Here is a 52,999-nt window from a genome sequence, read left to right on the forward strand (position 1 = left end):
TATGCCATTTTCAAAACAAACCATTTTCAACTCTTTTCAAAATCAATCAAAACATGCCAATTTCATCCCTTTTCTTTGAAGTCAATCAAATGTATCAAATTCAACATCAAGCCTCCTCAACTCACACATTGACACATTACCACAATTTACCAAAATCACTATCTCATTATTTTACCCCACTTCACCCAAGTGGCTCAAACCCAAACACATTGACATATCATATACTATTCCTCATGCCAATTCTCAACAACACCAATTCCAATAAATCATTATTGTACACAATCAACATCATACTTACCATCAACATGGTTCAACCCACAATTCAACCATAACCAATCATCAAGCACATATCACAACATGCATATTTCTCATACATCATACCACCAAGGCATCAATAATCATCATCACATATATGACCACATCATATATCTCAATCATTTAACAACATCAACCATTCAATGCCTATCTTAGGGCCTCTAGCCTAAGTATTTCCTACCACATTACATATTAGATACGGGAAACCGAAACCATACCTTAGCCGAATTTCCCAAGCTCCACCGGAGCACTTCTAAACCACTTATCCTCAAGCTCACAAGGCCTCAACCCTCCAAGAGCAGATTTTTCACCACCAAGCCCTTTCCAAGCTTGTTCAAATCACCAATCAAGCTCCAATATCCACACACACACAACCTAAGCCACAACCATCACACCCATACACAACATCTCAAAACCCAAACATCATAAAACAACAAAATACACTAGGGTTGAGAATCTTACCACCTCCAAGGTCCAAGGAGACAAGATTAACCTTCTCCTTCAAGAGAGTTGGGTCCTATAACATCAAAGAACCCAAAATCTCAACATTAACCCATGAAACTCGAAAATAGGGGCTGAGATTTCGAACAGTAAGGTGTGGCTTACCTCAAGATTGATTATATGGGTTTTGTAGAGCTCTCCGCGGTGAACGCGTGGCCGCAAACGGGGCGGCAATCGGAGCTCTAGATCAAAAGTTATGGTGATTTGAAGATCAAGTGAGAGAGAGGAGTTGAGAGAATGTTCTTCCCTTCCTCTCCACCATTTCAGCTTGTGTGTGTAACAAATGAGGAGAGAGAGTGCTGAAAACTAGGGTTTTGGTTAAGTTATGTTGGGCCAAGGGCCCACTTTGGGTCCGGTTGGCCCGGTTTGGCCCGTTCGGTCCAATCTTGGTCCGAATTCTACAAATTGGTACCAAAATTCTCGTCTCAATCTCCTCTATCACATTTAGCCATAAAAATCACATTTTAGGCTTTCTAGAATAAATTCTCATTTATGGGTTAATTAGCCGTTAATTAACCGGGTTTTACATTCTACCCACCTAATTGGGAATTTTGCCCACAAAATTCAAATGCGATTACCTGAGAATAAATGCGGATAATCCGATCGCATCTCTGACTCAAGTTCCCAAGTGTGTTCCTCAACACCGCCTCGACTCCATGCCACTTTGACTAGTGAAACATCTTTTCCACGCAACCGTTTGATACTAGTATCATCAATTCTGACTGGAGCCACTGGAAGCGTCAAATCTTCCCTTAACTGAACCGATTCAGGTTCCAACACATGGCTAGCATCAGGAGTGTACTTCCGAAGCTGCGACACGTGGAACACGTCGTGCAGGTTCGAAAGATGAGGTGGTAGAGCCATCCGATACGCCACCGGTCCAATCCTCTCTAGGATCTGAAATGGACCAATGTATCGAGGATTCAACTTCTTTGCCTTAATCGCCCTACCTACTCCAGTAGTCGGAGTAACCTTAAGGAAAACATGGTCTCCTTCCTCAAATTCTAAGGGCTTTCGCCTTTGATCGGCGTAACTCTTTTGACGACTCTGCGCCGTAAGCATCCTATCACGAATCTTCTTGACTTGTTCAGTAGTCTCAGCTATCATTTCTGGCCCCAATAAGCTTTTCTCTCCAGCTTCATACCAACATAGTGGAGATTGACATTTCCTCCCATACAAGGCCTCATACGGAGCCATTCCAATGCTCGCATGATAACTATTATTGTATGCAAACTCCACTAATGGCATATACCGATCCCAACTCGCCGGTTGGTCCAAAACACAAGCTCTCAACATATCCTCTAGTGTTTGGATCGTCCTCTCAGATTGACCATCTGTTTGAGGATGGTAAGCCGTGCTCAAGCTTAATCGGGTTCCAAAAGCTTTCTGAAATGCACCCCAAAATCTTGAAGTGAAACGAGGATCTCTATCAGAGATTATAGTAGTAGGTACACCATGAAGTCTCACAATCTCCTTTATGTATAACCGTGCTAGCTCCTCAAGGGTGTAAGTCATTCGAATGGGCAAAAAGTGAGCTGACTTCGTCAGTCGGTCCACAATCACCCAAATAGCATCAAAACCAGCCCTAGTCCTTGGCAATCCCGACACAAAGTCCATTGCAATACTTTCCCACTTCCATTGGGGAATCTCTAAAGGTTGCAACATACCGGCAGGCTTTTGATGTTCAATCTTTACCTTTTGACAAGTTAAGCACTTTGAAACATATTCCGCCACATCATTCTTCATACCCGGCCACCAAAACATCGCCTTTAAATCATGGTACATCTTAGTACTTCCCGGGTGAATGGAGAATCCGCTTTTGTGTGCCTCCTTTAAAATATCTTGCCTCAAAGTGCCAACATCCGGCACAATGATTCTACCCTTGAATCTCCATAACCCATCTTTTTCTTCCGACACTCTCCACTGTTTCCCTTGCTCAATGGCCGGTAACACTTTCCATAATGCTTCATCATTTTGATGAGCCTTTAGGAGTTCGGACTTAAAATCACTTGAGATTTCTAATCGGCTCAAACACAAGGTTCCGGATACTTCTCGAGCACCAATATTCAGACTCTCGAATCCCTTGAGCAACTTCTCCTCCTGAAGCATCATCCAAGCCGCATATAACGACTTCCGACTTAACGCATCCGCCACTACGTTCGCTTTTCCCGGATGGTAATTCAACTCAAAGTCGTAGTCCTTCAACAATTCCATCCACCTCCTCTGCCTCATATTGAGCTCTTTCTGATCAAAGAGATACTTCAAGCTCTTATGATCAGAGAAAACTTGGAACTTAACCCCATAGAGATAATGCCTCCACACCTTCAAGGCAAACACGACCGCAGCGAGTTCCAAATCGTGCGTAGGGTAACTAACCTCATGAGGTCTCAACTGTCGTGAGGCATACGCCACCACATTACGATGCTGCATCAGCACGCACCCTAAACCCTTTAATGAGGCATCACAATACACCTCAAATGGTTCATTCGGCTCGGGTAACACTAACACAGGTGCAGTAGTCAACTTTTTCTTCAATGTCTGAAAGCTCTCCTCGCACTCAGGAGTCCAAACAAACGGAGTGTCTTTTCGGGTTAACTTCGTCATTGGCAAAGCTATCTGTGAAAAGCCCTTGATGAATCTTCGGTAATAGCCAGCTAAACCCAGAAAACTCCTTATCTCTGTTATGGTGGTTGGTTGTTTCCAATCCATCACCGCCTCCACCTTAGTTGGATCTACTGCTATTCCCTTCTTACTCACCACATGGCCCAAAAACTTCACCTCACTCTTCCAAAACTCACACTTAGACAGTTTTGCATAAAGTTTCTTCTCCTTTAGAATCTGCAATACGGTCCTCAAGTGTTCCGCATGTTCTTCTTCAGTCTTGGAATAAATCAGTATGTCATCGATGAAGACAACAACGAATTTATCCAGAAACGGACGGAAGACTCTATTCATGTAATCCATGAATACCGCAGGAGCGTTCGTCAACCCAAAGGACATCACAGTGTACTCGTAATGACCATAACGAGTCCTGAAAGCGGTCTTAGGGATATCCTCGCCCTTCACCCTTATCTGGTGATAACCGGATCGCAAGTCAATCTTAGAGAAAACTCCAGCTCCTTGTAACTGATCCATGAGATCATCGATTCTCGGCAATGGGTACTTATTCTTTATTGTCACCTTGTTCAACTGCCTGTAGTCCACACAGAGCCGCATACTCCCATCCTTCTTCTTCACCAGTAACACTGGAGCACCCCACGGAGAAACACTTGGTCGTATAAAATTCTTTCCCAACAAATCCTCTAACTGAGACTTTAGCTCGTTCATCTCCAACGGTGACATCCTATAAGGAGCACTTGAGATTGGTCCCGCCCCGAGCACCAACTCAATAGCAAACTCAACCTCTCGGTTAGGTGGGAACTCATCAATATCATCGGGAAACACTTCCGGAAACTCACACACAACCGGAATCTGTTCCAACCTTTGATCATCATCCGAAACGCCTGCGGTTAACAACATGATACCCTGACATTCGAATCCAGAACAGTTCACCATCATCGAATTCACGTAATAATTATTCACCACGACCGGTCCTTCAGTATCTTCCGGCATAAAATACACCGACTTTGTAGAACAATCTAGTAAAACATGGTTCTTAGATAACCAATCCAATCCCAAAATAAGATCAAGACCAATCATCGGCAAGCAGATTAAATCATGAACAAAATCACGCTGCTTGAATCTAAGGGAAACTTCCGGACATCCTAGCCTAGTTACCATGGCTTCATGGGTAGCATTATATACCTTTAGGTCATAACCTAAGGTTACAACCTTCAACCCTAACTCATGGGCTTTCTCAAATGCATTGAATGAATGTGATGCTCCCGAATCAAATAAAGCATTTAAAGTTTGACCAGCTAATTCACAGTTACCTCGAATGAGTGTCTCAGATCCCTCAGCTCCTACAGCTGAAGTGGTGAACACCCGACCAGTCTGTTGTGCCTTCCCAGCACCTTGTTTCTGCCTCTCCAGACAATTGGCGGCTTTATGCCCCGCTTTTCTACAATTGTAGCATAAACCCCATCCGGCCTTGCATGGTACTCCCGGATGGTGACTCCCACACCTAGCGCAAGCTTGATCATTCTGAGGCTGCTTCCCAAACTTCTTTCCTTGGGAGTTGTTGTTGTTGGGCCTCCTGAAAGAGCTTCCTCTCTTGAAAGACGAACCCCTAGGTGCAAAGCTCTTCCCTCGATTCTGTGGGAATGATCCCCTTTGACCCCCTCTCTCAGCGGTTGCCCTTTTTACACACTCTTCAGCAACCCTACACTTGTTCACCAACTCGGAGAAAGTCCTAATCTCCATTGGTCCCACTGAACTGAAGATATCACTCCGGAGTCCTCCTTCATACTTAACACACTTCCATTCCTCATAGTCCACCGGGGTCCCTTGGCACATGCGAGAGAACCTGAACAGCTCCTCAAACTTGTCCGTATACTCTGATATGGACATGGTACCTTGCTTCAGCTGTAACAATTCAAGTTCCTTAGCCGTCCTAGCCGAAGTCGGAAAGTACTTCTTATAGAACTCTTCTTGAAAGACATTCCAGGTGACATAGTCATCACCCTGCTGCAGAAGACGTCGGATGCCTTGCCACCAATGCGACGCTTCACCGACAAGCATATAGGTAGCAAACTCGACACGCTGTCCTTCAGGCACCACTTGCGCTTGCAGCGCTCGCTCTATAGCCTGAAACCATGTATCAGCCTCAGTCGGGCTAGTAGTTCCCTTGAACTTAGGCGGATTAACCTTCAAAAAGTTTGCTAGAGTCATCGGGCCCTGAACTCCACCTCCATCATTACCATGGTTGTTCATCTGTTGACCAAGAGCCTCAGCAGTGGCTTGCATAGCAGCAGCCATGTTCTCCAACGCAACCATAAAGTTCACCGGGTCATTAGGGTTATTCTCCGGTGCACGAGCATTCGTACGACCTCTCGCACTACCTCTACCGCGTCCACGAGACGCCATCTGGTTCCTATACATACCAAACAATCGATATTAAGTTGATCAGTCTCAATATCGGAAGTCTAGTACTTCAAAGTCCCAAATGCATGCTCATGAACGTTTATGCCAATTATATCAAGTAGATATACTAATAGCACATAACACACACACAGAGAATGCACAGAAGCATAGTCAGTCCATCCCTCAGGCTCTACAGGAACGAACTGCTCTGATACCATAATGTAACACCCTACCATACTTAGCCTTATGCTTAAGTCATAATTCAGAGATGGCAAGGTATTACGACCTCTAAAATAAAAATTTAGTACGTATAGTAGTATGAATGATTGATTATAACTAGGAGCCTTTGTAGAAAAAGTGGTAAACAAAAACCGCAACTCAAAAGCGCAACACTCCGATCGATAACGTAACGCACAAGGATAAACCAACGCGAGATTATATATATACAAGAGAGTGTCAAAAACAGGAATATCAAGACTCAAGATCCGGCTGCGAAGATAACCGGTCCGAGCATAACAATATACACATATGATAAAATAAGGAAAACCCCAAGGAAACCCAAAGGGACACAAATACATAAAACCTATTCTCCAAAATTCTCCCATAAAGGAGTCATCACAGTTTGTATTATTTAATGGAGATAAAAGTATCTAAACAAAACATATAAACCAAAAATAGCCCCGAGAACAAAGGATCTTCGCAAGTATAGAAGTCTCCAGCATGCCTCAGCGGGAAACCTCACGTCCTGCATCTGAAAACCACAAAATCCGCATGGGTGAGAACCAGAGGTCCCCAGCATGGTAACAGCTTCCACATATATAATATATATAATAGAGGAAAGCCAAAGGCAATCCTATAACTCCTCCAGATAATATCAAAGCTTATAAACAAGCTAAACCATGTAAGGGCATCTGACTAAAGATTCTTCAGTCTAACTAATACTTCCCTTTCCAATTCCTTCTCACCTCCCAACCACCAGCAGGAGTATAATGTAACAAACACAGTTATACCAGACAAGAATACAAATAGGAGCAGTTAAGACATTTAGACAATTAGCAAGTAATATGCAGTCAAATAGGCAATCTCAAACAATTCACATAGTATGCATATGATGAATGCCTGTCCCTAGTGGCCGATGATATCATCTTGTCGGTTATAGAGCCAACCCGACAAGTCCTGGTCGCTAACCATTGGACTGTCCCTCTGTCGCGCATCCCCAAACTCGAGTTATACTCGTTATAAACTTGATCATAAACATGATCCATATCTATCACCCTCACTGGTGAATATTTACGGGGGTTCGAGCTCATCCGGGCCTTTCACAGTGCCCGGCCACACTTGCAACATAGGGTTAACAGAGCTTCGAGTCTCAACCTGGAGCACGTGGTGGCTAGCCACTGCTACTACCCAAGGAAACTCGTACCTCAGATAGTGGAAGTGCAATTTCACAATTATCAATAATTCAGCATCAACATGCATGAATTCTCATCCATGGATCAACATCCATATCAGCCATTCCGGCTCACGGTTCAATCCAGAACCAGCCAATACTCATAGCATACACAGCTATTCCGGCTCACGGTTCAATCCAGAACCAGCCAATACATAAACAATTACGGCCCTTCGGCCAATGGCATAACAAGCACTTCCACCACCATCCTCGCATCTCACATAATCATCTTGATCCTCATTGATCATTCATTTTCCCTGCTTCACTCGCAAGTTACCTCATTCACTAGCTCCTTGCTAATAGCTAGGCATGTCATAAAGATTTAAGACATAAATGGTGAGATCGGAGGCTTAGAAGTATGAGATTTGGCTTTTTAAAACTCAAAAATCAACTTTGGGATGAAAACAAGGCCACGCGTACGCGCACTCCACGCGCACGCGTGGGTGGCCTCAAAACTTCATCGACGCGCAAGCGTCATGCACGCTAACGCGTGGGTTAAAAACTTGCCAATCGACGCGCACGCGTCAACCACGTGTACGCGCGGGTGTTCTCGTGCCCAGGCACAACACAGGCACGGTTCTGGCATAACTCTCGGGAAAATGACCGGACATTGGGTGCAGCACAATCGGCGCGCCCGCACATCACGCATACGCGTGGATGGCACTTCTCGGAAGATCGGCGCGCACGCGCCAGGTGCGCCCACGCGCAAGGGTTCATTCTGCTAAAAATTTTCTAAGTTAAAAGCTGCAGAATTTACAGATTTGAACCCCAATCTTCCAACGGACATAACTTCCTCATTTTAAATCGTTTTCACCCGTTCTTCGAACGGTATGGACATCCCGGATCCAATTCATTTCTAAACAGGTTTGATACAAAACGAGGATCCGTAGTCCAAGTTATGTCCCGTCAAAGTAAGCCCAAAAACCATATTTTCATACAAAACCACAATATGCCATTTTCAAAACAAACCATTTTCAACTCTTTTCAAAATCAATCAAAACATGCCAATTTCATCCCTTTTCTTTGAAGTCAATCAAATGTATCAAATTCAACATCAAGCCTCCTCAACTCACACATTGACACATTACCACAATTTACCAAAATCACTATCTCATTATTTTACCCCACTTCACCCAAGTGGCTCAAACCCAAACACATTGACATATCATATACTATTCCTCATGCCAATTCTCAACAACACCAATTCCAATAAATCATTATTGTACACAATCAACATCATACTTACCATCAACATGGTTCAACCCACAATTCAACCATAACCAATCATCAAGCACATATCACAACATGCATATTTCTCATACATCATACCACCAAGGCATCAATAATCATCATCACATATATGACCACATCATATATCTCAATCATTTAACAACATCAACCATTCAATGCCTATCTTAGGGCCTCTAGCCTAAGTATTTCCTACCACATTACATATTAGATACGGGAAACCGAAACCATACCTTAGCCGAATTTCCCAAGCTCCACCGGAGCACTTCTAAACCACTTATCCTCAAGCTCACAAGGCCTCAACACCTCCAAGAGCAGATTTTTCACCACCAAGCCCTTTCCAAGCTTGTTCAAAATCACCAATCAAGCTCCAATATCCACACACACACAACCTAAGCCACAACCATCACACCCATACACAACATCTCAAAACCCAAACATCATAAAACAACAAAATACACTAGGGTTGAGAATCTTACCACCTCCAAGGTCCAAGGAGACAAGATTAACCTTCTCCTTCAAGAGAGTTGGGTCCTATAACATCAAAGAACCCAAAATCTCAACATTTAACCCATGAAACTCGAAAATAGGGGCTGAGATTTCGAACAGCAAGGTGTGGCTTACCTCAAGATTGATTATATGGGTTTTGTAGAGCTCTCCGCGGTGAACGCGTGGCCGTAAACGGGGCGGCAATCGGAGCTCTAGATCAAAAGTTATGGTGATTTGAAGATCAAGTGAGAGAGAGGAGTTGAGAGAATGTTCTTCCCTTCCTCTCCACCATTTCAGCTTGTGTGTGTAACAAATGAGGAGAGAGAGAGTGCTGAAAACTAGGGTTTTGGTTAAGTTATGTTGGGCCAAGGGCCCACTTTGGGTCCGGTTGGCCCGGTTTGGCCCGTTCGGTCCAATCTTGGTCCGAATTCTACAAAATTGGTACCAAAATTCTCGTCTCAATCTCCTCTATCATATTTAGCCATAAAAATCACATTTTAGGCTTTCTAGAATAAATTCTCATTTATGGGTTAATTAGCCGTTAATTAACCGGGTTTTACACAAATTACCAAATACCTACCACATATAGTTGATTTGACAATTCACAATAAAGCAAAACAGAATTTTATCAGTCAAATATACCTAACACTACAGTTAACTTCAGTCCAATAGCAGAAAGAAAATTATATAAATTATAATGAGCAAACCCCCCAAGAAGAAAATTATTTCACAGAAACACCAAGACTACAAACATAGGAGAGAACCATTGATTTAGAAAAACAAGTAACAATCATCATGATTAAATCAGAAATCAAACAACTCAAAATTAAACGATGGATCCAAAAAACAGTAACAATTAACAAAAAAAATTAAAACTGGAGAACGAATCCAGAAAGAGATTGAAAAGGAGAAGAATGGAACCATAGGCCACATATACCTCTTGAACTGCGGTGGCAATATCTGCTATCCAAAACGGAGAAATCAAGATGGAGAATGAGGTATGATCGACAGAGAGAGACAGAGGAACCTTGGAGAGAAGGAACAGACACAACAAAGAGAACAACACCCTCATGGTGGGATCTAATAGAATCGCAGAGATACCCATACCTTCTCTACACATGGCCGAAACCCAGGAGAGAAGCAGAAACCTCAGCCGAGGGAGGGGGAGCGGAGATGGTGCGACGGATGGAGTGAGGTTAGGAATGAAGAAAATGGGATGAGGTCGAAAGGTCTTTTAGGGATCCTAATGAACTCAAACTGATGAATTTGGTAAAACAAAATTAGTTAAACTCACATTATCTGAGTTTAATTACGTTTATGGTTAAATTGAGAGTATTATATTAATAAAAACAAAATTCTCCAACCAAGTACTTTTAGATTGATAGTAAAAAAAGTTCAATCATTTTAGATATTTAATTTTTGAATTTTATGCAAATTCAATGTATTAAAAAAATAATTTGATATGATTTTTTTAAGAAATAAAAATCTGGTTCATCTATGAAAAGAGATACATTTTAACTAATAAAAGAAAAAAATAAAATTAATTGAGATATGGATAAATTAACCAAATTATGTAAAGAGGTGCCAAGAAAAAATTGATATATGACATTATAAAAAACTTACTACTAATAATATATTTATTACTTAAATATATATGTTAGAAATAACAAAAATAAAATAAAATTGTATGGATAGAGTATAATTTAGATTAAAATCAAATTTTTTTATGACAAATTAAAATCAAATATGCACTGGTATCATCTAACTATTCTTTATATAAAAAGATAAATAATTATTTTTTATTAATAAAATCATGATATTTTATTTTTATTGATATATTAACAATATAGTTTCTTTCAATTTATTTGGAAAAAATAATATCAGATTTAAAAAAGTAAATAATCAAGTTTTTTAATAAATTTTAATACTTTCAAAATCACATAATAAAGTAACTTTTTAAAATCGGATAAAAACAAAATCAAATTAAAAACTTTCTTTATCTTTTTTTGGGAAAAACAATATCAAATTAAAAAAAGTAAATAACTAAGTTTTTTAATAAAATTGAATATTTTCAAAACCACATAGTGAAATAACTTTTTGATATGAAACAATATAACTATATTTAAAAATCACTTTTTAAACTAAAAAAAATCAATATAAAATATGAAAATATGAATCATCAAATTTATCCACTAAATAAGAGGGTATCTTTTAAATGAGCACAATAATTATCTGCTTATAGAATATCCCATATTTATATAGATCATTTGATTATATTATATAGAAATCAAAGATTAATATAAAAGAAGAATATTGATAGACTCTAATAAATACATAAAATTTTAGTGCATAATTAAGTACTTTAAATCTCAATAGTCTAATACAAAATATTTCTTGATACAAAGAATTTGTATCAAATTTAAGAGTGAAATAATATTAAACAAGTGCTAAATTATTCTGCACTAAAATAAAATATTTAAAATATCAGACATCAAATTAGAATTTTGACCTAAATATTAAAACCAAAATAATAATAAAAAAATAGAAGACAGAATGCACTAGGAAAAATTGATACATAAAATATAGATAATCATGTTAAAGTAATTATGATTGATGATATTTTTCCTAATAGGTAATTATGAAATTATTTCTTAATAAATTCTTACCTTATTAACAATAGTATAGTATAATAATTAATTTTAATAAATGAAAAATATTTTGATATGTATTGATATGTTTTATATTCATTTTAAAGTAAAAGATTATACTTGCCATTTTTAAAATACTATGTATTAAAATATATTTATGTATATATATACAAATATACTCTACATTTATAAAGCATATGAATACTCTTCTTTCATAACATTTATAATATTCATTTAATAGAATCTAATCGTCCATAAAAAATGGTGCATCTAGTGCACACAAAATGGTTGAAACGATTTTAGACATACCCTGAAGAAGATGTCCCTCTCTAAAGAAAACGTACACCAAAACAAAACTATAAATAACACAGATAAGATTAAAAAATATAACAAAAAAATACATTATATCTTATCAAAAACTTCCTTAAATACAACATTTTCAGTCTTGGTAGGATCAACTAATCCTTCATCACAAAGTAAAATCTTCAAACCATTTCTATTCCTAACTCGGGAAAGAGCTACATAAAGTTGACCGTGACAAAACACAGGAAGACGCAAGAACAAACCAACTGTTGATAATGTCTGACCTTGACTTTTTTTTATTGTCATCGCAAATGACAAAGAAACTGGGAATTGACGGCGTTGGAATTTAAACAGTATAATCGTATCACTGGGAATCAAATTTATTCTGGTGATAAAAACTTTATCCCCAATATTGCTACCAGAAACAATATCCGCACCGATCACATTTGTCCCTAGATCTCGCACAACAAGTCGAGTCCCATTATACAAACCCCCAACTGGATCAACATTCCTCAACAAAATAATAGGCATGCCTATTTTCAACTTTAAGGAATGATTAGGTAGACCAGAACACCTAATCTGGTTCAAGAATTCAACATTTATCCAATCAACTTCAACATCAGAATAGGCATCACTACCACATATCAAATCAGCACTGAGATAATTTTTCTCCTCACCGGGCAATAAGTCAACTATATAATTATTTATCTCTTCAACATTCTCGACAATCGAAGCCAATATTGCCCTATCCTGGAAAAAGCTTGGATCACAAAAATTCTGAACCAAATTTGGATAGATTGTATTTACAATATCTTCCACTGGGTTTTCCAAAACAGGAATGATTAGATCAGAAGGAATATCAACAAGAAGTTTGTCGTTGACCAGAGTTCCACATAGACAACCTTCACCGATATAAAGTATCCAATCTGAAAACGACCTTAACTCCTGAGCAGTTGATTGTTCCAATCCACTTGCTAACCTCATATTTTTGGTCAATTGCAAAACTTCACAGTATTTCCAAAGGACAGAAGAATTTATGGACGCCATCACAATCTCAGCACGAGAACCTTTTGGAATAACTGACAAGACCTTCCTGAAATCACCACCAAGAACGACCACCTTCCCATCAAAAGGTACATCTTTATTCCTATCAGAGACCGAAACCATTATATCCCGCAAAGTCCTATCGAGAGCTTCAAATGCTAATTTGTTAGTCATTGGTGCCTCATCCCAAATAATCAAATCGGCCAACCGGACTACCTCAGCTTTTGGACTATCCTTCTTAATCCGACAAACAGTGTCTTCAGTCAGCTCAACAGGAATATTGAACATAGAATACGCCATTTTACCACCAGGTAACAATAGAGAAGCAATACCACTAGAAGCAATGTTTATAACAATCTTTTTCTCAGATTGCAATCTAGCTGACAAAACTCTGTATAAAAAAGTTTTTCCAGTTCCACCAAACCTGTAGACAAAAAAGAATCCATGCCTCTTATTCGAAACACAATCAATAATTTTATCGTAGACCACCCTCTGTTCTTCATTTAACTTGGAGACATTTGCATCGTGCTCACGAGTCAAAGAAACAATATCATACTAAAACTCACGCAACAGCATCAAATTGCTAAATTGAGAGACTAAAGATTTATTAGGAACTGGCATGCCAGCATAATTTCTCAATGATTTTCCATTACTCTGCAATAGTTTCTCAATCTCCAACAAACAAAATACTTGCAACTCGTCCTGACTCATCGTTAGATCTACGTTTAAAGATAATTAATAAAATATTAGCACCATAATATGATTTCTGTACTATGTGCGTGCATGTGTGCCTGCCTGTCATATAATAAATTCATGATGAACAAAATTCTTACCGGGATATTGTAGCTCATGTCTTCTGCGATAAAGAATATCATCATACAAATAAGTCCAAGTTTGTTCCCAAACTGACAGAGGTCTTCCCATGGAACCAGATAGCAACAACATCACAAAAAGCCTCCTTAGCTGTGCAGCTGACGCAAACTCGGCGACTTCCTTAATAGCAGAAACATACTCCTTATCATCTATCAAGAATCCCATGGCGGAACATGCCTCTTGAAATGTATCATAAGTAACACCATTCACAGTTCTTATACTTCAAAAACTGGTACAACCTCTCTGCTCATTCAAAAGCATCCGCATGTAGAAAAGTTCACCAGATGAGGGATGAGCAAAACTCAATCTTCCAATTGAGAATCCCCTCTGTCTTGGCTTCCACTCCCTGCTATTCGAACAATAGACAAATTTGCCTGGATATTCAACATATGTTAATGACCTCCCCTCTGGGAACCGCCAGTTGGCCATCATCCAACCCATAAACATCGTCAGCAAATTTTTGTTCCGTAAATAAACATAAGTAGTGATATCAGCATCATCGAATACAACATGTTGCTGGTTTGGCAAGTGAAAAGTCAACCTCTGTACTGCCGGCCATCTATGATGAATATCATAAGCAAAAATTCTCCACATGGATTCAGATGGTGACAAATAACGACAATCGTAATACTATTTGATCTCATCAACCACCTGAGAAGATTCATGAACATCATATGTTTCTCCAACAGTTGCAGTCACCCGATCTAGACCCTTATTGACATACTTAAAAAGGTACTTAATCACATTTGACTTGTTACAAAACTCAAGATTTATGTGAGCTTAATATTTCATTAACAACAGTGGATTATATGGCACAACAAATCTGTTATCAATATCAACATCATTGATTTTCACTGTGACACCCGTAATACGATGTCTATATATTGGATAGCCATCCTCATCAAAGCTCGTTTGGTCAACGAATCTTTTTGGATAAAATTTTGAGCACTTACCATTTTTCATGCAAGGAGAACTCGGTCTAAGTCGACTGCAGGGACCATAGATCATGTACTTGGTGACAACCTTATAAAGAAATGGAAATTTCTGGGGATTAGGTAGCTCGGCACAGATGAATTCATCAACAACTTCAACACTTTGTAAGTTGTTTTCCACATTAAGCCAAAGTAACATGTGTGCATGCGGTAGACCTCTTTTTTGGAACTCAATAGTATACATACCTAAAAAATACAAAAACATCCTAAAAAACCCGACAACTGCATGTCTGAAGACAATAGACAGAGATTGAGATGCTAAGCGAGAAAAGAACATACTTGCATTAAGTGGACCAAAAAACACACCTTCCTTGAGATCGCTAAGGAGGCACTTCAACTTGGCATGAAATACACGATAAGAGATATCAGAACGATCAGTTATGGGAATTCACTCTCGCTCTGAAAATCGCTGAAATTCAGGCCAATTTAGATTACACGTAATAGTGAGAAATAAATCTGGATAGCCAAAATGTTTACAAATTGTCATGGCATCCTGACAACAGTGAAACATATAACGTCTACCACCAGTGAAGGAAGAATGCAAAATGATTCGTGTCCCAATTGAAGAAGCTTCGTCATCGCCACGACGCATAGCCTCCTCTATTCCTTGAAGGACTTCTCCTCTAATTGTACGTTGCTTCATTCTAATCTCATGCAACTTTTGGGACTCAATCATGGTGAAACAATCAACAACAAATTGCTGAAATAACCGTCTACACTTGTGAATAATTCCATCTTCGTGTTCCCTAATCTGGAGACAAAAACATATGAATTCCCTAAGGGAAACCCTTGTTCTCCTTCCAGGAACATATCCAGGCTGCTCACCTCGATAACCAATGTTCGATCAACCTTCCTTTGCGAATACAACTTCAAAGAGAAAATCTCATATGGATGACACTGATAGAATTCTCTGACTCTTCGAAATGACTGTGCTATGACATTATGAGTATCGATCATTTGCAACAACTCAGCTATCAATTCTTTATCTATCTCAGATGTTTGCTTAAAAGAAATGTAAATTAACCACAAAAGATATATTTAAAAACCACACAGAATACAAATCTCATATATTTTGATATATCATTATTAGCAAAAAAGACCAATAAGACTTTATAACGGAAACAAAATATAATATAACTATCATATCACAGCTATAAACCTATTTTCATATACAAATAACACTAAAACATCAAGAAAATACAATAAAAAGACTGAGCAACAAAATATCAAACACACATACCCAAAGATTCGCTGCCTATGCATTATCTCATGCTGAGTGTCGTATATATATAACTGGGCAAATTTAGGCTTCTGACCAGGATCTGGGAGCAAACTTCCAATCCGATGATAATTTTGTCCACTTATTATAAACTGTGGTGGACCCCTCCCATCATTCACTGAATCCAATACCTTACCACCAAGAGACGTGAAGGCAAACATACTATTATAAGATCGAATATTTTTTTGGAAGTACAAACTCTTGCTATCATGTCCGTTAATCAAATTATATAACAGATCTGGGGGCTTTCGAAGATAAGGTAATTAAATTTTTCCTTTTGAGCAACAAACAGTAAAAACAGGACGATTAACTGTAGAGTCTCTTTCAACATGTTTTAATAACCAGAAACACACGCCACAAAGTGAACATTCATAATTAGGATCACCAACATCAAGGAAACCTGGCAAAGATAAAATCGAAAAAAAAATATGCACAACAACAAAACAATTTCATCTCAATTACGTGGCACGAAATATATTCAACATAAAATGAACAAACCGTTAGCATACAGATATAATATAGAGTGAATACTTTACTCCTTTAAATTTTGTCAAAAAATGTATCACAAAACACTACTATTTTACACTAACTAAATAATATCTCCTCAGAGAAGCACAATGAAATCTTTTAGCACTAAGCAAATAAGAATAATATTTTACTATTCTTAAATAATAAATACTTTAATAAAGAGAACGTACCTTGTATCTCACTTTGCAAGAACAGAGAATGATCAATAACAGAACCAACTTGACTGAATGAATTTATGGAAGGATCATATATTTCTGATTGGTCTATATCATCCATTTTGATTTAAAATAACACAAACTTATGTAAATATATATTCGACAACGGAAAAAAAATTAAAGATGAAATAAGAAACCAATTAACTATCTAATAATCAGCATCCAAATTGAACATTAAAAATGTAATAAACTATGAAAATCAATGAAAATTAAACGTTGATTTATCAAATAACCTATTTCAAATAAAGCTAAATGCACATCTAAGAACAATTTGATTTGTGCTAACATTAGAATAAACTTTGTTTCATTATTTGAATCAATCATACTAACTATCAAGGTTCAAATTAAATAATCTAAATTACTATTAGAATTATGTTGTATTTTTTGATACTTTAATGACTCAATTGGTCAATAGAATGTTGTAAAATTTTGAACGAAGTGCCTATATTTTATTTTTTTTACTTGAATTGAGTCATTCCACAATTTTTTTTTGAATTAGCTCCCAAGAATTTCCTTTTATTTTAATTGAATCCATCCACCATATTGTTTGTTGTAAACATCTCCTTATACAATTGACCGAATCATTATTAAGAGAGGGATAATTGAAAAAACTAAAAAAAATTTGACAGACAGAACTAAAAGAAAAATTATTTATATGGAACTAACAGAAGATTTCCAAAAATTAGAGAAACCCACAGAATAGTTAAATTTTTTTTAAGATACAACTATTGATTATGACATCAAAGTAAGAAAGTTTCAACAAATACCCCTGGTCTATTATTTAGGTAGAAAAGTTAATTAATTAACTGATTACATGAATTCAATTACATAACCAAAAGACCCTTCATATTGTCCAAAACAAGAATAAACAATAATTAAACAATTTAATAACCTCTATTACTTGTGTATGTTTAAAACAACTATATAAATTAAACCTATCTACTGATCTAAATGATTCCATGAACAATTTTATAATGGCATTAATTATTTCAACAAGATAAAACAACTGGTCAGGCTTACGCTAGCTAATCTAATTACCTTCAGTAACTGTGCAGTTTGAATCAATTATTAACTATTTTAATGACTTTCAGCCATGTAAACAAATAAAAAAAAACAATTTTCCGATTATGTTAGCTAATTTAATGCACAGCTTTAAAACAAGAACTTCTATAATAACTTTTCAAACATAAAATAACTTATTTAAAAGTTGTTATTAATAAAAGTCCTTATATTTTAAATCCTTTTTTCTAAAAAAAAACTTATTTATGAAGTTTAGCCAAAGTGGCCCTAATAGTTAAAATAAACCTTTTAGGTGTAAAAGTGTAGAAAAATAATAATAAATCAACAAACCAATCTGTTATTAGATATAATTCATAAGAACTTAAAATATAATTTAACAAAAACAAAATTGGACAGGGATAAAATACTTAAAGATAATATTATACCTGACAAAATAATATTTGAACTTTGATTAACATTCTGGGACATCTCAACTAAATTTTCTAAAAAATAAAAGCAAACAGAAACATTGGAATAATATAAAAAAAATAGATACATTAATAAGAACACAAAGATTAACTACAAAAATATAAATAGAGCAATAAAAATTACCCAAATAATCATTCAAAGAAGGAGCAGGGATCGAGGAATCGAGGACCTCTAAAACATTACAAAACAAAAATAAATTACAAAGACTCCCATAGATATCAAATCACTGAAAGTTGGAGCAAAAAACACTAAAAGTATCACGAAGGTCAATTCAGTACTGACCTCTTGCATTTCAATGGTGACTTTGTGTTTGCTTTCTTTTCAAAGAATTCCGCCTATACTCTCTAGCACGAACAGAATTATGAGACATCTTTGTTACTCGTGCTAAATAAAACAAGAGGTTGAAACATAAATCGCAAGAACTACCCCTAATTCACTCCGAAAAACACATAACATTCTTAAGTTTCTATAAGCAAGAGGTAAAAAAAGGTAGGGGAAAGGGTGGCTGGGAAGAGAACCTGTGAAACACACCAACAAAGAACTAATATAACCATGCACACCTTTGATAACGCAGAACATAAAAAAATAAAGTATTATAATCAACACCAATAACTAATTGAGATGAAAAGATAAAGTTGTACAACAATAAAGAAATAAAAATAAGAACTGCCACATTTCATTAAAATACTGATAGTGATATACACAATTACATATGGCAATCTCTCCTATGATAAGGAGGATCCCAACATCTGACTACATATCCTAATATGTAACCTAAAGAATGTACAACATTGAAAATGTGTCCAATCCCTAGCAAAGTCATTATTACAAAGGAGGAGTTGAGAATAGACCAAGTTGGCAGATGACCTGAGCCAACACAAAAGGAAAACCCCTATATCTGACAATCCTATTTGTTGGACACAATCCAAAAAGGTTAAACCAAAATACCATCCAGCCAGCATCATTACATTTCGATGTATTTGAAATCACAAGCCTTCCTAAACACTTATAGATATACTATATAAACTACCTACACCTAGACACAGCAGCTCAATACCACACATTAAATCAAACTCCATTAACCTTGGCAATCTTGAACCCAGACCCATCTACATCAGCAGCCGTATCTTTAAATTGGGGATTCGGATTTCTCTTGCCCTTGGAAGTGACAACATAATTCTCATGAATAAGCTTCTCCATAATGGGAAGGTGCATCAATAACATGTGACAACACCTCCTATGACAAAGAAATTAACAAAAGCTACGAAAGTCACTCAAGAAATGCAAAATTCATTTAGAAATAGCACACATAGTAAGGAGCAAAAAAAAATTATATAACAGCACCTAAGTTTCTTTTTCTGGTGAGCTAAGAAATATATCCAGTTCAGCAGAAAGATCATCACTAACAGTATCATTGCTAGGTGTTTTCTCATCTTTTCTATGTTCACCATTAATTAAGGAAGCAAACTCAGTCCCTCCGAAAACAGCAGGCTATTTTTCAGCCAGAAAATCAATAAGAACTGGGGATTTAGATAAAACCCCAGAAGACTCACCACCAACTTTCTCACTTTTGATAAAAGTCTTTGATGACTCCTTCTTAATACCAATATCCCCTTCTCCACAGGGAACAAATTTGTGTAAATCAGGCTCCTATTCATATGCCACAATAGTTTAAAAATACATAAGACCATAAGAAAAATTCACCACAACACAATAAAAAAAGGAACAAAACATGAATTCACACAATCTAAAAATAATTATATGTATATGTAATCTTTTTGGAGTAGACTCATCATCAGCATCATAATTCGGAAGCTCAAACATGGCAATAATGGTGGGATCATCACATATTCTCCTAACTCAAAAACTGCCATAAAATGTATCATGTGGCACTCCTTTGGTATCAACCTTCAGCAGTAGCTTCTTTCCAATGAGCCGTTGGAATATGAGAGGATAAGTATCCCCACATACAAGCTAATTTGAAAGTAATACATAACAAATACAGAGTTTAAATAACAGATATCACATCCCATAAAGTGAAGAATACACAAAAGAAAACTAAAAACATACACTTGCATCTCTTTGAACCTCGGTAAACAAGTCAGCACATGATTTCTTAAGCAAATAAGATACCTCACGATCAAAGAGAAGGAAAATACCCTCTCCACTATGATCTTGAAGTGTTATTTTAATTTTAAATCTGCAGAGAAAAAAAAGGAACACAATGATTTAGAATAAATAATACCAAGAAACATTATTTTTATAAACAATCCACAAGAGAAAATGAAAAGACATTTTGAACAAAATTACTGACCTTGGAGTCACATTAGTTATGTGCTTCAAACAAAAATCACAGTAATATGCACCATTTTGAGGATAGATACCCTTTCCACATACACAAGCAGAATACCACCAACCTCCATCCTCAACAATACCTTGGATTGTACCAAAAATGATAAAAGAACCCTCCTATGCAATAGGCATTCAAAAATTTGCTAACAATATGAATGAAAAAATAGATCTGGAAATTGTTCTTTGATTTTCTTTTTTAGTTCATTTGTGTATAAAATAAACATAAACACAACTAACTCAAAAGAAGGCAACCTCATTGTTATCTTGAAGCTCTTCAATAGTGCATTTTCTAGTTAAACGCATGAAATCATCTTCTAAGGAGACAACTTTACCCTCATTTGCAATAAACAGTGGCTGGGTACCATTGACACCTTGCTCAACCATACTAAAAAAATGATGCAAACACTTGTACTTGTTACTCCAGATTGGTTCTAAATAAAGAAGTCAATAAGAATCAGCAAAATAAACCATGCAAACCTCTGCCTGAATTCAATAACTTCAGGAAGATCAGGATTAAATAATATTTGAGTGGCATACATAACATTTTGAAGGCCCACTTGACCTATACAGCAACACAGAAAGAGTCTAGCAAAGTTTATTGGAGACAACACCTAGAGTAGTAATGAGATGTATAGAAAATAAACAATGTACCCCTAAAGAACTTGACTTTTGCAAGTTGAATGAATACAACAGGCTGCTCCACATAGCCAGAGGTAAGAAAATGATTTACTTGATTAACATAGTCCCCAAATAATGCACAACGCACTGTAAGATTGAAACTCAAAACATGACAAAGAATGAAACAAAAAATAAGGAAAAAATATGATTAAAACATAAAGAGAAACCAGGAGAAATGACTCAATCAACATACTCTTTTGAAGTTAATTTCAGCACAATCATTTTCACAATTTTCTCCTCTTTTGCATATTCTTTCTCTTCTCTCACTGAAGTTAAAAGACCAATGACATCTATTCCAAATAAACACAACATATTAAATATTCAAAGCATTTGTTAAAAAAATTTGAATAACAGCAGACCAAGAAGATAGACACACCAAATAAAAAATCATAATCTTGGGTCATGTTCAGCAGCTCAGAAAAAGGTAACATGTTGAAACAAGTCTTAGGGATAACATCTTCATCAACAGCTACAATAGTGGTTCGGTGAAGGAAAACCAATTTGAATTCATGAGAAGTTGCTCTATAACTATCATGATTTGACACAACAGTAAAGTATGCCATTCTATAAACTTGACCTTCAACTATATGATCCCTAAACCTATTAAGGAGTGGATTCTTAACTGTAGCTTGAATTTTTTCACATTGGAAATCCAACAAAAGAACAAAATCATATTAGTGAAACACATAATTTAAACTTGAAAACTTAAAAAAACAACAACTAACACCATACTTAAAAGAGAAGCCAATAGGGGCTAACATGCTCATCAAGGAGAATCATCTCCATTGTGTTAGGAACCTCATGGTTACCAAAAGAGGGTACAATCCAAAGCCTTAGAACCCTAACTTTCAGCCTCCAAGCCTCTCTAGGAGGATGCATCTTGGAAATCATATCAAATGGAGGAGGCATTGCAAAGGAAAGAAAGGAGATAAACAGAATTGATGAAATTGATGAAAATGTGAACAAAAAAAAATTCCGAAATAGACAAAGTTTAGGAGGAAATAGAACACAGCAGAATGTTTGTGCATTGAATATGGTTCACCAACCATCCTTTTATAGAAAAAATCCAGCACACAAGGCTCACCTTTTTTAATTCAAATTGAGGATGGAAATGGAGGGAAAACAAAATCTGAGTCCACATGCATCTCCATTCAATGGCATAGAGACAAACTAATCATAGGACCAAAACCTGAACCAACACAAAAACAGAATAAAAAGGTGAAACTTTCAAGAAATCAACAAATAGAGACCAAAAATTGGGATATCACACCATACCTACTACAGTGCACCTACATATCATTATACGATAGGGAAGGCAGTCATCAACTACCCCAAATAATGATTCTACTCATGGCAATGAGAGTTGGTAAATGTGTTAGGTAGGGATACATTGAAAACAGCAACTGAATGGGATAAAAAATTATAGACAAACATCAATAAAAATCTGTCAATCACATTAACATTCATGAAATGGATGAGAATGATACCTAATACCTTGAACAGGAAGGAATGGAATTAGGAATGCAAAACTTGAAAGGGAGTGGCATAAGCATATTCCTTTATCAAAGAAACAAACAAATTCATGACAATCAGCTCGACTTCTTTGCAAGAGGTGAAATATACAGCAACTTTTGCATAACCAATAAAGGATTGAAATGCAACTGAGTTGACTAACAAAAAGTTTCATCAGATACAAATAAATCAGCAAGAAGTTATGAATCAAGTCCTATCAATCACCACACCACTGATCAAATAGATTATATAGTAGTAGTAAATTATATAAAAGAGAATTCCCTAGTGACAGAAATAGTGCAGAAAATAGTATAAAAACTCAATGGATTTGTTGAATATACACAAAGTAAAAAATTAAAAATAGATTAATCAATTTTCAAACAATCTGACAGAAACTTCCAAAGAATGTAACCAAGAACATGAACCCAGAATCAAACCAAGCCAGATAAGAGAACATGAGTCTGAATGAAGAAAAATTATAAATTAGTACATTCAGCACAAACAATTCAAAGGTATTAGTGAATGAGAATGGAAATTCAAATGCAAAACTTGAATAGGAGAGAATGAATTTGGGAAACTTTAAAGAAATCAACACATATGGACCAAAAATTGAGATATCACACCATACCTATTACAGTGCACCTACATGTCATTATACCATAGGGAAGGAAGTCATCAACTATCCCAAATAATGATTCTACTCATAGCAATGAGAGTTGCTAAATGTGTTACGTAGGTATACATTCAAAACAGCAGCTGAATGGAAAAAAAAGTATAGACAAACATCAATAAAAAATTGTCAATCACATCAACATTCATGAAACGGATGAGATTGAAACCTAATACCTTGAAGAGGAAGGAATGGAATTGAGAATGAATTGAAATGCAAGTGAGTTGACTAACAAAAGGTTTCATTAGATGCAAATAAATCAACAAAAAGCTATGAATCAAGTCCTATCAATCACATCACCACTCATCAAATAGATTATATAGTAGATTATATAGAAAAGAATTTCCCAATGACACAAACAGTGCAAAAAATAGTATAAAAACTCAATGGATTTATTGAATATACACAAAGTAAAAAATTAAAAATAAATTCATCAATTTTCAAAGAATCTGACAAAAACTTTTAAACAATGTATTCAAGAACATGAACCCAGAAACAAACCAATTCAGATAAGAGAACATGATTCTGAATATAGATAAAATTATAAACCAATTCAGATAAGAGAATATGATTCTGAATGCAGAAAAAATTATAAATTGCTATATTCAGCCCAAACAATTCAAAAGGATTAGTGAATGAGAATGAAAATTCAGATGCAAAACTTGAATAGGAGATAATCATATTGCGAACGCAAAACTTGAATAGGAGGTTTCATCATATGCAAATAAATCAGCAATAAGTTATTAATCAAGTCCTATCAATCACATCACCACTCATCAAATAGATTATATAGTAGATTATATAGAAGAGAATTCCCCAATGACACAAACAGTACAGAAAACACGAACCCAGAATCAAACCAAGTCAGATAAGAGAAGTTCATTCTAAATGCAAAAAAATTATAAATTGCTACATTCAGCCTAAACAATTCAAAGGGATTAGTGAATGAGAATGGAAATTCAAATGCAAAACTTGATTAGGAGAGAATAAAAATCATAAACTTTCAACAAATCAACAAATAGGGACCAAAAATTGAGATATCACACCATACCTACTACAGTGCACCTACATGTCATTATACCATAGGGAAGGAAGTCATCAACTATCCCAAACAATGATTCTACTCATAGCAATGAGAGTTGCTAAATGTGTTAGGTAGGCATACATTCCAAACAGCAGCTGAATGGGAAAAAAAGTATAGACAAACATCAATAAAAATCTATCAATCACATCAACATTCATGAAACGGATGAGATTGAAACCTAATACCTTGAAGAGGAAGGAATGGAATTGGGAATGAATTGAATTACAAGTGAGTTGACTAACAAAAGGTTTCATCAGATGCAAATAAATCAGCAAAAAGCTATGAATCAAGTCCTATCAATCACATCACCACTCATCAAATAGATTATATAGTAGATTATATAGAAAAGAATTCCCCAATGACACAAACAGTGTAGAAAATAGTATAAAAACTCAATGGATTTGTTGAATATACACAAAGTAAAAAATAAAAAATAGATTCATCAATTTTCAAAGAATCTGACAGAAACTTCCAAATAATATATTCAAGAACATGAACCCAGAAACAAAAGAATTCAAATAAGAGAACATGATTCTGAATGCAGATAAAATTATAAACCAATTTAGATAAGAGAACATGATTCTAAATGCAGAAAAAATTATAAATTTCTACATTCAGCCCAAACAATTCAAAGGGATTAGTGAATGAGAATGGAAATTCAGATGCAAAACTTGAATAGGAGATAATCATATTGGAAACGAAAAACTTGAATAGGAGAAGCTGGGTCTATAAACTGACTTTGATGAAAAAACTCTGTCAACCACATCACCATGGAGAAAGTAGATTAGGTAAAAACTCCATACCTAGAAGATGATTCAGAAAACCAAACCCATGATCAATAAATATAAGAAAAGGTAAGTAAGAAAACAATCTTTATAATCATTACAAAATACCAACAATTGATGAAATACACAAACCACATGCAATAAACAATTCAACAACTAGTAAAAGGAGAAATGATAATAATACCAACGAAATCTAAAAAACAAAATGAAGAAGAGGAAACAGATTCATAGACCATCTTCAAAATTAACAGCAACTTCCAAAGAATGTAACCAAGAACATGAACCCAGAAACAAACCAAGTCACATACACACAATTTGTAAATTAGGAACTTTAGGAACCCTAGACAATAGGATCTAGCTTCACCGTCGAACAGATACCAAAAATTTTCATAATTTCCACAATTAGGAATTTCACAAACCCTAGAGAATAAAACCTGGGTTAGCGGTGGAACAGATACCAAAATTGATCACAAAGATGTACATAATCAAGGAAAACAAAAAGCATGAAGACGAAAATAGGCTTGGATACACCTGATTGATTCATTGGAGATCTTCAATTTGAGACTCTATCGGGAAACCCCTAACCTGCGATGAATGGCACCAAAGCAAATTACCAAAAAACAGAGGTTGTACATAGAGTTTCATAGGGCAAACGAAACGAAGGTAGGAGAAGAAAGCAAAGCCCCTAGGGTTCTAACTAATCATTACCTATTCAAACAAATCCATCAAGAAGGCAGGTTGCGTGAGCCATTCGCCGAAAGGAAACATAGGTTGCGTGAGAGAGAAGGTGAAAGTGATGCCTGACGGCGGAAGCGAACAGGAGCACATGTAGCCTTGAAGATGCGAAGCCACGCTGGAGGGATGCCACCGTGGAGTAGAGCCTCCACCTGGGACTGGAACCGGCATGGAGTGCGGGGAGGTCTCCAGCTCGGAGATGAAACCACAGCTATCTATAGTTATATAGATATATAAATATGTATAAGCATGACACATATCTTTATTGTTTTGTTCATGACCGAATTGAACTTGAGAAAGAAAAGAAAGAAAGAGAGAGACTATGGGTGAGGGAAGGAAAGCATGACTTTTTGTTAGCTTCCCACCTCGATTTTTTGCGATTCGTAACTTCAGTAAAAAATCTAATTCAATTAAAGTTTTTGTATCTTTCTTCTCTACATGTTAGTGTCACTTTTGTTTGGTAAAAATTAACAGTGACGTAGTTTTTCTTCCCTTTGAGTTCTGCCAATTGTAGTTCTAGGAGGTACAAACAATTTCTGACGTTTTTTTTTTCTTTAGCAGTTCGATCAAAAAGTTTCTTCGGAGTTTTCATTGTTTTGATTTTGTATGGAGGTAGGATTTGGTAATTTTACAGTAATTAAATGTGAATTTGATAAGTGAATATTGGTTTGATTGATTCTTGTTTGAGTTTGATCAAGGTTAGGTTGAGTTGTTGTTAAATTATTGTTGTTTGCTTGAGATTTTAGTTCGACTATGTATGAATAGCCAGTTAGGGTACTTTGATTATTTTAGGAGTCAAAATAGAATTTTCAAAATCTTAAAGAATTATATTAGCTAATTTTGAATTATTAAAAAACATTATTATGTTTTAAATTTTATCAAGAAAAGAATTATATTTGAATTTGATTAAGAGTTGAGACCCCGGATAAGAGACAGTGGCGTTGCCCACTTGCTCCGGGGAAGATATGAAGAATAATAATGATGAAAACTGAGTTTGATTATGAAATTGAATGAATATGATAAATGAGACATAGTTGAGGTTGATTGATGACAAGTATGTCTGTATTTTCTTTCTGGTTGTAAGGGTGATAGGGTACCTATTCCCTCTAATGGTAACATGACACATATTCTATCTAATGGTGACAGGGCACATAATCCCTCTAATGGTGACAAGGCACGTATTTCCTTTAATGGTATTAATGCGCAACAGAAAGACAGTGTCCGAGTTAGCTACTGGACATGTCGGGTTTGGCTATATAACCTTCAAATGAGCTCATTAGCCATAGGACAGACATGCATCATACTTGTTTGTGCATACTTCTCTGTTATATGTGTTTCTGTAATTGTGTGTGTGTGTGCTTCTTGACTTGTGATTTTCTCTATATCTCTGATTTGTTAAAGTTGTCTTTATTATGAGGTTTATTACTATTGGCCAATTGTTGAAGATTGTAAGTATGCTGTTGTGAAATTTCTATGTAACTAATAATGAAATGAATATAACTATGCACCCCGACCCTACTAAGAACACCCTAGTTCTTACCCCCTATTTCCACCCCTTTCGGCTATAGGTGCGAAGGTTTAGTGCGGAGTTACAGAAGTATAGAAGATTATATTTACGATTAGGTTATTAAATTTTATTTTTCTCTCGTCGTTTATTGTTTTGGTTTTTAGAGGGGTGGAACTTGTATTTGAGGGTTTTTTAATAAGTCTATGTATATAATGCTACGTGCATATATATATATATATATATATATATATATATATATATATATATATATATATATATATATATATATTGTAATTAAATGGTTTAAAGAACAGACCCTTCGTTTTATTGGCTAAAATTTTGGTTTATATTCGCGAATGCTCAATATTAAATAAAGATAGTATAAAATAAAAAGGTTTGAAGGTAAGTAACGCTTGAGCTTTTAGTACAATCATGAGGTGCTAAAAGTTAGGGTGTTATAGTATGTGGTGAATTTAAACTAACGTACCAATGTGTACAAACTTCCGGAATCGTCAAGTGGCAAAATATTTTTTATTTTTAACATATTATTGATTTTTTAGTATCATCCTTAATTTATCAAAGCACATATATAAAATAGATATTTTATTTATAATATATATTTTTTATCTTTTTATTATAAAGGATGTACGTGGTGCAATTTCAAAAGGAGGTCTGCCACATGCTCACATTCTGTAAATACTATTTTATAATTGTAGGTATTTGTCTACATGTGAAGTTGCGTGGAGAACTTTGCCTTATGAAATTCATTAGAGGTGATCTTCAGTGATGAGATTAACCTTTTATTTGCTTGAAGAGAAAAATATCATCTTTAAAAATGACGACAATCTTGAGGAGATCGTGAAAGAAGAAAAAGGAAAATGTACGATGTTCTTAACATTGATGGAGGCCAACAAAAAATTTGAAACATATCAAATTTTGATGTATGCTGAGTTTCCAAATTAATTTGTTTATGATAGAGAAGCAAGAAAATGAAATCCTGCAAAAGAGGATATTCTATCAGGGAGGTTAAACCATCTTCCACCAGGTACAGATAATATCTACTATATGAGAATTTTGTTAACTATTTAGAGATGTTGCACAACATATGAGTCTATTAAGACAGTTGATGAGATTACATATTCTAACTTTCAAGATGCTTGCTATTCCATGGGACTACTGTATGACGGTAAAAAATTCATTGCAGCTATTAATGAGGTAGCTGAACTTGCATCTGGTCATCAATTGAGAAAACTATTTGTGATGCTATTGATATCTAATTGCGTTCACAAATCAGATCATGTTTGGACTGCAACTTTGACATTATTAGCTGAGAGAATACTATATGAGAGGAGAAAAGCATTGAAAAACCAAGGTATTTCACTATGTCTTTTTTTATATCAAAATTATATTCTCTTATTATTTTTATTTTTATTAACAATATTAATAATTTTATTTTGGAATTATTTATTAAATTTTTCATAACATCATCATGTGCTTTTATTAGGACTAAACATGACTGATGACGAATTAAAATTTTTTTGTCTTATTGAGACTGAGAATGTAGTCAACAATAATGTGAGATCTTTAAGAGACTATATATCAATGCCATATCCTAAGTTGTCTGGTGTTCTCCTTTTCCAGAATAAGCTAATAGAGGAGGAGTTAGCATATTACTCATGAGTAAAGGTTAGTATTCGATGAGATACTCAATGCTGTTATTGCAGACTCTGGTGGTTTTTACTTCGTTTATGGACATGGTGGGTGTGGTAAGACATTTGTGTAGAATGGACTTTCTTCTGTTATTCGGTCTAGAGAAAATATTGTTTTAAATATTGCATTCAGTGGAATTGCGTCTTTACTCCTACCTGGTGGCAGAACGGCTCATTCTAGATTTTCAATAATCAATACCCATTACAATTACTGATGAATCTACTTGCAACATCAAGCATGGCAGTTTGAAAGTTGAGCTGCTCCTCCAAAGTAGCTTAATAATTTGGGATAAAGCTCCAATACTCAACAAAATGTGCTCTGAAGCACTTGATTGGACGCTTAAGGATCTTATGTCAATTACTGATCAACATAAGATACATCAACCATTTGGTGGTAAGGTTTTAGTTCTAGGAAATGATTTCAGATAGATACTTCTAGTGATTCTGAAAGGGAGTAGACACGATATAGTGTCATCAGCTATTAACTCATCCCATCTGTGATCATTTTGTAAGGTTCTGAAACTGCATACAAACATGAAGTTTCTAATGTCTTCTTCAGATCAACATGATGGTGAAATGAAGAGATTTGCTAATCGGATACTTGATGTTGAAAAAAAATATTAGTTCTGCTGTTGGTGATAAGTCAGAAGTTGAAATTTCAGATGATCTGCTGATTACAACTGGTGATGACCTTCTTTTTCATTTGGTAGACTTTTTTATCTAGATTTGTTGCAAAACATGCCAGATTACATGTATTTGCAGAGTAGGGCAATTTGCACCCCGCTTAAGAGTGTCGAGAAGGTAAACAATTTCGTCTTGACAATCTTCCCAGGGATCAAAAAGGAGTATCTAAGTTCTAACACAACATGTCAAGCTGATGAGAATGAAGATGTACAATAAAAGTGGTTCACACCAGAGTTCCTAAATGAAATCAAATGTTCGGGACTACTGATGAGCGGATAATTTATACGCTTTTTGGCATTGTTTTTAGGTAGTTTTTAGTAAGTTCAAGCTACTTTTAGGGATGTTTTCATTAGTTTTTATGTTAAATTCACATTTCTGGACTTTACTATGAGTTTGTGTGTTTTTCTGTAATTTCAGGTAATTTCTGGCTGAAATTGAGGGACTTGAGCAAAACTCTGAAAAAGGCTGACAAAAGGACTGCTGATGCTGTTGGAATCTGACCTCCCTGCACTTAAAATGGATTTTCTGGAGCTACAGAACTCCAAATGCCGCGCTCTCAACGGAGTTGGAAAGTAGACATCCAGATCTTTCCAGCAATATATAATAGTCCATACTTTATTCGGGAATTGACGACGTAAAGTGGCGCTCAACGCCAAGTACATGCTGCTGTCTGGAGTCAAACGCCAGAAACACGTCACGACCCGGAGTTGAACGCCAGAAACACGCTATAACTCGGCGTTCAACTCCAAGAGAAGCCTCAGCTCGTGGATAGATCAAGCTTAGCCCAAACATACACCAAGTGGGCCCCGGAAGTGGATTTATGCATCAATTACTTACTCATGTAATCCCTAGTAGCTAGTCTAGTATAAATAGGATAGTTTACTATTGTATTAGACATCTTTGGTCTCAGTTTTGTTTTATTCTTCATCTTAGGAGGCTATTGATCATTTGGGGGGGGGGGGCTGGCCATTCGGCCATGCCTGAACCTTTCACTTATGTATTTTCAACGGTGGAGTTTCTACACACCATAGATTAAGGGTGTGGAGCTCTGCTGTACCTCAAGTTTCAATGCAATTACTACTATTTTCTATTCAATTCTCCTTATTCTTATTCCAAGATATACGTTGCACTTCAACTTGATGAATGTGATGATCCGTGACACTCATCATCATTCTCACCTATGAACGCGCATGACTGACAACCACTTCCGTTCTACCTTAGGCCGGGCGCATATCTCTTAGATTCCCCAACAGAATCTTCGTGGTATAATCTAGATAGATGGCGGCATTCATGGGATTCCGGAAAGTCTAACCTTGTCTGTGGTATTCCGAGTAGGATTCCGGGAATCCGAAAAGTCTAACCTTGTCTGTGGTATTCCGAGTAGGATTCTGGGATTGAATGACTGTGACGAGCTTCAAACTCCTGAAGGCTGGGCATTAGTGACAGACGCAAAAGAATCAAGGGATTCTATTCCAACCTGATTGAGAACCGACAGATGATTAGTCGTGCTGTGACAGAGCATAGGACCATTTTCACTGAGAGGATGGGATGTAGCCATTGACAACGGTGACGCCCTACATACAACTTGCCATGGAAAGGAGTAAGAAGGATTGGATGAATATAATAAGAAAGTAGAGATTCGAGAGGAGCATAGCATCTCCATATGTCTATCTGAAATTCCCACCATGGAATTATATGAGTAACTATTTACTATTTTATTTTCTGTTTATTATTTATTTTCGAACCTATCATAAACCATTTAATCTGTCTAACTGAGATTTACAAGGTGACCATAGCTTGTTTCATACCAACAATCTCCGTGGGATCAACCTTTACTCACGTAAGGTATTACTTGGACGACCCAGTGCACTTGCTGGTTAGTTAAACGGAGTTGTGAGATTCTCTAACAGTGCCTGTAACTCTTTTGGTCCAACAACAACACTAAGCTGTTGGTGCCATTACCAGGGATTATTAAGATCCCAATTCATCATACCATGATCTCTTTGGGGTATTTAATTATAGCTGCCAACATCACGGGAAAAATAATAGATCACAATTTCGTCCACCAAGTTTTTGGCGCCGTTGTCGAGGATTGTCGAGTATGGACAACTGACGGTTCATCTTGTTGCTCAGATTAGGTAATTTTCTTTTCAAAAATTTTTCAAAAATCTTTTTCAAAATTTTCTTTTCTTTTTCGTTTTTCCAAAAATATTTTCGAAAACAAAAAAATAATAAAAATACAAAAAACTTAGAAAATCATAAAAACAAAAAATATTCTGTGTTTCTTGTTTGAGTCTTGAGTCAATTTTTAAGTTTGGTGTCAATTGCATGTTTTAAAAATTTTACTTGCATTTTTTCGAAAATTCCATGCATTCATAGTGTTCTTCATGATCTTCAAGTTGTTTTTGACAAGTCTTCTTGTTTGATCTTGATGTTTTCTTGCTTTGTGTTGTTTGTTGTTTTTCATATGTATTTTTGTTTGTTAGAGTCCATGCATTAAATATTTCTAAGTGTAGTGTCTTGCATATTTTCTTTGCATCAAAAATTTTTCAAAATTATGTTCTTGATGTTCATCATAATCTTCAAAGTGTTCTTGGTGTTCATCTTGACATTCATAATGTTCTTGCATGCATCTTGTATTTTGATCCAAAATTTGCATGTTTTGGGTCATGTTTGTGTTTTTCTCTCTTATAATTAAAAATTCAAAAATCAAAAAAATATCTTTTCCTTATTTTTTTCATAATTTTCAAAAATTTGAGTTGACTTAGTCAAAAATTTTTAAAATTAGTTATTTCTTACAAGTCAAGTCAAATTTTCAAAAATTTAAAAATCTTATCTTTTCAAAATCTTTTTCTTATCTTTATATCATATTTTCAAAAAATTAGCTAACAATTAATGTGATTGATTAAAAAATTTGAAGTTTGTTACTTTCTTGTTAAGAAAGGTTCAATCTTTAAATTCTAGAATCATATCTTGTAGTTACTTGTTAGTTAAGTAATTAATTTTAATTTTAAAAATTAAATCCTTTTCAAACATATCTTTTTATCACATCTTTTTATCTTATCTTTTATCATATCTTCTTCAAAAATTTTATCTTTTTCAAAATTTTGATTTCAAAATATCTTATCTAACTTCTTATCTTCTTATCTTTTCAATTTGATTTTAATATCTTTTTCAACCAACTAATTAACTTTTTGTTTGTTTCTTATCTTTTTCAAAACCACCTAACTACTTTTTCCTCTCTAATTTTCGAAAATATCTCATCCCTTTTTCAAAAATTCTTTTTAATTAATTAATTGTTTTAAATTTTAATTTTAATTATATCTTATCTTTAATTTTCGAAAATCACTAACTACTTTTTCAAAATTATTTTCGAAATCCTCTATCTCTCCTCTTCTTCTATTTAATTATTTATTTACTAACACTTCTCTTCACCTATCTTCATCTAAAAAAAAATCCGAACCCATTCTTCTTCACTCTTCTCCCTTTTCTTCTTCTACTAACAATAAGGAACCTCTTTACTGTGACATAGAGGATTCCTCTTCTTTTCTTGTTTTCTTCTCTTTCATATGAGCAGGAACAAGGAAAAAGACACTCTTGTTGAAATTGATCCTTAACCTGAAAGGACTCTGAAGAAGAAACTAAGAGAAGCTAAACAATCCAGAAACAACCTTTCAGAAATTTTTTAACAAGAGAAGGAGATGGCAGCCGAACCCAACAACAATAATGCAAGGAGAATGCTTGGTGACTTCACAAAACCAACGTCCAAATTTGATGGAAGAAACATCTCCATTCCTGCCATTGGAGCCAACAATTTTGAGCTTAAGCCTCAACTAGTTGCTTTAATGCAACAGAACTGCAAGTTTTATGGACTTCCATCTGAAGATTCTTACCAGTTTTTAACTGAGTTCTTGCAGATCTGTGAGACTGTTAAGACTAATGGAGTAGATCCTAAAGTCTACAGGCTCATGCTTTTCCCTTTTGCTGTAAGAGACAGAGCTAGAATATGGTTGGATTCACAACCTAAGGATAGCCTGGACTCCTGGGATAAGCTGGTCATAGCCTTCTTGGATAAATTCTTTCCTCTTCAAAAGCTGAGCAAGCTTAGAGTGGATGTTCAGACCTTCAAACAAAAAGATGGTGAATCCCTTTATGAAGCTTGGGAAAGATACAAGCAGTTGACCAAAAGGTGTCCATCTGACATGTTTTTAGAATGGACCATATTAGATATATTCTATTATGGTCTATCTGAGTTTTCAAAAATGTCATTGGACCATTCTGCATGTGGATCCATTCACCTAAAGAAAACACCTGCAGAAGCTCAAGAACTCATTGATATGGTTGCAAATAACCAATTCATGTACACTTCTAAGAGGAATTCCGTGAATAATGGGACGCCTCAGAGGAAGGGAGTTCTTGAAATTGATGCTCTGAATGTCATATTGGCTCAGAACAAAGTGTTGACTCAGCAAGTTAACATGATTTCTCAAAGTCTGAATGGATGGCAAAATGCATCCAACAGTACTAAAGAGGCAACTTCTGAAGAAGCTTATGATCCTGAGAACCCTGCAATAGCAGAGGTAAATTACATGGGTGAACCTTATGGAAACAACTATAATTCATCATGGAGAAATCATCCAAATTTCTCATGGAAGGATCAACAAAAGCCTCAACAAGGCTTTAACAATGGTGGACGCAATAGGCTGAGCAATAGCAAGCCTTTTCCATCATCTTCTCAGCAACAGACAAAGAATTCTGAACAAAATACTTCTAATTTAGCCAATCTAGTCTCTGATCTGTCAAAGGCCACTTTCAGTTTCATGAGTGAAACAAGATCCTCCATCAAAAATCTGGAGGCACAAGTGGGCCAGCTGAGCAAGAAAGTCATTGAAACTCCTCCCAGTATTCTCCCAAGCAATACAGAAGAGAATCCAAAAGGAGAGTGCAAGGCCATTGATGTAATCAATATGGCCGAATGCACAAGGGAGGAGGAGGACGAAAATCCTAGTGAGGAAGACCTCCTGGGACGTCTCTCAAGCAAGAGGGAGTTTCCTAGTAAGGATCCAAAGGAATCTGAGGCTCATATAGAGACCATAGAGATTCCATTAAATCTCCTTCTGCCATTCATGAGCTCTGAAGACTATTCTTCCTCTGATGAGGATGAAGATGTGAATGGAGAGCAAGTTGCTCAATATTTAGGAGCTATCATGAAGCTGAATGCCAAGTTGTTTGGTAATGAGACTTGGGAAAGTGAATCTCCCTTGCTCATTAGTAAACTAGATACCTGGATTCAGGAAATTTTACCTCAAAAGGGACAAGATCCTGGCAAGTTCTTAATACCTTGTACCATAGGCACCATGACCTTTGAAAAAGCTCTATGTGATCTAGGGTCAGGGATAAATCCTATGCCACTCTCTGTAATGGAGAAGCTGGGGATCATTGAGGTACAACCTGCCTTGTTCTCATTACAATTGGCAGACAAGTCATTGAGACAAGCTTATGGAATAGTAGAGGACGTGTTAGTAAAGATTGAAGGCCTTTACATCCCTGCTGATTTCATAATCTTAGACACTAGGAAGGAAGAGGATGAATGTATCATCCTTGGAAGACCTTTCCTAGCTACAGCAGGAGCTGTGATAGATGTCAACAGAGGTGAATTAGTCCTTCAATTGAATGGGGACTACCTTGTGTTTAAGGCACATGACCATCCTTCTGTGACAAAAGAGAGTAAGCATGAAGAGCTTCTCTCAGTTCAGAGTCAAAAAGAGCCCCCACAGTCAAACTCTAAGTTTGGTGTTGGGAGACCACAACCAAACTTTAAGTTTGGTGTTAAGACCCCATATCCAAACTCTAAGTTTGGTGTTGGGAGTTTTACAACATTGACCTGATCACCTTGTGGCTCCATGAGAGCCCACTGTCAAGCTAATGACATTAAAGAAGCGCTTGTTGGGAGGCAACCTAATTTTTATTTATCTAATTTTAATTTTATTTTATTGTTATTTTGTGTTTTGTTAGGTACATGATCATGTGGAGTCACGAAAAAAATATAAAAATTAAAAACAGAATCAAAAACAGCAGAAGAAAAATCACACCCTGGAGGGAGGACAGACTGGCGTTCAACGCCAGTAAGGAGCATCTGGCTGGCGTTCAACGCCAGAACAGAGCATGAATCTGGCGCTGAACGCCAGAAACAGGCAACATCCTGGCGTTTGAACGCCAGGAATGTGCCTTGAGGAAAGCTGGCGCTGAACGCCAGTAACAAGCATAGAACTGGCGTTCAACGCCAGAAACATGCTACACATGGGCGTTGAACGCCCAGAGTGTGCATCATCTCGGCGTTTAAATGCCAGAATGGTGTGCAAAGGCATTTTACATGCCTAATTGGTGCAGGGATGTAAATCCTTGACACCTCAGGATCTGTGGACCCCACAGGATCATCTCAGGATCTGTGGACCTCACAGGATCCCTACCTACCTCGCCCTCTCTCTCTCCATTCATGGTCATCCCTTCTGTTTTCCATTCACCACTCACATCCATCCACTCTTCCCCATACACCCCACCTACCTTCAAAATTCAAAATCTCTTTCCCACCCAATTCCACCCATATAGCCGAATACACACATCCCTCCATCTCCTCCATATCTTCTTCTTATTCTTCATCTTTTCTTTCTTCTCTTGCTCGAGGGCGAGCAATTTTCTAAGTTTGGTGTGGTAAAAGCATAGCTTTTTGTTTTTCCATAACCATTGATGGCACCTAAGGCCAGAGAAACATCAAAAAAAAAAGAGAGAGAAAAGGGAAGACAAAAGCTTCCACCTCTGAGTCATGGGAGATGGAAAGACTCATCTAAAGGGTTTATAGCTCAGTGGTAGAACATTTGACTGCAAATCAAGAGATTTCTGAGATACCTCAGGGGATACATGTTCCTCCACATAATTATTGGGAGCAACTAAGGATAGGAGCACCAAAATTACTAAGGATCATCCAACAGAAGCAAGGAAGAGACATAAAGGAGCTCAAAGAACACCATTGGTTCTTCAAGAAGGCGCCACCCTCACTAAGGTGGATTCATTCCTTGTTCTTATTTCTTTCTGCTTTTCGGTTTTTATCTTGTGTTCATTTATGTTTTGTGTCTCTACTTCATGATCATTCGTGTTTAGTAACTATGTCTTAAAGTTATGAATAATTCCATTAATCATTCACCTTTCTTAAATGAAAAATGTTTTTAATTCAAAAGAACAAGAAGTACATAAATTTTGAAAATTGTCCTTGAATTTAATTTAATTATATTGATGTGGTGACAATACTTTTTGTTTTCTGAATGAATGCTTAAACAGTGCATATTTTTTATCTTGTTGTTTATGAATGTTAAAATTGTTGGCTCTTGAAAGAATTATGAACAAGGAAAAACGTTATTGACAATCTGAAAAGTCATGAAATTGATTCTTGAAGCAAGAAAAAGCAGTGAAAAAGCAAAGGCTTGCGAAAAAAATTGGTGAAAAAAATTAGAAAGAAAAAGAAAAAGCAAGCAGAAAAAGCCAATAGCCCTTAAAACCAAAAGGCAAGGATAAAAAGGATCCAAGGCTTTGAGCATCAATGGATAGGAAGGCCCAAGGAAATAAAATCCAGGCCTAAGCGGCTAAACCAAGCTGTCCTTAACCATGTGCTTGTGTCATGAAGGTCCAAATGAAAAGCTTGAGACTGAGTGGTTAAAGTCGTGATCCAAAGCAAAAAGAGTGTGCTTAAGAGCTCTGGACACCTCTAACTGGGGATTCTAGCAAAGCTGAGTCACAATCTGAAAAGGTTCACCCAGTCATGTGTCTGTGGCATTTATGTATCCGGTGGTAATACTGGAAAACAAAATGCTTAGGGCCACGGCCAAGACTCATAAGTAGCTGTGTTCAAAAATCAACATACTTAACTAGGAAAGCCAATAACACTATCCGAAATTCTAAGTTCCTAGAGAAGCCAATCATTCTGAACTTCAAAGGAAAAAGTGAGATGCCAAAACTGTTCAGAAGCAAAAAGCTACAAGTCCCGCTCATCTAATTATAATTGATATTCATTGATATTCTGGAATTTATAGTATATTCTCTTCTTTTTATCCTAATTGATTTTTAGTTTCTTGGGGACAAGCAACAATTTAAGTTTGGTGTTGTGATGAGCGGATAATTTATACGCTTTTTGGCATTGTTTTTAGGTAGTTTTTAGTAAGTTCAAGCTACTTTTAGGGATGTTTTCATTAGTTTTTATGTTAAATTCATATTTCTGGACTTTACTATGAGTTTGTGTGTTTTTCTGTAATTTCAGGTAATTTCTGGCTGAAATTGAGGGACTTGAGCAAAACTCTGAAAAAAGCTGACAAAAGGACTGCTGATGCTGTTGGAATCTGACCTCCCTGCACTTAAAATGGATTTTCTGGAGCTACAAAACTCCAAATGGTGCGCTCTCAACGGCGTTGGAAAGTAGACATCCAGAGCTTTCCAGAAATATATAATAGTTCATACTTTATTTGGGAATTGACGACGTAAAGTGGCGCTCAACGCCAAGTACATGCTGCTGTCTGGAGTCAAACGCCAGAAACACGTCACGACCCGGAGTTGAACGCCAGAAACACGCTATAACTCGGCGTTCAACCCCAAGAGAAGCCTCAGCTCGTGGATAGATCAAGCTTAGCCCAAACATACACCAAGTGGGCCCCGGAAGTGGATTTATGCATCAATTACTTACTCATGTAATCCCTAGTAGCTAGTCTAGTATAAATAGGATAGTTTACTATTGTATTAGACATCTTTGGTCTCAGTTTTGTTTTATTCTTCATCTTAGGAGGCTATTGATCACGTTTTGGGGGGGGGGGGGGGCTGGCCATTCGGCCATGCCTGAACCTTTCACTTATGTATTTTCAACGGTGGAGTTTCTACACACCATAGATTAAGGGTGTGGAGCTCTGCTGTACCTCAAGTTTCAATGCAATTACTACTATTTTCTATTCAATTCTCCTTATTCTTATTCCAAGATATACGTTGCACTTCAACTTGATGAATGTGATGATCCGTGACACTCATCATCATTCTCACCTATGAACGCGCGTGACTGACAACCACATCCGTTCTACCTTAGGCCGGGCGCATATCTCTTAGATTCCCCAACAGAATCTTCGTGGTATAAGTTAGATAGATGGCGGCATTCATGGGAATCCGGAAAGTCTAACCTTGTCTGTGGTATTCCGAGTAGGATTCTGGGATTGAATGACTGTGACGAGCTTCAAACTCCTGAAGGCTGGGCGTTAGTGACAGACGCAAAAGAATCAAGGGATTCTATTCCAACCTGATTGAGAACCGACAGATGATTAGCCGTGCTGTGACAGAGCATAGGACCATTTTCACTGAGAGGATGGGATGTAGCCATTGACAACGGTGATGCCCTACATACAGCTTGCCATGGAAAGGAGTAAGAAGGATTGGATGAATGTAATAAGAAAGTAGAGATTCGAGAGGAGCACAGCATCTCCATATGTCTATCTGAAATTCCCACCATGGAATTATATGAGTAACTATTTACTATTTTATTTTCTGTTTATTATTTATTTTCGAACTTATCATAAACCATTTAATCTGCCTAACTGAGATTTACAAGGTGATCATAGCTTGTTTCATACCAACAATCTCCGTGGGATCGACCCTTACTCACGTAAGGTATTACTTGGACGTCCCAGTGCACTTGCTGGTTAGTTGAACGGAGTTGTGAGATTCTCTAACAGTGCCTGTAACTCTTTTGGTCCAACAACAACACTAAGCTGTTGGTGCCATTACCAAGGATTATTAAGATCCTAATTCATCATACCATGATCTCTTTGGGGTATTTAATTATAGCTGCCAACATCATGGGAAAAATAATAGATCACAATTTCGTCCACCAACTACCCAACCACAAGTTGACTTTGAAGCTTGGAATCGCTGTAATGCTTCTCTGAAATATGGACCAGACTTTAGGTTTATGCAAAGAGACAAGGTTAATAGTCAACGAACTTGGCAACAACGTAACTGGAGCGACGGTAGTGATCGGTAGAAATATTGACGACAAAGTGTACATTCCGAGAATGAACTTAGTCCCTTCAGATTCAGGATTGCCATTTAAGTTCCAACGGATACAATTTCTATAAACAGTGTGCTTTGCAATGACCATCAACAAGAGTCAAGTTCAATCATTATCGTATGTAGGGTTTTACTTGCCAAATTATTTTTCACCCATGGACAATTTTACGTTGCTTTGTCAAGAGTTAAGAGTCAGAGTGGCCTCAAGGTTCTAATTCTGGACTAAGACGGCAATCTAAAGTAATCAACAACAAATGTCGTGTTTAAAGAAATTTTTAATAATATTTAGATAAGAAAAATATTATTTTCATTTTAATAACATGTTATGATTTACACTTTTGTACAAAATATTTACTGTAAATATAACTAATTTATCTATAACTCTGCTTTTAAATTTGAGATGAAATGTGTAACAGGAAATACAACATTATATGCCAATTGCTTTTCTAATGAGGTTAGTAAGGTACTACGTTGTCGATAAATTTTTATTAGCCTTTTAATATAAACTTTGGTATAAAATTAACATGCTACTATTATAGTTATATATATTTTTATTTTTTTAGGTCTCCTTCCTTATAGTTCATGAATATTATAGACTTCAAACTATTTCATTTGAATTTTACTTTGAATAAAGATAAAACAACAATTCAGTATGTTTGTTATATAACGACGATGATAGTGTTATATTAAACTCGAAAAATTTATGATTATAAAATGTTATTTTACTAAGCATGTCAAATTTAAATATAAGCACGTATGTCGAGTTTAATACTAGTTATTAATCTAAAACACAAACCTTTTTATTTGTTTATCTTGAAATTGAACAAATCAATTTTGTATTTGAATACTGTTTAAGATAAAATAATTTTTGTTTTCTTAGCTTGAACCTATTTATTTTTGTTGGTTTGGTTTGTGGTTCGATTATTGTTACTCTATATATATTGGATTTTGATAATTTATTTTCGAGAAATGTTATATGGTGTATCTTTATATACATTTTTTTTTTTTTTACTTTTGATATTGAAATTGTTGATAAGAAATGAGAAAAAAATTATTATAAAAAGAGATGTATATACCTATAGTTGTATACCAAAAATTTGTGCGAATTTAATTTCTTTGCTTTTATGGTTTATAGAAATTTTTTTTATTTGTTCACAAATAGAACACCTTTTATTTAACCTTTGAAAGTAGAAGTTTCGATTTCATTTATATTATATAAGTAGTGTTATTGGGAGATAGTTACATTTTTTTCTTATAGTTGTTAGGGTCAATTTATATTAGTTAGTCTTGTTTTTGAATTTTAAAATCAAAAATAAAAGAAAATTAATTTACTTAGTTTTATACTACAGTTGATTTCTTAAATTTTTTTATTCTCTCTATGTAACTATGAGCTAGAAGTAGCAGAAGTTATTTTTTTTTTGAATTATGAAAAGTCATAATACACGTATTTGACACTATTTTCGATAAATTTTATCACTTTCGTAAAAAAAAAATATTTTTTATTTTTGCTGGAAATATTAGTATTCTACCACTATTTTTACACAAGGTTCTATCTGTTAGAAATACTGGCCTTTCGCCATTATTTTTGCATAACGATTCATCTACTGGAAGTATTGGCCCTCAATTACCATTTTTAGACAATATTCCATCCACCTATTATTTTTATAGTTAGTTATAGCAAGTTCTTGACTCCAATAAAGAAAGAAGGAGTTCTAATAGGAGTAAAAAATAAAAAATAGCAACAAAATATACATTGACACACATTTCACATTTGTTTTTTATTTTCACATACTATATTATACACAATAAAATAACAAATACTAACTACACAATAATTTTCAAACAAATACTATATCATTCCCTTTTTTTTTCTTTCTTTTATTTTATTTTATAATTTTTTTAATTAGAGATAAAATGGTAATAAAAATTAAAAATTAAAAAAATTGGTGAAAATGACTATTTTAAAACAAACTGAAACCTTTGGAACCATTTTGTAGTGAAAAAAAGACCAAAAAAAAAATAAATTTTCGACTTTTACATTAGAAATTAAAATTGTACTTAACCCTTATCCGTACTAATTCATTTTCTACTACTTATATATATATATATATATATATATATATATATATATATATATATATATATATATATATATATAGTTTATGTTGATAATATCCTTTTGATATGCATTGATCCAGCTATATTTTTTTTATTAATTTCACAACTTAATGATATTTTCTCACTTAAAGATTTAGAAATTTTAAATTATTTTTTATATTGAATTTACATGTTTAATTAATCATGTTATCTTGTCTCAAACTAAGTATATTAGGAAGCTTTTTAATCGGAAAGAGATGGCGCATACAAAATTCATGTCCACACTTATAGCCACCAACCTAAAACTATCAAATCAAGGTGGTGATTTCTTCAAAGACCCAATTTTATATCTTTCGTCGTTGGATATGCTACGATTATTCGATCCGAAGTTGCATATTCCTGAAACAAAATAAATCAATATATGCATCGCCCTCTTCAATCTCACTGATCTGTAGTGAAAAGGATCTTCTGATATTTTGCGGATTTATTATTTTATAGTTTAGAATTCTTTAACACTAATGGTCTGTGATTGATTGCCTATAGTGATTCTGATTGAGCTAATAATTTGAATGATAGAAAATTTACATCTGAATTATGTATCTACTTAGGAGCAATTTAATTTTTTAGAGCACCAGAAAATAGGTGATTAAAGAATATTTTTTAAAAATTTTAAAAATAATTACCTTTTCTAAAAATGAATCCAATCAAACTTATTCTTAATTTTCTTTCACAAAGTACATTGGATCAGTGAAAAAAAATATTAAAAGATCAGTAGAATTTATTATTTTTTATTAATAATTAATTATTAATATTTAAAAATACGGACTAAAAATATGTTATTAGATTACTATACTAAAAAAATTAGATTAACAATTAAAAATAATAATAAAAAATAATAAATTTTGATAACTATTAAAAATTAGTAAAATATACTTGCTAAAATATTACTAAAATATTTCGATCTCCCCCTACTCCCATTTTTTTAATTCATTGCTTCATTTGCTTGTATTCTTCTTTTGTCTTGTAAATCACTAAAATGTGCTTGCATTGCCTTATGGTAACTTACCATTCATTACCAATGAAAAATGATTATATCATCTAATTAAGGATAATGCGATAACGAAAAGTGAAATTTTGTTCAAAGAGTAAAAATTACTTTTTAATAAAAAAATCTAAAAAATTTATCATGTGTCATTCACATATTTTTTATAAATTAAATTTAAGAGTAAAATTTTTTTAGTCTCTATTATTTTATAATTTAAATAATTCGTATCTTAACGATTGAAAAATGATAATATATCTCTTGTTTTTTTTTATTAGATGCATAAATCTTTTTGTGAGAATTTTTAAATATTTACATATGATATAATTTGATATAAATGATAATTATTTAATTAAGACTGTTTAGTTCTTATATAATCATCAAAATATATCTCAATTAAATAATTATTATTCTTTTATAATATCATTTTGATAATTGTATAAACAAAAACAGTATGAATCAAATGGTTATTATCTATGATCATATAAGCTAATGTCACATGTAAATATTTTTTTATTATTTTTTATTAGAAATTTTCATCGTTTGACTCACGAAATTGATTGTTATTTTTTAATCGCTAGAGTGCCAATTGTATAAATTGACAAAGAATGGAGATATTCTATAGGATATCTTTTTGATTGATTGCGATAAGTGGGACTTAAATCCAAAATCTTTAGATAAAAAATAAATTATATCATTTGAATTATAACTTGTTGGTCCATCAATTTTTTACACATTATTTGGATATGTGGAAAATGAAAGGAAAGAAAACTTTTGAACGGAAAATGAATGGAAAACTTAATTTTACATCGTTTGGATGGAAGAGAAAAGATGATGGAAAAGAAAAAAGTTGCATGGGGCCCATTTAATTTTTTTTCACCCATGAAATGGGAAGAAAACTGGAGAAGGAAAGAGAATTAATAGCAAAATGACTTATATACCCTCCTTTGAGTTGTTTATGATTTTTGTGTGTCATTTTATTATATAGTTTTTGACAAAAAAAATATAGAGTTAGTTTTTTTTTTGTTATAGCATTTAAAAATCATTGAACAAAGAAGACAATAAAAAAATATTTATAAAAATAATATATTAAAATGTTGAACGTTAAATTGAATAACTCATTTTTTTATTTAAAAAAATAACTTAAATATATTAGTAATGTATAATTTATATATAATATAAAAAGGGTATTAACGTAAATTTACTATATTTTTATTTTCTCTCTTCTTAATTTTCTTTTTATCCAAACAAATGAAAATTTTCTCTCTATTTTCTTTTCATTCATTTTCTCTTCATCCAAATAACATATAAAAAAATCTACTTTTCTTTCTATTTTCTTTCCTCTTATTTTCTTTTCTCTCATTTTCTTTCCTCTCATTTTCCATCCTACATCCAAACACACTCTTAACGTCCAATTTTTGACATTAACTCATGCATAAGTGGCTATAGGATAAGATGTTTAAGTATGCTGCGTGTCTAATGAAGTAATGATCACTCTGACCATCAACAAGGCCCAACCCAATGCATAGCGCCTATATTCAGGTCCCTAAAAGGACCCTAAAGACCAACGCATTGTAATTCCTATAAGTGTTGGCTAATTTTCTCAATAACGTGAAGACCAATGGGCATAGTATCGCCGGACTAAACGAAATAAAGCAATTCGTGTGAAAATTACATTATAACCAATCTTTAGTATATATATATTTTTTTAACAAAATGAAGGAGGTTGTGCATTGTGATTGCAACTTGCCATTGAAATATTGTTATTTTTACCCATGAACTTATGATTAGTTAATTAGGCATATAAATACGTGGTCCACTGATACCATGAGCAAGTCAAAATATGACAACTCTGTACGCTCGTTAGAAATGTATGTCAAAGCATGTCATCAAACGGTGTCGTGTACTAGTGCGAAGCCACAGGAAATTAGGGTGACCCTCGTAATTAATTTCAAAGCTTAGAATTTAGAAAGATGGTGGTGGGGGCAATCATGGGCGTTTGATTCTCTATTAGACTTCCATCTTCTATTCCTTTATTTTGTATCCAAATCAAAATAAAATACATACAAAATGTTTAAAAACCAGTTTTGGATAGAAGCATGAAATTAGTATTAGTTGGGATCTTGGGTATCCAAAATGATCTTAATTGGTTATCATACCATGGACGAATTTAAAAGATGCATGATTGTTGTATTTTTGTTCTCTTGTTTTCACTGCCTTCCGATGCACACTCGAGTGCCGAATAGAAGGATGATTGAGATCAAGACAAAGCTTTCAATTTGCAAATAAGGACAAGTTTCTGCTGTTTCTGCAGATGCTATTTTATTTTGCTTTCGGAATCACATTTGTTTAGTAGCTTTTCACCATAGCTAGGTGGTGCATTTTTATGTCAAGGTAAAACCAGCTTAAAAAATCTTCACACTTTTAATGGTAATTAATAAGAAGATTGATTCGAAATTTACAAATTTTGTGTTTAAACATCATCCTCAGGATCTTACAGATCGCTTCACTTTGAAAGAGGGAAACAAACACATAAGTATGACATAGCTTAGCAGAAAGAAAGAAATATGATTATTAATTTATTATAGAAGCTAACCATACTAGTATTATATAAAGCAAAACCCGATGAAAATCACATATTAAGCGTATTATTTCAAAATTAATATAATCACAATCTTAATCTTAAAGACAACAATCACACAGAACCTTGGGAAGCCTTGTTTACCACTTTACTAGCATCCTGGCCCAACGAACCCCCAGCAGCAGTAACCGGTGGAGGAATCCCTTGATATTGCGGCGCGTGCATGACGCCAGCCGGCGCAGTATAATAAACCTGTCTCCCACTCCCACTATCGTAGGCAACTTGCGCGTACGCAGCAGACCCCACATTATCCGGCACTCCAGCTGGCCGAACCACGCCGTATCCTTCTGGATAACCAGGGGCCTTAACCGGTGGAGCCTGTGCCATATTTGTGGCTCCCGCAGACGAAAAGGCTGCTTTAGCTGGCTGCGCGCCGCCGTACACTGGCTGCTCACGGTATCCATCAGAATTCATACGTTGCACAGCGTAGTAACCTTGAGTCACCGGCGCCGCCGACGGACGCACAACTGGAGCATGATAAAACGTGCCCGGCGCCGGAACAACGTAAAACTGTTGGTCTCCACCTCCGGGAGCCGTCGAAATTGCCGTTGGGAAACCTTCACCAGAAAATTGCTTCTCCGGCCAGTAATTCCCGGGGTGCTGCACAGTAGCAGGTGAATTCGACATCGGAACCTTCTCTGGCATTTTCTGCATGTAATAATCGCCGCCCCCAGCAACACCATAACCTCCAGCGAAGCCATCCTCACTTCTCCTCCTGTACATAGACTGATCAGCCTCCGCGATCTGCAACCGCTGCAGCTCTTGCTGCAACTGCCTTTGAACGTCGATCGGGTTCACGGTGGGATCCGATCCAATAACCCGATCGTTCACAGCTGCGCGCGTCTGGTACTCCGGTGGCGGCGCCACAGGCTCCGGAACAGGATCGTGGAACTTAACGGTGGCGAGAGGCGGTGCCGGCTGAGGGGGAGGAGGCGCGGCCTTCTCAAGCCCGAATAGAAAATCAACGTTGGCAGGAGCAACAGGAGGGGGTTTGACCGGATCGGGTTGAACCGGAACGGGACCCGAGTTGAGAGCCTCAACGAAGCGATCGCGATCAGTGGAGAAACTAGGTGGAGCGGAGGTAGTTGAGGCGGTGAAGAGGAAGAGCCTCATCCTGGCGGGTTTTGCGGAGGCACGGAAGAGGCGATCGTACTCATGCATCATGTGATCGAGGTCGTCGTCGGTGGTGACGGAGATGAGGGCGTCGAGGTCCTCTCCGGGGAGCTGGTACTTGAGAGTGAGGTTCTCAGGCGAGGCGCAGTCGCAGAGGGCGGCGAGCTTCGAGAGGAAGGCGGGGAACTTGATGTTGCGGTCGACGGCGAGGATCTTGGTGTCGCCGCCAACGTAGGAGAGCTGGTTGTCGTGGCTGCGCGGCTGGATCTTGCCGCCGTAGCTGCACATGAACTTGGCCTTGTAATTTGTCGGCGGCGGCTGCTGCTCGTCCCACGGCGGCGGATTCTCGAAGTCGACCTCCCTCGACCGCGGCGACGACTCGCTGGATTCAGGATACGGTGGATATGTATAATTCTCCATCGAAGACTATCTTGTGCCAGGAAGTTAAGCTTTCTACTTCTTCAATGGAGGAGAGTGACTCACTTAAGAGAGAGAGAGAGTGAGAGAGAGAGAGTCTCTCTTCTGCGTGTGAGTGTGGGATTTTTGTTTATTTTTAAATTTATAGTTTAGACTTTTTCGAATTTATTTGAGTTTATTTATGACTTCAATTAAAGAATAAATTTTAGATGAAAACTTGCTTTTATCTTGACAATTAAAAATTTTTAGACGATAATTTAATTAAATTTATTAAATTATTATAATATTAATTTTATGTAAAAATAAATTATATGTAAGTGTTTTTAGTATATCAATTAACTTTTTTAATTTTTATTTTAAATTTTTAAAAGATAAATATTAAAATAATAATTTTATAATTAAAAATAGTTAATTAAAGTTTTTATATTTAATCTTTGTTTATTAATTAATGTATTTATTTCTACTTCAATTTTTTTATAAAAATAACAAAAATATTATTTATACATTAAAATTAATTTTTAAAATTAATTATTTATATATTTATATATAAATATATATATAATTTAATTTATTTTTAATATATATTTATATTACAACATATATTTTATATTAATAACTGATTTTAATATATGTGTAACATACAATTTTATTTTGGCCACATTTTAATCAACTTATATACGTTTTTATCTATGAAGCACATACACTTCGCTGAGTTGTCATGTCCGCGTGTCGGACACATTTTGGACACAATACTCACCGATACTCGTCACGCGTGTCTGTCATGGCCAACCGTATTTTAATAAAAAATAAAAAATTCTAAATACCATCATGTGTCAGTGTGTCCAATCTTATTCTTTAACATATATTCTTAAAATAAATTTAGATATAATATATATTATTAATTATTAAAACAAAAAACATTTTAAATACTTAATATAATTAAAATAAGACATTAAAAATAATTAAAAATTTTAATTTATAATTTAATATCAATAAAATATCAAATTATTATGATTTATTTGAAAAATAATTTATATTTTATATGTATATATATTTCTGTATCATATAAAATTTTAAAATTCGCATATCAACATGTCCTATATTCATGTCGTATCGTATTTTGTGTTCGTGTCAGTATCCATGTATCATAAGTCTTTATTAAGACTTAAGAATAATAGCCTTCATTTTTAAAAGGTAAGGAATTTCTCAACACACGCACAAGAAAAACGGTATTTAATTTTGATATGGAACTATGAAAGGTGTTGAACCGGAATATGGGAAGGGAGGGTGTTGATCATGGATGTGGTGTCAGGAAGGAAAGGAAATCGGACCGTGCGAGACACCACCATCAACTCGGAGGGTACGAGTTGTGTGTGACAATCAACTCGGAGGGTACGAGTTGTGTGTGACAAAGCGGAGGGTCCGAGTTGCTGCATGTTGGACACGCGGCACTCAGACATTGCTCCCCAGACGGTGCCCCACATACAAGGTTGGTGGATGCGAATTAAACTCTCACCATCCGAGTTTCACCTTTGAGCCCTCACTTTCCATTCCCAAAACTCCATTGCTCTTCTTCATCCCTCTGTTTTGGTGCTTTGCATGCTGGGGAGAAAGGAAAGATGTCCAAAAAAAATAAAATGAAAGATGTTGATCGTCCTGAGTTGCATATTATACACTATCTCAGTGTGCCTGATTATGTAAGTTTGTTATCATTTTTTTAATTTTTATAATTATAATTATTATTGTTAAAATTTTAGTAGTTATTATGATTGTTAGGATCTGAACTTAGAAATATATATAGAATAGTTAGGAATAATTTTAATTTTTTTTTAATTTTTTTACTATTTCTGTATGAAATTTATTATTGTTAGTGTGTTAATTGCTGTATAAATTCTTGTTGTTATTGTTGTTGCGGTGATTAAAATAAAAATGTAGGATTTTTTTTTATTTGTTTAAATTTTTTTGTATAATTTTCAGGATTTTGTTTTTATAATTTTTAGAATTTAAGAAGTGAAATATTATTAAAATAGTTAGAAAATAAATTTTAAAAATAAACAAAGAGTGCCGAATTGTTAATAATTTTTGGATACAGTATGTTTTTTTTTTGAATAAATTTATAAATTCTTAATTATTTATAATTGTTACTGTATTAGTAAATTATTGTTGTGGCTACAATAAAATAATAAAGAGGTGTAGAAAATGATAAATAAGAACTGCATAATAATCGAAAACGTGTTACTTTAATTAATTGTAATTATCATTATAAGAGATGTTAATTAATTATTATTGTTAACAGAAAACGAATTTAAAAAGATATTTACGATAATTGTTAATGTTTTTTAAAATTTTGAAATATATGTTTAAATTTATTTAAGTAATAGGTAACATGTTAATATTTAAGCAATAGTGTGTGAGTTGACTAATTACTTGTTTTGTTTTTTTTAGAAATTAAGAATGTTGACCTGTGACCATCCACTTCCCCCGGATCGGTACAACGATCGGGTGGAAGACCATTTACGAGTTACTGGCTTCTATCATGCATCTCAAATTGGTGTCGTACAAAATCAGAAAGCACTCGTGAATGCTCTAATAGAACGGTGGCACCCTGAAACACATACGTTTCACCTTCCAATTGGTGAGTGTGCCGTAAGTCTTGAAGACGTGGCTCTAATTCTTGGTCTCCCGACGGATGGTCTTCCAGTTACTGGGATGACAATGAGTAGCTTCTCAGCGTTGGAGGCAGAATGTTTGCATCAATTTGGAGTGGCACCGAGTAAGGTAGAGTGTAGAGGATGTTGTATAAAACTGACTTGGCGGCGGGATCTAAAAGAAAACATTCAGTTGACTGATGACTGGTCTTCCAGTTACTGGGATGACAATGAGTAGCTTCTCAGCGTTGGAGGCAGAATGTTTGCATCAATTTGGAGTGGCACCGAGTAAGGTAGAGTATAGAGGATGTTGTATAAAACTGACTTGGCGGCGGGACCTAAAAAAAAACATTCAGTTGACTGATGACTTAAGTATACAGAGGTACGTGAAGTGCCATATTATGTTGCTGATCGGGACGATCTTGTTTGGGGATAAATCTGGGGCAGGTGTGCACTGGAAGTTTCTACTCTTGCTTCGTGACTTTGCCAGTATTGGACATTATAGTTGGGGTTCGGCTTGCCTTGCACACCTCTACAGGGGGTTATGCAGGGCATCTCGTTATAATTGTAAGGAAATAGATGGTCCAATAACACTTTTGCTTGCTTGGGCTTGGCTCCGACTGCCATATCTATCGCCGATCCCGAGAGAGCCCCACAACTTTCCATTAGCCAACAGGTAATGTCACGTTACAATCTACTCGTAGCTTTACATTTTAAATTCAGTTTATCTAATTGAATATGTGATATTAGGTGGCGTAACTGGGAGCGTGGTGATCGACGATATAGGTATTTGAATCTAGCTCACTTTAGGAAGGCCTTTGATGAACTCCAGGAAGGCCAGGTGTGGTTTACTTAAATATTTATGATTTTGGGTCATTTTTTTTAGGCATTTTTATTGTTATTGATGTTCTGGGTTGTATTCATGAGTATCTTTTATTTTTCCCAGTTTGTGTGGGTTGCGTATGCTGTGGATCGCGTGAATCCGAACATAATTCCTCCTGAGATCTATATGCAATCGGTTGTGTGGTCTGCTACTGTTCCGTTGGTGTCATTTGAATGTATCGAGTGGCATGCTACCGACAGGTACAGGCGATAGTTCGGTTTCGTTCAGGAAGTACCTCAGCAGGAGCAGAGTCTTGACAAGGCGCATGGAGAAGTACTGACTGGTCCTAAGAATCTTAACTGGGCCACAACACCGACTCATTCAAGTTGGGTTATGCATTGGACAAACAGATATCACTACGTTCTTTCTGAGCTTCTCATGCCTTCACAGCATCCATTGGAAACTTATATGTACTGGTACCGGTCAAAATATGGTAACCACTTGAACTTGTCGAATCTTGTGGGTCAAGAAAGTGATGACGATAATCAGGATATGGATGAGGGTAATCAGGATATGGATGATGGTGGTGAGGGTATGGATGAGGATAGTCAGGATGGGGATAATGACAATGAGGAGCTGGAGCCACAGCCGGTGCCGCCTCCTAGTTCGAATCCAGTTCCACTAGAACAACCTCAGTTTTCAGGCCAGTATGTACCTCAGACACAGTTCTCCCTGTCCGTTCTAATGCCGCAACAATATTGGGGTATGTCACAGTTTGAAGCAGGAGAAGGAGGTTCTTTTAGTCAGTTACTTGAGTTCATGGGTGCAGATGCTGGACAAACACAATATACCAATCAGCCTGATTTCTTGGCAGGTAGGTATTCATTGGATGCAAGGCTCCCGTGCCATACCTCGTCGGTCGCTTCCAGAGGGTTCGTATCTGTCGATTCTAGTAGAAGTGTAGGTGGACGCGGAGTTCTTAATAGTCAAAATCCTAACCGTGTTGACATGGGACCACTTCAAGAAGATGATAACCCACTCGAGCAAGAGACTAATGCATATCTAGTAGATAACCCGGATGACGAGGATGATGATGACGAGGATGAAATAGAGGAGTTCGATGAGGATGAGGAATCCCGCAATGATGGTATTATGCTTTGTATTTTCCTTTACATATTCGATTTTATGTTCATTTTGTGTTCATACGTGGTATCCATGTTGGTTTGAGTGCCTAATGTTATAATATTTAATTGTTATCATTAATTTGTGTTCATAAGTGGTATCCATGTTGGTTTGTGTTCATAAGTGGTATCCATGTTGGTTTGAGTACCTTATGTTACAATATTTAATTGTTATCATTAATTTGTGTTCATAAGTGGTATCCATGTTGGTTTGAGTACCTTATGTTACAATATTTAATTGTTATTATTAATTTTATTTTTCTGTTATACAGGCGGGGCACAAACTCCGGATGACAAAGGCAAAGGTTACAATCTGAGGATTGATCCACCACGTCGTAGCGCTAATCGCTACACGCTGTCTGTGTTAAAAAAGGCCGCGAAAAAATGCAAGAACTTCGTGAAAGATGTAAAGTGGTCAATGAGAAAGTAGTTGTGGTGTAATACTCTTATTTATGCCTTAAAAAATGTCTACAATGTCTATGGTTATTCACATGTGTTGGGCATTATGTATGCATGACTTGTAGCATTTAGGGTTTAGGGTAATTATGTATTAATACTAATCTGGAGTATGGTTTGTTTAGAGTAACTATGTATTAATAAATTTGACTACGGACTATGTTTTAGTAGATTGTTTGTTTAGAGTTTTTATGTATTTATGAACGTATTGAAGGGATTAAATATGTCGACTATTTTTTTTATGTCAGATTATAAAATGCTACAGATGAAGAATAAGGCTGGGTTGCCGTATTTTATAACACAACACAGAACATGTTACATATAACATACTTGCTTAATTCAAATTCATAACTCATGACAAACCATATATTGCCACAT

The 52,999-nt window shown here is 35.5% G+C and overlaps 3 protein-coding genes and 1 non-coding gene across 4 annotated transcripts; all 4 read right to left on the minus strand.

The window, feature by feature from the left end:
- Positions 1-3,696: 3,696 nt before the first annotated feature.
- LOC130966935 (uncharacterized) lies at positions 3,697-14,487 on the minus strand (the record flags this gene model as incomplete). Its single annotated transcript, XM_057891754.1, has 6 exons — positions 14,133-14,487; positions 13,854-14,072; positions 13,636-13,739; positions 12,106-13,575; positions 11,983-12,002; positions 3,697-4,099 (listed from the first exon to the last, which is right to left on the minus strand). Coding segments are annotated over exons 1-6 (2,571 nt in total), but the record flags the coding sequence as incomplete, so codon positions are not given.
- Positions 14,488-19,463: 4,976 nt separating this feature from the next.
- Positions 19,464-21,988, minus strand: LOC130966936 (replication protein A 70 kDa DNA-binding subunit C-like). Its single transcript, XM_057891756.1, has 9 exons — positions 21,802-21,988; positions 21,399-21,512; positions 21,225-21,309; positions 21,000-21,132; positions 20,710-20,864; positions 20,466-20,595; positions 20,304-20,369; positions 19,935-20,045; positions 19,464-19,586 (listed from the first exon to the last, which is right to left on the minus strand). Exons 1-9 carry the CDS (start codon positions 21,986-21,988, stop codon positions 19,464-19,466), a joined length of 1,104 nt encoding a protein of 367 aa, XP_057747739.1.
- A 12,223-nt stretch (positions 21,989-34,211) lies between these two features.
- On the minus strand, positions 34,212-34,315 carry LOC130971541 (small nucleolar RNA R71). The gene has a single exon (XR_009082755.1). It is a non-coding gene; the product is annotated as a small nucleolar RNA R71 (small nucleolar RNA).
- An 11,575-nt stretch (positions 34,316-45,890) lies between these two features.
- LOC130968794 (uncharacterized) lies at positions 45,891-47,637 on the minus strand. Its single transcript, XM_057894258.1, has one exon. It carries the CDS (start codon positions 47,514-47,516, stop codon positions 46,038-46,040), a length of 1,479 nt encoding a protein of 492 aa, XP_057750241.1. The 5' UTR covers positions 47,517-47,637; the 3' UTR covers positions 45,891-46,037.
- Positions 47,638-52,999: the final 5,362 nt, after the last annotated feature.

This window comes from Arachis stenosperma, chromosome 3, assembly GCF_014773155.1.
Source record: "Arachis stenosperma cultivar V10309 chromosome 3, arast.V10309.gnm1.PFL2, whole genome shotgun sequence".
Taxonomy (NCBI): domain Eukaryota; kingdom Viridiplantae; phylum Streptophyta; class Magnoliopsida; order Fabales; family Fabaceae; genus Arachis; species Arachis stenosperma.

Excerpts from the sequence above, each read along its gene's own strand:
- LOC130968794 (XM_057894258.1), bottom strand. The coding sequence starts at position 47,516 with ATGGAGAATTATACATATCCACCGTATCCTGAATCCAGCGAGTCGTCG.
- LOC130966936 (XM_057891756.1), bottom strand. The coding sequence starts at position 21,988 with ATGGCATACTTTACTGTTGTGTCAAATCATGATAGTTATAGAGCAACT. Across the intron at positions 20,865-20,999 it reads AGCTTCAAGATAACAATGAG|GAGGGTTCTTTTATCATTTT; the intron begins GTTGCCTTCTTT and ends CCTATTGCATAG. Across the intron at positions 20,596-20,709 it reads ATAACTAATGTGACTCCAAG|ATTTAAAATTAAAATAACAC; the intron begins GTCAGTAATTTT and ends TTTTCTCTGCAG.